We start from the raw sequence: 70,690 nt of genomic DNA, 5'->3' as shown, positions 1-70,690 counted from the left end.
GTATTGTCATTCAGTGTCCTATGAGCCTTGACTTCAGAGCCACTCAATTTATCAGCCACTGGACCTATTCACTGCTGCATCTAGTGCCTGCTCAGTGCCTGGTGACAGGCAATTTAGTATCTGCTGTGAAGCAGAACCGAAAAATGTTCTTGCTTATTCTACTCCTGTTGTCCACTGGGGCAGAAGGGAGAGAAACCCTCTTCCTCTCAGAGATTTCCATTGTCTCCCAAGCGTTTAGAAAATTGAGGTGCCTACCCAGGGGGCACCAGGGACACACATCTGTCAAGGATTTTCCCTGTTAATATCTCATGGTAAAAGTGGCAGTCAAACAATTTATCCTAAAGGCATCGGTCACTTGTTCTTGGTGTAGGAGATATGCTTCATCTCTTTTCCTTAAATAACTATCTTGCACTACTAAGATGTCTAGCTAAGCAATAGTTAATATTTGTAGGTGCTGGCAACCACTGTTACAGATTCTAGGTGTAAATTTATTGTAATCAGGATATAAGTAATATACAACTGAGTTACAAAGAATGCATTAAAGCAATGCTATGCAAGAATCATAAAACTAGTTTCCTCTTTTACTCTTTGATCAGCTATATAACGTAATTGTTTGGATTTCTTTTTTTCCTTTCTTTGAGAATGCTGGAAGTTAGATTTGTTCCAGAAATCCTGTTTACCCAGAAAGATCTAGCAGAGCGACACAGAATGCAAAAATAGAGATAAAATTAGGGATGAAAGTGTGTGAGAACAAAGAGGCTACAAGGAGCTGAAATTGCACAGTTACATACTGATCAACTGTGGGAACCTGCTTAGAAGGCAATTTGGGTGAGGTCGAAGTCATGCACGTCCTCTCTTGGACTGTTAGCATCTTAAATGTTTACATTTCAGTTGTAAAATTCCTAAATAAAAAAAAAATACAAACACCTAGATAGAGATGCCTCAGATCCAACAGGTATTCTATGCTTTGCATACCCCTGCCCAAATTCACAGCCATCTCCAGCATACGTATTCATAGCTTAATCTTCAGGCTGTTAAATGCAATGGATGTGTGACAATATCACCTTTAGTGTAACGTCGCAGAGCTCTCCAGCTTCAAAGAACTGAAGGAGAGAGCTGTGAAAATCCTTCCAAGCCTCATTTGCTTCAAATACAAAGATGTCATCTTCACCGTCACTGTTGGAAGACCTAGGCTGCTGCTGCTGCTGCTGTTGCTGCCGCTTTTTTCCCTTTATCAGATGTTGTTTTGCCTGCTCTGGAACCATGGATTCTGAAGCCATTGGCTGTTTCTTCTTGCACTGTGTCAATCTTCAAAAATTCATGCCAAGACAAAATCCAGCCCATCAGGAGTCAAATCCTAAAATGCAGTTAAATTCTGTTCATGTTCCTGTTCGGAAAAAAAAAAAACAAAACCCAACACAAAAAATGATGAGACATTAGGTACTGGTAGTACCTAACAATTTGATTACATGTTATAAATACTACCTATAACCTTACTTGGGGAAGGTGGGAGGAGAAAGCAGGGAAAAAAGACCCACAGTCAAGAATCCTACACAGGTACCTTTAGGAAAAGCCATTGTTTGTGAACTTGTTGCCCACGCTTCTTGAAAAAAAGACAAGAAAAAGAAAAGGCAAGGATGTATCCTCCAACATTCCTGATCTCACTGCAGTGGATGGCAGAGGAACAAAAGTGACACGGCCCACACACAACCGTGTTTCTTTGGTCCTTAAATAGCATCTCTCATCACTGCTGCCATAGACAAACTATTGATCTGACCCCGATGGGTATTTTGTACATACTTATTACTCAGCTTTCCTCGGTCTCTTAAAAAGCTAAAGCAATCCTTAAGCGTTTTATGCATTTATGCAAATGTAAGCAAAATATAAAAAGCTTCTACAGAATTAGAGAACAAGAATTTACACTTACAGAAAAATCTTGGAATTAAAATTATTTCCTTTTATCTAGCAACCTTATTAATCCAACAGATTGATAATTAAAGCATGACAATGAGGAGCAAGTTTGCTCCTGCTTGCTAGCTTTTATTTTATACTGTTTACCCAGCTTAGCTGAAGATATTTAAGGTGTCTAAGTTTTATACAGCTCGGACTAAAGGAATTGTAGCCATACTAACATCATAGCTTTCCCAGGGCTGAAAGACAAATCAGGGATACCACAGACAATGGGGAGAAGGTTTTTTCTGCTTCTGTCACTCGAGTATTTTACTCTTCCTGCTACTGTGAGCTTCAGTTAGGTTAAGATTTAAGTCCAGCTTTTTATTTGGAAAAAAAAAAAAAAAAGTTCAGCATTAGGGGAAGAGCAAATATTTTTCCAGTTCAGTAGCATATTTTAAGTTTCAGCTCTGTGTGCCTAGAACTCATGAAAGCCACCTCAGTGAGATTTAGGCCATGCATCCACACGTTTTGTGGAAGATTATGAAGTCCACAAGAAAAAATGAAATACTGTTTGAAAGCATGGAGTTACTGATATAGCTTACAAGCAGGAGTTCTGTTAGATTTTGGCAAGGAAAGCAAATGGATTTGTAAGGTTTTAAGACAAAGTCTCTGGAGACCGTATTTAGTAGCGTGTTCCTCTCTTACACTGGCTACGAAACTTTGGTTTTCATGTTTTCTGGTTAATTTATTATGCATTCATTCTTCGTTTTATGCTAAGAGTTGATGATTGCTGTAGTTCAGTGATTTCTGCTCATGGACTCTGGTGTTGGAGGAAGTGGACTGGCTGAAGTAACAAAAAAATTATTCTACAATAAAAAGGTAAGTCGCATGTCTAGGAGCAGACTTGACTTTCTTCTGGGATATTTGGAAAGCGTCCATGCTAAATTTAGAACTCCTCAGGCATCGGTACTGGAGAAAAAGCAGGAAGTCATACTCATTTCTGCTGTAGGTCACAGGGTTGTTGCCAGCTCCTCGTCCTGTGCAGTGACAAGGCTGTTGGCTGCACTGGGCCAGGCAGGTTAAAGTAATATCACACGTGCCTAGAATATTCACTGATGGTGCTGTAAGCAAGGTAAGTATTCTTCCTTTAAAAGATACCTAAGAGAAAGATCTTACTTATTCCAAAATCACAAACTAGTTCACAGATATTACAGATCACAGGATATTTACATAGTTTATAAGAAGGAATACCTTTTCCTGCTGAAAACTTAATTTCTACTATGCCAGATTTGACAAATTCCTATACTAAGATGTTTTTATAGTTAGCTAGGGGGAAAAATCTTGATATTTTGGTTCTCTTAACTTCAAATTAATCCTCAACTACTGGTATTCACCACCTTTGCTTTGTTTAACATTCCCTTTGAAGAAGTCACTATTATCATTGAGATATAAGCTTCCGAGACAACCTACTTAAGTTACAAAAGTGAACATAAAAAAGCAAGAGGAAAAATGAGAGAGGTTGAAATCCTGTACAAGGGTTTTGAAAAGCACCATGTATTATTCATTCAGAAGTCAGATATAGCATCTTTAGCCTACACTTCCAGGGAACTCTTGCTTATTTTGGTCCTTAACTGACAGTCTCACTTCACCGCTCCCTAGCTACTCACACTTAACAGTATTTTTACAGCCGAATAGAAATGCTGCTTACAGACAGAACTGCCACTGACTACTAAATGATAGTTTGCAGCTCCCAAGTCGTAAGGTTTTTCCACCTGGCATACATGCTACATTTATCCTTGTACTTTAAGTGCAACTGCACATACACTTTCCAAAACTATTCTGTGTCTCAACGTGAAAGAGGCTGATGGTGTATGTTTTACCTATTCTGGGTATGCCATTGTAAACACCAACACAAAACCCACACAATAAGTCTTAAGATAAATCAGTGCTGTTGGGGTGACTTTTTGTGTGTGTTTTAAATCAACTGAGCAATAACACAAAATAACCGATTTTAAGCAGTGCGTTTAATCTGTATCTGATGCTTATATCAAATGAAGCTCTTGGAGATGCTCTGAACTCTCACCTGTAAGAAAAAAAATTGTGCGCATATTTGGATTTATGCATTTAGTACATATCAAGTACACACTTGACATTGCAGGGGAAGAAACCAGAAATCACACCAGAAGAGACCAAGGCCATTATTCAGCCACACAGCCATAGATAGGAGAATCACATCTATTGGGGAGCTCCCGGTATGGCAATATCAAATAAGTGTATGGGAACATGAGAGCAAGGTATTTACTGCTCCTCAGGTAAAAAGAAGTTTCCGTGGCATGTTAAAAATTCATATGTTTAATGTAACCTTAAGGAAATAGTCAGATAGCAATAGTCTGACACACTTCAGTTTCATATTGATGAGACTTTGTGACAGATAATATCTTAGATAAAATTTTTATTCTTCCCTCAAGTCACCAATTCAGAAACATCTTGTTTCTGTGATACATCTCAATCATCCAAATCCATTTAGATATCTATCCACCAATCCTCCACTTGTCTTAATTACCGCATCTCACAGTTTGAGTCTTCAAACAAATCATCATCCACCAGCTGTAGCCATGAGACAGCTGTAAAGCTAACTTTGAAGGAGGGCCAGGTCACTGTATATATCCAGTTGGCTGTTAATTGTATCTGTCTTGAGAAATACCACTGTTATGAACTATATTGTCTATTTGAAAAATCAAAGGATTTTCACATTTGGAGGTTTAAGGTAAGTCAAGAGCCACTACCATACTTCTGTAAAGAGCCAGTGTTATCAACACGGTGCACTACTAGAGTTAAACACAAAGAGAAGTAATGTTACAGGTGTAAAACGCAATATTAAGATAATGTATTGAAGTGTGATACAATCTACCACGACCCAGACTGAAGGAGAGAAGAGATGTTTCCTCTGCAGAAAATACTGGTTTGGGCTGATCTGAATGCTTAGCTATAGGCCTTTAGTGTTCTTAGATTTTAAACAGAGACGAAATGAGTTTTAGTAGCGCTTGAATAAAGATACTAAGCTCTAGAAATCTGAAGGTAACACAGAAGTCATGAAGCTCAGTATATTTAAACTCCAAATCTACTCCTCCTTCCAGCTTGAAGTGTAATGGTAAATATATTTGTCATTGCACAGCCTTAAAGTGATAGCATATGAAAAGAACAAGAAGCTGAAATTGTATTTTCACATCTTTAATTACATAGAATTTCACTAGTTTAAGAACCACCAGCTAGGAGGCTCAATCAGCATTCAGGTCAGTGTGTATGATGCTCTATTAATTATGTACTAAGAATCCACAAACTGAGACAGAAGGGCCACTTACAGATTTGCTCCCCAAATCAACAGTAATGCAACAATAACATCCAACTACTTAAAGTTAATTTAGTACTGGATGAATGCTGCAGACTTACACACACACACACAGAGTCTTTCCTCTCTAGAACAAAACACCACCATAGCCATTCAAAACCTCAGTAACATGTGCTCCCTTTTCATCTCAGCAATTAAGTCTTCCAGCCTTGGTACGGTGTAGTATTTTGACTACACTAAAGACTGTAAGAGACATCACAGAAAGTGACTGACTCTAAGGAAACTAAAGGAAGTGCCTCATTCACAACATCATCTGTTATTCCTTGTAGACAGCTGCTTGACACTTTCCATGAAGGAGTAACTGTCTGAATGAAAAAAACAAACCACACATTGTTTATAGCTCACCATTGTTTGCTGAGAGCAGGTCAGCAATTTTCTTGTTCAAGTTAAATATTTAGATATTGATGGTGTCTACTGTTCCAGGCCCCAGAGTTGGTGTTCCGGTCCTCAATGCTGATCCTCAGGCAAGGGAACAAGGATCTCCTCCTAGCTATTCCTCACTTATTCAAACTAAGAAAAGCAAACAGGAATGGGAGGTCAGAGCACAACCATATTATATGTGCTGCAATTCAGATAACATTAACATCCTAAAGTGAAGCGATTTTGTTTCAGACCCTCTAGCTAAATCTGAAACTGAATTAAGTGTAAAATTCCTCAAGTCACATACAGTACTTATGCTCAGTAGAGGTAAAATACCTCAAATAATATTGAAGCAAAATGAAATAAAAGACATTAGACAGTGGCAGAACATGAATGAACATCGCTCTGTTTTCCGCTGTCAGGGAATTAAACCCCAGGAATCCTGGCCAACAAGCCAACCTAGATGGCCTCCTCCCCTTGTCAGATCCCTCAGAAGACAGTGCCCCAGAAAAAGGGGATCGTCCTAATTCCTCCACTGATAGAAGGGAGGAAGACATTTCAGTGATACAGAACAGAAACAAAATGAAGACTCCCACTATAACCACATCTAGGCAGTGTTCGGATGAGAAATCCAATGCTCTTTGTGAGTAGTGGTACTGAAGTTAGAAAAAAAGAAGGCAGAAGTCCAAGAGAAATCAAGACACGGGTGAAGTTTCACCAGCTATGCTGTATATAATTTTGGTTACCCACCCACAAGATGAACAAAAAAATCCCGTCATGATCTGTGCGGAGAAGGGCAGTTAGCCTCACTCAGAAAACAAAAGGGCCTTTTAATTGAAGGAGATAATAAATTTGCCTTCTGTAAATGCAAACTTTGTAGCCCTATGAGCAGGGAGGTTTTGGAAGTGACTCAAGTATGGACTGCATGTATATAAATATACAAGTTTGTACATGTGGCTGTGCAAAACTATCTTGTCTAATACAGAGCCTGATGAGTCTCTGCAGGTAATTATACGCTGGTATTGCTGACCACAAGATTAGATAAGCATATGCAGTGACAAGACCTTCTCCGGTTTAATCTAGCTAGCAGAACAAGTCTAGCTGTTGTCCTGTGTTGTACTAAGAAAACTTGGACATTTGAAAAGAGGGCAGCTGGCAGAGTTAAGGAAGAGACAGAGGGAGAGAAGTGGGAAGGGCAGGAGGCAGCTGCAGCACAAACTGCAACCAAGCAGCAGCTTTGGCAGGGACTGCACAAGCAGCTGTCCTCTGTTCAGTCTGGTTACAGCTGCATCACCAAGAAGGAACATCGGGGGGGAAAATGATAAACAAAATAGTGTAGAAAAACCTCAGTGCTCTCCCCTTCTCCATTCACCAATTCCATCAAAGGAGTTATGGAAACTTCATGCAAAACTGCTCAGATGCCCATGCTAATTAGGTCAAATCGGACAAGGTTGGAAAACATGGAAAAGTTCAATACACACTGTATTACAAGCCTAAACTTACTGTACTCTTCAGCAGAAAACTAATTTAACAGAAAAAAAAAAAATCAGAAACCACACATCTCACTGGTTTAGCTCTTTTAAAACCACCAGGCTTCGTTTCGTAGAAATTAATAAAAAAAATTCTTAGAGAATATTAATATAAAATTCCTAGATCCTTTCAGTATTTCAAAGGTTCTTTGTAGCAAAAACTGACATGTATTATTGTTTTGTGTTACTTGTCACACAGGTAGTTCAGAAAACACTGAAATGGGTACAGTTGGCACCATCTTTCATCTGCTTCTATAACCAAAACCCCAGCAGTGCTGTAGACACACAAATAGTGAATGAGGACTGCTCTTTCTTGGAAAAATGCAACAGAAAAAGGACAGCATGCAGAGCATGAAAAGCACAGTCAGATAAAATCTCATTTTGGAAATAATTCTGCCTAGCAATCCTTTAATCCTGTTTTGAGACAGCTTCTTCCCTGCTTCTTTTGATCCAACAAATGAGTATGTTCAACAAAGTTCTGCTGAGGTTTAATCCCAGTTTCCATTGAACACCAGAAAGGCCAGCTGTCTTATGGGGTTTATGGGACAACAGGTTAACAATTTTGTTAAATTTTGCATAACCAAACCAAAACAACCTAATTTGTCATGATTTATTTACGCTTGATTTACTTTTGCTTTAGAACAATCACCAAAACACATCAGAAGCCCCAGAGCAGCAAAAGAGGACTCTGCTTTGAAGATACAGGTGTACTTTAAAAGTGATTTATTTATGCAACATAACCTTGGGAATATCCAAAAACTAAACTACAAAAGAAAAAACACTGCACATCAGTGCAATTCTTGGGAGCACAGTGAAGCGTTTATAGATATGTAATAAAAATTTTAACTAGTACTTTACAGTCATAAGAAAACAGAACAGGCCCTTACCAACGGGAGGCACTATTCTCTTCTCTGATAGACCTGATTAAAAATAACAATAGCTTAATGGTCTCCACAGCAGTGTTTAGTCCAGACCTTTCTGGGAAGTGTTAATGGAGAGCAAAATACTTTCTAAGTCGTTTGCCAGCTGCCCTTTACCCTGGATGTGTAACTCAAGGCATGGTACCCATCAGAGCATCACAGAGCTGTAGCCAAATACTGTTTACCATACGCCCACCAGCCCCATCCTCTCAGGGCTCTCTGCCTTAGCTGCCAACCATCATCATATTCTCTCATCTAGAGTCGAGATTTACTGAGGCTGCAGCCTCACATTACATTCAGGAGTCAAACAGCTCAAACGACAAAGCAGTATCATCTTCCTTTTGTCCCAGAGCTGTAACGCTCCTTCAAAATCTGTTTGAAATCAGGAGGGGGGCAGACATAACACAAGATAAAAGGCTTCACAACCCAAGAAGCTACAACTATTGGTGCAAGAAATTATTATTGCAAAATCTGTTTGGTGAAGCCTGTTGAAGAAGAACTAAGACACTGGCTAACATTGTACTATGCTGCCATGCATCAAATTACTGGCAGTAATTATACAATGATTTCATCCTCTTGTGACCACACTGATTAAACTTGCTTTTACAAATAAATAGCCAACTAGAAAAATGCATACCAGGCTACTGACACCTCACTAACAATTTATGAAATAAATCAGGTCACGAGTACACTGCTAATCGCACGCTGCATGGAAACTACAGGTACAATCTTGGCATGTTACAAAGTGGACACACTTCTTACATAGCACAAGAATTCACACAGAGATTATAGAGGAATCAGCCCAAACTAACTCAAAAACCTCAGACCCAATTGCTTAAAAGTGGCTGACAAAAAGCGGCAAGAGGTGGCTGCAGGAGAAGGGCCTGGGAGTGGAGCACTGCCTTCCCACTGTGGAGGGAGCAGGGGGAGCCGCTGGCTGGGACAAGAGACCCAGCTCCCTCCTGCTTCCCACCCCATTCACCTGCTGTGAGCAGCTTAACCTCGATCACAAGCAATCAAAGCCGTATGTGCCACAACTGTTTCGGTTTTAGCTTAACATTTGATAGACTACTTTACCTGCTGTACTACTTTTCTATAATCACACGTGTGAATTTCTTGATTATACTTCAGAAGCCTCTGCAACAGGCACAGAAAGCCAGGTATCTCTGAATGTTATAACTTTTACTGCTGTAGAATACATAGGAACGATAAGGCAAAGATAGAAATGCACATCTATGAACTAAGAGGCCCTATTTGGTTTGTGAACTACCTCCACACCCCTTATAGGTAAGAGCTTGATTAACTGATAATTCCCAGCAGCCAGTAAGCAATCAGCTTGCGTGGAGATGTGAAGGTGGAACCTATCAAAGCAGGCAGGAAACCCACGCAGGCAATACAAAAAGCTGGTGGAGTTATAGCATCTGAAAGTCTCATTTATTTGAGAAGGCAGGGGAGGCTAGGAATTCACGGGGCTCTCTGCACTAGTAACAGGTAATTTCTTGCTGATTTTTAACACAAGAAATACTTGGTTTGGGGTAACTCAAGTGACTTAACTTCTTATCTGACACAAGATGCCAATAGTACGCCGACGAGGGCGCTAGCTTCTTGGGCTGTGTTCTCCGCAGTAGTGAATTACACGCAGCACCTCGAAAAGCGTGGGCTCCCAGCTCAGTTCACTTGCGTGGTTTTGTCTCTGCGCTCGAACCGTGTGGCACCCGAGGAAGAGCTCTGCGGAGCGCAGGGCTGCGCGGGTGCCTCCCGAAGCACCAGCCCCGTGATGCTGAGGAGAGGCCAGCCCGGGCAGCGCTCCTGCACGGGGCATAACCCAGCCCTGGGCGACCTGCACCAATTCGAGGTTAATTCAGAAGAAAACCACCCTCGGTTTGGGTCGCGGCAATAACCGTTCGCAATGAAAGGAAGCCGGGCCGGTTACCGTCCCCCCCCCCCCCCCCGCGGCTGAAGGAGCGCCTCACGGGGTGCGGGCCGTCCCACCCTCCGCCCGGCGGCGCGTTGTGCGGTGGCCACAGGGGTGAGAGTGGACGTGGGGGGCTACGAAGAGGAGGAGGAAAAAAACATCCCGCGGGGCCGCCGTCCGTTACACTTGCGGGGTATGGGGGGGGGGGGGGGGGGAGTTACATAAAGGCAGGGGCAGCCCACCATGGCGGCGGGCCCTGACCGAAGAGGAGCGAGGGGCGGCCGCGGGGGAAGGGCCCGGGAGTAGGGCGCTGCCTTCCCGCTGTGGAGGGAGGGAGGGAGGGAGGGAGGGAGAGAAGGAGGGAGGGGAGCCGCCGGCTGGGACGAGAGACCTGCTTCCCTCCCGCTTCCCGTCCCGCTCACCTGCGGTGCCGCCGCGGAGAGCCGGGGTCCGGCGGAGGGCCGGCCGGCGGGGAGCGAATGGGGGGGGGGGGGCGGTGCGCTGTGCCCGCGCGGGGGAGGGCGGCGGGCCGGGGCGCATGCGCCGGGCCGGGAGGGCGGTGCGTGGCGGGCGGGTGGCTCGCGCGGGGGGGCGGACGGTGAGGCGGCCTGCGGTACGCGGCCCGCGCCGGCAGGCCGGCAGGGTTCAGGCAGGTGGTGCTCCTTCCAGCCTGGGCTTGTGGCGCTACGCAAACCCAGTGCTTCTCTCCCCTCCCCCCCCCCCCCAAAAAAAAAAAAAAAAAAACAAACAACCAAAACCGTGAGGAGAAGGAAGGGTTTGGTCGGTGTCTGAGAGGATACTGCAGTTTTTACCGCTCTTGGCGTTTACCTGACGGGGTGGGGGGCCTCAAGCCTGCGGCAGCACCTGGGGTCCCAGGGCCGGCTTTTGTGAAAGGTGGGGGAAACGACCCGTGGAGGGGTGGCAGCTGCACCTGAGGGGTTCTGCTGCTGTGAAATGATGTGGTGGAAGAAAAGAGGGGGGGAAGGCAGGCTTCGCATTAAACACGAGCTCCGTTGCTGTTTAACAGTGGGCCAGCCATGGAGTTTATTTTAGCCCAGGCAGTTTACGGTGGCTGCACATGGCAGCTGCTGCGAGGGCAGGCTCTGCTGCAGCATTGCTGGTGTGAGTTGCTCTGGCCGTGCTTCGCTTCATCTTCTGGGACAGGGAACCTCAGAGGTCGGCAAGAGCTGATGGCTGTGCAGGGTGGCAGATTTTTCTGTCCCAGCTCCCCTCGTTTAGCAAGCAACATATGAGAATAGTTACTCTTCTTGCTATAGTTGATCTCGTACTTTGACTCTTTCCATTAGAGAGTGGTCTCTGTGAAAAATACATTTTCCAGGCCAAATTAAAAAAAAAAAAAAAAACCAAAAATACACAATGAAATTTGCATATGAGTAAAGGCACCCAAGTGCTGCGGGAGCGCATGTTAGACATCCATCCCAAGACAGTTTCACAGTGAAAATGAGTCTGTTGGCTTGCTATTTTCTCATAACCATGTTTCTCTTTTCTAGTTCAATGCCATGTACCAAAGCTTATCTTCTTTCCTCTTGGTACATAAAAAAGCTGCCCTTCAATGCGAAGCAGAACAGTTCCTGAGAAATAGCATCACCCTGTCCCTTCAAAACCTGAACTACTGCAATCTCTTATGTAATACAGATCAGAGTGATCCCGCTTCTGATTTTGGAGGAACTGGTCTCCATAAATTCAGAGAGAGAAGGATCTAGGAGGGAGCGGAAAAATCTGTACCAGCTCCTTCCTCCCCACCCGTATACCAGCTCTGGCCTGTACAGTATATATACATACATGTTTCACACAGTGCTGCCATAAACCCCCTTCAGTGCAGGAATACATTTCCCCATTACTCACTTCCCCCCAGGTTTGTTTCAGTCTCTCTGTAGTGCCTCTCTGCTTGTGGAGCAATAAGGGTAAGTTTTGGTCCCATTTTGCTTAAAGCTTGACTTGAGAACTTGAAAAGAGTTGGCTAGAAATGTTTTACAGGCTGTTAGAATCGAAGAAAGGTCTTATTAAAGAAATACATGCCGTAGGAAGTACGGAGTCTTCTTAACTGCCTTGCACAAAAGCAAGCACAACTCGCCAACTGAAAATGCCTTCTGCCTCCAGCCCCACAGCTAAATGGCTCAATAGTTTTTCCGCTTACATACTTCAGAGTTGAAAGCTGGACTCTCATGCTGCATGCCAAGTTCATCTCTACAGAAGTGCATAATAATTCTAGGATTTCCTTTTTTCCTGAATACAACACAATTCTGCTGAAAAGCAGGAAGGTGTTTTATAAATCCGTGTGTATCTGAGAATGGGTGGCTGGAGGTTTACAGTTCCACACAGAATACACATATACGATGTTTAGGAGGAGATGCACATTTTGGAGTTTTTAAAGGCAAAAATGTCCAACTAAATAACACTGCTATTTGAGCTGGCCTGTTTGAGAAAGAACCAGAACACTATCCATGGGAAAATGGGGATAATCATTGTTATCGAAAATATAACTATTTAATGTGTTTGGGTTGTTATTCCCCACCCCACTGTCAAGTAGTAGAGGTTAGAGGTGATGAAAATTCAATAGCAAACAGCTGAAATGATTACATGATGTGCCCAGAGTGCCCTAGTTTTGATCAACCCAAAACATTTTAGGTTTTGCATAAATACATCTCAGAAAATTCCAATTCAGCAATGCCTTACTGGCTTTTTTTCTGAATACAAAAAAACTCAATCGTCCCCAAATCCATCCATGTGTTTGAAAGGTACCAACCTGTAGGTACATGGCAGGGATGCTGCTGGCCACGAGCAGCTTTCAGAAGGCTGTGGTTGGACAAACTGACCCATACAGACAGACCTCTTGGTCAGAGAGTTAAAAAGGGGGCTTCCTAGCAGGCCTTGGAAACCACAGGCACACAGCTGATAGTCTGATGGGAACAAGTTTGTCAGAGCTTTCTGTTTTGCAGTTTTCTCCTTGCTTTCTATTGTAGTGCATGGTTTTATTCTTTATTGGCCTCATAGTTTCTACATTGCATGTCTATGATGTCCAGTCTGGCAGTTGCTTTACTTATCCAGACTGATCCTCTTCAAGATGAAAGCTTGACGCTTAAGAAGTTGCAGGAAATCTTACCTCCCAGCTTCCTGAGACGACTGCCTGGGATTGCAGCAAGCTCGTGCTCTGTTCTGTAAAAAGGTAGGAGGAATCAGTGGGCAGACTGCTATTCTAAATGAGAAACTAATGCCTTTATGCTCTTATTTTTGGTTTTGAGAGTTAGCGATACTGCTTGTAATGTAGTGTGGCTCTCATCCAATGCCCCTGGAAACCACCAAAAAGGCTCCCATTGACTTCAGTAATAGTTTGATCAGGCCTTCAACCCACAAAGATGCCATTGTTTAGTTTTGCTGCCATTGGGGGTTTTGGCACAGTGCTCCCCTCTTGCCCTCAGATACATATATCTACTAAGTCCTTGCAAGTAGTGATTTACATGTCTGATGTATAATCTCTGATGACAGAAAGAGGTTACGTTTTCCTGAACGTGGAGAGACTTTGAGGCTGGATACCTGGTGATCCATTGTGATGGTTCTGGTAAATGCTTTTCTTCTGTTCTGTTAGTAAATATGAAATAACTTATGTGATTGGGTTGTCTCAAGGACTTGCATTTAAAACTCTACTGGCTTGTTGGTTAGCAATTGTAGAATCAGGAAATGTCTTCTAGAAAACACGGTTAATCTTTATAAAATTGCACTGGTCAGGAATTACATTTTAGGAAATGGAAACCTGATTAGTCTCCTAATATATTTGATTAAGTTTATTCAGTTATCTCCTTAGCTCTGTAACAATAATTTAAGAGCACAAAAGACTAGCCTGTGTATGCTATGCTGTGCATATTAGTAGTGAAAGGGACCTCAGACTCCCAAGCTTTGGACTCGATCTGAAGTTAGACAATGCAGAGCCTGTGGAACTGGAAGTTTCATAGCAGGATTAGTGATCATTTAAAACAATCTACAACAAAAGAATAAAGCCTCAATGGTTGCTAAGCTACTTGCTTGGTTGGCTTTGAGGGATCTGTAAGACTTCGATGCTTTACCTCCTTGCTGTAAAGGCTCACTCATTAAACTGAGAAATGCACCAAATTAAAACATAGATTCTTAAAACTGGCCTTTATTGGCATGTGTCTTTCGACTGTTTATTTTTAATACATCTTGTATCCAGGATTAATGTTAAGAAACTAAGAAATAGTTTCCAACTGTGCCCAGTCAGGCAAAGGATAGAGACTTTTTATCAAGCAGGGTTGCTTTGAGAAGTGCCCTCTGAAAAACTAATTTAAAAATATTGCTATTCCCCGATAGTAACAATTAAAAAAAAAAAAAAAAGAGAGGGAGAGAGAAAAGCAGATACATGAATTAAGAGCCAACTGTGAAAGCTTAATAGCTGGGTTTTGGTTTTTTTTTCCCCAGTGTTACTCTTCAGGGGGGTAAATGAAGTTCACTTGGTCCAAAAGAGAAATCATGACCTGACAGCTCAGAGACAAGACATAAGCTTGGGTGAAAAGGTGAAAAGGATCTTTTGGTGTGGAGTGACTGTGGCTTTGTGTGCGAAGCTCAGCTAAATCAGTATATGTCAGATATGCCTACAGGGTGAGATCCTGCAGGAGCATAAACAGCTACCTTGAGGAGGCTTAGGATAGAGACTGATTGCCAAATAGTTGTATCTTGCCAAGAAGGTGTCATGCACTGAGTATAGGTTTGCACTGTGCCGCTTGGCATCAGCCAGAGATGCTTGAGTTAGCTGCTGAATGAAGAATAATCCCTTCCCAAACATTTTACTACAGAGCTGGACTAACACAGCTGTACCACTGCTAGGTTCCAAGATAGCAATAAGCGTGGGGCTATGTATGTATGCAAAACATCTCTTTCTCAGTGCCTTTGGGCTAGCACTGAGGTAGCTCAGCATTGCACAGCACAGACACTATCTAAAACTGCTTTTAGAGTTTTGAGGATTATGCCTTAGGATTTGCTTGTCTGTGACCCATATTATGCGTTTAAGAACTTGAAGAGTATATATGCTTAATGTAGCTATGTTTCATTACTTCTGAGGCTGCAGATATAAAGACAGTGTTGTGTGTGACAGGGCAAGATTGAAACAATCCATGGCTTGAAAAATAACTATCTGAAAATCTGTGCTGCTGCTTTCTTATATATAGTCCTGGGGTATACATGGACTTAGGTCATCCTGCTAAAGGAGAATACACCTCTGTTTGGCAGATGCTGCCACTCTCTCCTTTTTATCTGTTCCTTGCTCTTTAGGAGAGAGAGCATGAAGTGAACTACAACCTAATTGGTTACTGATTAACCATATGGATTAGGAACCAAATAATACTTGTAAGTCATGAATTCTTTATCTAGAAAATGAACATATAAACAATGAGTATAAACTACATTCATAAAATGTTGCATTTTTGAATGATTCTCAGCCACTCATTCTTGATGTTGTACCCGTTATGGTTAACAGATATAAAAGGAGTATCCTTTACAAAGTATCTCTGTAGTCCTGTGCAGAGATACTCACTTGAATCTCAGGAGCGACATAGCTGTGTTAGCTGTAACTGTGCCTCTGTTAGTAAGTGTGCTAATGTCAGATTGTTTTTTCTCTTATGTTCTTGTGAGCAATAAAGTTAAGCTTGTGCTCAGTAGAATGTTCTTATTGCACTTGTATTCTTTTAAACTTCCTAAAATGAGAAACGGTTATTAAATGTGTCATTTTAAACTGGCACAGTGGGATCCTGACGTGTCCTGTGGCCAATTTTAGCTGTGTGGCCCAAGCAGAGCTTACTTGGCCAACCAGAGATCTGTCATATAACAGCTAGTCTGTATGTATAAAATGAAGAGCCTTTGGAAAGCAGGACCTGCATTGTCTTATCCCAGAGTAAAGGTTTTTTCTATATCAGAGCCATGGAAATCTCATATTTTGTCTCGGTGACTTAAAAAAAGAGAAAAGTTTCCATTTGTTTTTCCCCTGTAAAATTAAACTTAGCTCAATGTATCTTCCTCAAAATATTTTACACTTTTTTTTTTTTTGGCTGAAAGTATTCATTAAATTCACAGGAACTGACATGTAGCCCTGAGTGACCTAAAAGGGTATTTCTAAGGAAATAAAGAATGAATCTAAAAAGCTTTATCTTTTTTTTTTTTTTTGTCTCATATTACTTTGCTTGTTGTACATCATAGTGTAGCCTCCTCCAAGACAAGCTCATTAAAGTCACCTTGGAATTGTGCTTGTGTTTAAAAGGGCTCTTGATACCATTTTACGTCAAAGAGAGAGAGGAGGATGGAAGTGGAAATGTGCCACATGAACAAAGTGTTCAGCTGGGAAGATAACACTGATGAGTAGGCTGTGCAGCCAGAACTGGTGTTAACTGCATGTGTATGCTTTGAGAACTGAGCTCCAGATAAATACTTTTTTTTTCCCCCTCATTGTTTTTCATACCAGAGAGACTTGAACCTTGTCTTTTTTCCAGTATAATTTCAGTGTAGCTACACAGAAATCATTAGATGAGAGTAAATGCAGACCAATGTCTCTGCATAATATTAAAAGCAGTTATTACATGCTCTTCAATTTTTCACTTCTCTTAGAGTGCAAGTGTCAGTGCTATAAGGCTCAAAGAACTTCTTATGTCCTATATTCCAGGTCAACTTTTCAAAAGAAAGCAGCAGCATTTTGTCATCAAGGCTGTGTGGTCATCAAAAGACTAGTGCAAGTTCCTGCTCAGTGTTTGGGGTTTTTTTCCCATTAGAGATTACCTTATGGTTAGCAAGCTGGTAGGTACTAGTGAAAATGAGTGTCTGGGATACCTTTATATAAAAATTCAGTCACTGTTGTCAACTGGATTATTTTTGAGCAATATCTTCCTGTTGTAGCATCTGTTTAACTAGAATGTTTCTTGAAAAACATTTTGATTGTGATGTTTTGGAAAATGATCAGCCACCAGATGTGAACATTAAAAGGCTGAGAACACCGGGGAAATACTTTGCATGTGAGCATGTTTACTCGTATTAACACCTGGCTTGTTGAATAAATGTAAGCTTATTCATACACCAGTAGAGCTTTTGCAGTAAAACTGTGATCCTCTTAGCAGTGAGCTCAAACTGTAGCACAAGTACAGAAAGCAAGAGACCTGCTTGGAAAAGAGAAAAATGCATGGCCAGATACTAGATGCAGAATGAAAGAATCTGAAAGGTTTAGGGTACCAAAAATCTGTTTCAGAATGGAATTTCGTAGTGTTTTGCAACACTGAACAGCCAGTGGTCTCAGATGCTTAATTTCAGTGGAGCAGCAGAAAAAACCAAACCAAAACAAAAATACTTTCACTGAATTTCTGGGTTCAGGAAGTTCTGTGGATTTAGAAATCCGTGTTCTGAAATGCTGCCTGAAATTGCATATTTTTTAATGCATACTTGCATTACCTGCAAGCATTAAAATACTATGAATATTGCCCCACTCAGGAGGTTGGTGCCTCAGTGCTAGCAGGCAGTGACAATAAGATGTATAGCCATTATTTTCACCTGTAAGTGGCCTAGGTTTGTGACAAGAAACACAATTTGGCATGATTCTCCTAACATTCTGAGTAGGATTCAAGGACATTGGAAAAATGCAGCAGATCTAGTCTCTGAAGAAGTACTCAGACTTTGCTAAAGTGACAGATCAGGCTGCACTGCTGTGGGGGGATTTTAATCCATGCTATTAGAAATTCGGTAGGACTTGATGTCACTGAGATGAGCTGAAGCCACTTAGAGACTCTTGAAAATGTTACCTATCATGATGAAGATAGTAATTATGAATGTTAAATATTGTTGTTAAATGTTCTTCCCTCTTGAGCCTCTCAAATTTCAGTCCAGTCAGGTCTGCATATATAGTGGACAAAGGGACACTATCACAGGTGCTCCTTTGTTTTATTCAGTGTTGATTTGGATGGTGTCCTCAGAAGGTTTGTGTGTCTGTAAACTTCCACTCCTCTCGCAAAGCAGGTGGTCTGTCCCACACTGCCTGCCCAGCAGCTCTCTACTCAGGGATGCACTGTCTCTACACTATGCCAGAGCATGTTCTGCCGGACACCGTTATGGGCCAAAACTATGCCAGGAAGCATGCTAACATTTTGACAGTATGGATGAATGCAAAACAGCACACGAGCATGGTGACAGGCTGTGCAGCTTATAAACACAGCTGTAGGGCTTGTGATACCAGTCGTTCTCCTTCATGCCTCCCACACTGGGGAGCAGAGCCTCTGTCAGCTAGCAGGGCAGTCAGAGCGGTGGCATCTGCATGCTGGGTGCATCAGCTCAGGGAATACATAGTGCACCTGGTACATAATCCCTGTGGAGTCCTCGCACTCCTGTGCTTTCTGAAAGCTGAACAGCTGCAAGAGCTGGGGAAGGAGTTCCACAAACCTCTAGCCAATGTCCCTGTGTTTAGCTGCACTGTTACTCATCTTGTCTGTGGGAGACTGGGTCAGCTCCAGCAGAGAGATTCAGAGCTTGGCACTTCCTACTTTCCTCTTGGAACTTCATTCTGCTCTTAATTAACACATTGGCTTTGGGGTCAGACCCTAATTGCACAGCTCAGTGGTGCTGTCATTTTCCTGGCACGGGGCTCCAGTTGGTGCTGTGGCTGAGACGGAGGAGGCAGGGAGAGCAGAGAAGCGCCGACTCCAAGAGACACCTCAGAGGGAGGCAGGGCATGAGGTCACAGTCACTAACCCAAGTCATAAGCTGGGATGTGAGATACTACTCCTCAAATCTGGGACTTAGCTGTAGGCGGCTATATGAAGCTTGCTCACATAGGCTCCTGCTAGGCACCCATAATGACCAGACTTTGGGATAAGGTTTAGTTGTTTGTTGTGGCCAGGAAGAGAACAGAGGAGCCCAGAAGGCTTGGTGGTTCAATTGTGTCACTAGTGTTCCAGGAGATGAAGGCTTAAATCCTTGCTTTTGTGTCTGTTTCTGTATGCCAAGCAGAAGACTTGAAGTCTCAGGAAACATGGAGAAGAGCAAGTGGCTCTTAATTGTGACAGGCCTGTCCTCGTAGCAAGAGCTGAATTTTCAGAGAAAACACAAGACATTAAATCACTGTTCTCAGATTTGGGGGATGCCTCTGAGGCAGGGAAATCAGACTTACAAAATAACTCGCTGAACATGCATGCAAATTAGCTTTCTTCATCCTTCAGGACTCAAAGAGTATGCGTCTCAAATATTTTGGAGTTTGGAGGGTCTTGGTTTTAAATACAACCCATGTGTAATACTCTTTAATTGACTTTTAGCATTTATGCTATTTTTAAATTTTGCAAACTCCCTTTTTCTTTTCCTTTCTTGGCTACAGGAATCCTGCATTTTAAAGATGTTCCCAAGCTGGGAACTTGTGCTTTCACACACCCTGAATGTACTGTTACATGAAAGTTACATGAGCAAAAAGGATACCATTTTTGTGTCATTTAGGTTGTCAGCAGCACAAACTTCTAGCTGTTGCCACCTAAGAGCAGGAGGAGCTGGATGACGAGGGCTCTCCCTTTTCTGAAGAACCTCATTTTACAGAACACCATTAAATGCTCAGGTGTGCGGGATGCTTTCTACTGGAAGCCACCAATTTCCAGCCACGCCGAAGGTGGCAGCGTGTTCAGGCCTCCCTCAGATGGCCACGAGCCAGCAAGTGTCCTGGCACAGTCAGGAGTTGCACAAGTAGGTGGAAAGATGATCTGTGCTCTGAAGAGTTCTTTGACCTGTATTTCATCAGGTGCTGTTCTTTGGTACCACAGGCCAAAGACCTTTGGGGATTTAAGCTCCTGGTCAAGGTGGTTCCTGTCAGAGCAGGCCGCTAGCTTGTCATGAGGATTGGTGAGAAGGCTCATCTGGAGCCTTCCCCTGTGCATGCTCTGCCCCTGGCCTGGCACCCGCATTTAAGCCCTGGCCTTGGCCCCAGCCATTGCATGGACTGTGCTGTTGCGTGCCATGCCTGCCCCTGTATTCTAATGTGGCTTCCCGGTGTGACCAGGGACCTGCCTTGTCCCTGCAGCCTGACCTAGTGGTTGGCAGACTCTGGCTGATCCTTTCACCATTGTGACACCTGCTCCACTGTTCTTATCCTTGCTTGGGAGAAGTGGAGCAGGGCCCTGTTGGTGCGATGTCTCACCCACCTGCCTCTGTGGCACCTCGTGTGCCTTCTGCCAAGAATCTCTGCTGCACTGCTCCCCTGACCTGGAAGGGGCAGAGCAGGGTTGGGAAGGTAAAGCCCAGAGATGTCATTGCTGCAGCATCTTCTCCTGCCAGCGAGGCAGCGAGGAGCGCAATACATAAGATCTTAGTCTGGTACATATGTGTTTGAAAAGAGGTTATGTGGAGGCACATGTGTTATCCAGTGTCTGTATGGGTGCAAATCTGTGCTGTGGTGAATGTATTAATTAGTCAAAATGAAGACATATTCAGGAGTTTACAGAGTTCAGGCCTTCGCTTGCATTGTACACAGGTGCAGAAGTCCTGTGGACTTCAACTTAAACTTGCCTGCTGCATGTGAACAAAGGCTTTCCTGGCTCAGCATAACCTTGCTCTTTTCTTTAATACACGAGTCTGCTTATGAATACTGCACAATTTTCATTAGGTTGGATTATTTGCCTTGTAATGTGAGGAGAAAAATAATCCAATTTGGTCCACACTCTCATGTAATAAATCACATGCTCGAGTATCAATGAAATGCAGGAGGGCACCCAGTAATTTTCAGGGAAATACTGCACTGTTTTCACAGGAAGGAGTCTTTCAATTGCAGATGAACAGTGTGAGAAATGATACAGGGAGAGGATGTATTACTTGATACCATGCCTTAAATGAACCTCTAGAACCTGGTTATGACTTTCACTGCTGAAAGACACCTTTGTGTTAGAGAACTGTATTTATTTCGAATAAGGCATAGTGATAATGCATAATTGGTAATTGATGTAATTAGGTATTACATTACAAACAAAGCTGTATTATTTCAGGTACTAAAAAGGCACATGAAAATGCGAGTGCTCATTACAGCACATTTTGGGTTTAAGATTTAAAAAGATAAATTGAGGTGAAACAGGCCACCCACCTGCTCTATAAATTGCTTCTTGCAAGATACCTTTGCTCAGGGATGAGTCCACATTAACATATCCTCAGGCAATCCCTTTACACTCAGGTAGGCAGCTGTGCTGTCCCAAAAACGGGCTTTGTGGGAATTCCTGTCTGCCTCAGCACTAGGAGACAGAGACGCTGCGACATACAGCCAAAGCAGTCCTTGAGACTTCTAGAGCTGCATCTCTGCTTTGTTAATACTCCATGTTATGCAGGCATGTCCTGCTGCAGGTGTGGGATAAACCCTGAGGTCTGCTTGGCAATGGTGGCCTGGAAGCATCTGTCTTAGTTCTGCTCTGAATCAAAGCAGCTGAACTATGCTCAGCCCATGTTCTGTTTGCACTTGTGCCACTGGGAAATGATAATCAATTTTTGATTTTCACTGGGTGCTTCTCTGCCCAATGACTGCATCAAACTTGACATCGGTCAGCTTTTTCAGAACATTCAGGGCGCGTTCTGGAAACAACCTGAAAGAGATAATAACATGAAATTAAATGCAGGCTAAAAGACTTAAATTATGGGAAAAAGTGGCACTGCAGGTGCAGGAAGGGCTGGTCTGCGAGCAGAATGTGTGCACACACACGGATTGAGACTAAGACTTAAACTGTGTGTTATTTCAAAGAATACATAGCTCTCATAAATATCTGAGTAGTTTTAACTCCAGTCCCACCCGTCTCCTTTTATGACAATTCCAGGACAGGTATTTACTGGGCAATATTTAGGTTGCAATATTGCTGCAGGATCCAGGAAGTTTTAGTATTAAACACAACGTGGGCATTTGCTTTCTCTTTCCTTTCAAAACTTTATCTGGTTTATCTGGGGAATTCTTGGATGGAGAAAAAACAAACCCCAAACCTCTTTACACCTCCTCAAAAAAAGAAATATGGGGTTATACCCCAAGTTTGCTGGCTTTCTCAAACAGGAAATTACCAAGTGTTTCAGGAAATACTGTACAAGTTAACTGAAAACTTAATTTAGTTTTCTAATGCTAATTCTAGGTTTGGAACCTGAGCTCCGATGAAAATGGCCCCTTAGCAGCTATAAGGGATATTAAAGGGATATAAGGGATATTAAAGACATGTGAGAGCACAAATCTTGCTTTACGTGGCAGAGCTAAGCAATACAGCTCTTTTGAAGCAATTTTCCCAGCCTCTGTGACCTCAGTCTTTGGTGTTGACATGAAGAAACAAACACTAATAAGCAACAGGTCCTCAGCTCTGTTCGAAACTTCTCTGAGGCTGCTGTTTCAGAGACAGTGTTGTTTGCAGGCAAAAGGGAATTAGTGAACTGTGAAGAAAAAGTGTTCTCTTGTAATCCCCCTCCCTCCCTATCAGTCAGTAGACTGGTCAAGTTCTCCACTGAGAACAGTTAGATGCAGCAAGTGGATCAAAAGGACCTATGAGAGTACTTAACAAAATCTTTCTGTAGATGATGTCTGCTTTTGTCATTAGAAAGAATCACTGCACTATTTTGTTACCTTGTAATGCGTTCTAAAATAAAAATTAATGTTTTCTAAAATAAAACTTAATCTTGAATCAGATGTTACAGGTTTGTAACTTGAGGCTTGTACACTCAGTTATATTTAATACATGTAGGGTTTTATTAATCCTTTTCTTTTTTCTACGTACCTTTCAAAAAGTAAAGCAACGCGTTGATTTGATGGAACAAAAATCATTTTCTGGTTGGTCAGTATTCCTTCCATCAGCGCCTCTACAACTTCTTCAATCTCCAAAATCTTTCCAAGCCTGCACAGGAAAGCATAAGTGGTAAAACAGGGGTGGTACTACCTGGTGTCTGACACTTCACATATCCACAAACTCAGGTAATCCAAATGCAACCATTATGTGCGTTAAAGGACACTGCAGATTTTCTTTAGCCAATGCTATGTACGGTTTTTATAGAGTCAGTTGGAATAAAGGGCCTAAAGCTTGGGCTAATACGTAGTGCCTTGATACAAAGAAGGAAGGACGGGAAAGCCGAGTTTTGATAGTTACCTTGTACTGGGGTTTTTGACAAATCCAGTGTTTATAAAAACCGGACAAAGACACGTAGTTTTTATTCCATCCTTTCCCAGGGTAGACAGCTCCTCTGTCAGAGCCTTATGAAATCCAACCGCAGCAAACTTGCTTGAACTGCAGGAGGGGAAAAGGCACAAACGAGAAGGCAGAAATACTATTTCTAGCTTTCTACACCTGGAAATGGCATAAAAGATCACATAGCACTGACTAAGAGGCAAAAAATGTCATCCATCTGAGAAGAAAGGGCAGGGAATAATTCTAACTTTCCCTGTGCTGGAGTGTAGCGCTGGATTAGATATTGCTGCTTGGGGGAGGAATGCAGAGAGGGTGTCTTTCAGAAAAAGTCGCCTTCGTTGCAAACAGACAGATGAATGTCAAGAATTCTTAGAAAACGATAACTAATGGGCATCAATTGATAGACTTCCTATTTTTCCCATCTGAGAAGATTCTTAGAAGGAACGCAGCTTCAGTCTGTAAAATTAAAAAGGATGCGCACGGTAGAAATGGAGAACAACCTTCTACTCTTCCTCATACCACACAGGAGTGTCTTGTGACACTTGCATGTGAGTTTTGAAATAGGGGAGCATTATGCATGCAAAAGTTGAGAAATATACTGCCACAGAAATGGAAGCAGGCCAGGAGAATAAATCAGCTCCAAAGAAAGTAGAAGCAGAGAACCAGTTTATTGACCGCTATTGACCTGGACAGTGTAATCCCAGTAAAATCCCTGGCTCGGGAGTTCTCACGTTGGCAACAATGAGTGACACTGTAAGAAGTAGTGTTCCCAGGGGAAGACTGCTCTACCCGGAGCTGCTATTATAGAGGGCTAGATCTGACGCAGAATGGCAATATGCAATCTAACAGTTATTCTGTTCACGCACAGAGATCCTCTAGATGTGTGTCAAGTAGAAAAGCAATTTTATCTCATGATGACAGCGGTATTTCTATACACTTGTCACTACCACAATGGTAGAGTGATCAAAAGCTACTCATTAGGGGTTTACTTGACAACACCACAGCAACTCACAGAAGCGCTACTTTCTAAGAAGGAGAAGGGAAGAGGGTACCTTTTTTGCTAAACAACAGTCTGGATCGGTGAGGGAGAGAAAAAAGGAGAAGCTTTCATTAGTTGACGTGTCACATGACTGTTTCTTCATACAAGCATTGCTCTTGATTCAGTCCGAGCTAATAAGCAAATTGGTGGGAACCTCCAGGCATCCTTAAGTGCTGGCTGTTGTGCTTTTTTCCACCTCGGTACGCTCCTTTGGACGTACCGTATTCAGTGGGACGATTATTTTGGTTACTCTGTGCTTGCAGATGGCGAAGACGCATTATTAAAAGCAATGAAGAGAGCTGATTTTAAAATCACTCACCAATAAGCCACCATGAAAGAAGTCACAAAATGACCTGCTGCCGAAGCCACCGTGACAATATGACCGTGGTTGTTGTTCATCATTGTTGGCAGAAAAGCTCTTGTGGTCTTGAAAGTCATTTAAACCAAGAGGCAAAAATGGGAGGGTAGGGAGAAGGGGGGAGATAAAAAAAACAATGTTTTCTTAGGCATATTCAACACTCATCCTGGCTGTTGTTAATTAAGTGACTAATGCTATCACTAATACTATGTGCTGCACAGCACCTTAGATTCTGAGAGCCACAGAGACACCTGTTCTCCGTTCAGCTGGTACCATTGGCAACCTATCTTCCAAATGAGAATGCTTCAGGAAGTCGGCTGTAAACAGGAGACGATTCTCTCATCTTTCCTGTGCTGCTTTTTAGGTTTCAGGTGTCAGTGGCAGCGCTGCCAGTGCCTCACCCCAGCATGTACATTAAAATGCTTGTCAGTCTGTGCAGGTCAGCCGATAAAAACTTTGCTTTGTATTTTTCAGCCGTGTATCTTCTACCTGCAGGGTTTCGGTGCTCAGCTGCGGGTGCCCAAACTACCTGATGCAATGAGGACCCCTAATACACCTACAACAGAGACCAACCCACGCTTGGATGAAAGAGCTGGGCCAGGCTCAGATCAGCAAGAGGTTAATCAAGTTTCCCAACAGCCAGTCCAGCTGGCTGCCCCTGTGCTAAACACATCCAAAAGACACTTTTGTCATTCACTGGCAGCTGAAAATAATTGTTAGTCTAAACATGCCACCTCAACAACGCTTCCCAAAAAAGGAAGATATGAAGACAGCAGTGGTCCTTACCCACATGTGCGCAAGAATGTTGACTTCAAACATTCTTTCAATCTGGTGGTCCTGAGTTGAGAGCAGGTCGGCAGCTGTAATCACACCAGCGTTATTCACCAGGATGGAGACATCCCCAATGTCCTTCTTCACCTTTCGGACAGAAACAAAACCAGAAAGCTGCGTGTCATTTGTTATGAAAAAAAAAAAAACAAATGCAAGGTTGTGGAAGATCAGCGACAATTAATTTAATTCTTAACGTTGTTGCTTTTAGGGAGAGGAAGATCACGCAACATTCCCAGATAAGATAGGAACTGTGCAGTAGTACCATGAAATCTGGTTCAGATCTGATGCTTTTCCCTTAATTCCTGCCAGTATTTATAGTCTTCCACACATTCCCCACAGACACAGTATGCTCTGCGTAGTTACACTTGGGACTGTGGACACGTTGGCTGCTTTGAGCCAGCTGGACCATATCCTTTACAAATAAATGGTTCAAATGTCCCCAGTGTTGTCTGCATGCTGTTCAGGAAACGAAAAGGCAGAAGTTCCTTCAGGGACCAGGAGTATAATGAGCAAACTTGGCAATGAGGCGTGATGCACCTGAGCCTCACAAACGAGGATGAGACTGGCTGCAATCTCGGAAGTGCTACTTCACTCTCCACAGAGGAAGCAGCAAGAAGTGTGGCAATGCCAAGGGCTTGCATGATTTGAGTACAATACCTCTTCTCTTGTTTTCCTGACTTTTCCAAAAATAGAGTACGTTTGGGTAAGCCTTTGGACAGGCCCTTGCTCCCTTACCTTCTCTGCCGCACTGTAGATTTCCTCCCTTTTGCTGCAGTCCACCACAAAGGCGTGAACAGTGGCTCCCAGCTTTTCGCATTCTGCTGCCGTGTCCTCAACACTGTGCTGTAAGAGGCAGAAAGACACGACATGTATGTGCAGCTGTACCCTGCCCAGGTGTTGCTGCTCGGGCAACACAGCATACCGGTTAGAGGCTGAAGATTTCTCTGATCGCATGAGCACTGCCAAGCCCCTGAACAGTTCACGGCTACCCAGGGAAAGAGCTGTAGCTGGCGTCCCTGGGAGGATGGGTGTTCTGACCTTAAATTTTGATCCTGCGTAGAGTGACTGCCAGAAGGGGGATGTGGCAACAAGAGTGAGCTTGCCTTGGTAAAGCACACGTAGCTAGGCTGCAGAAAGGGGGTACTCGGTGACAAGACAGCAGGCAGACACCGTGACTCTAACCAGGCCCAGCTGACAGCCCTGAGATATGGCCCTATACGTTCCTGTATTCGCAGACTGATGGGAGAAGAGAGGTGTGCTCCAAAGTGCACACCGTAGAGTGACATTTCTCATGAGAACAACATTTGACAGACACAGAACGGAAACGTCCCTAAGTCATTACACCAACCCACTGAGGGCAGAAATGACTTCGCTGTAGCCTTCTCCCCAGGTGCCAGAAAGCCATGCCACTGGGCACCTGTGTAGTGAAAAGCCTCAGTTCACAAATGGCCAGGGGCAGCTCAGCACTTGACAGAAGCTGTCCCTGGGGTGGGTGACTGGGCAGCTCCACTCAGCCCCAGCTGCTGCTTAAGGCTGATGGCCCCCAGGAGCAAGGCCTCTGTGCAGGCAGTTGGACTGGGGAAGCATACTCCTAAAATCTTTGGGATCCACCACCTTCTTTGGCATTGTATTTCAGTGCCTGCTTACACACACCCTTACAATGTATTTCCCAGTACCAAAGCTGCGTCTCTCTCATGACTACATTTGTTCCTTCTCCTGCCATTCCACTGAACATGGACAACACAACAGCAACTCTTTACACATCGAGAGACTGGTGCCATGCCACCTTCCACCCCTCCAGAGTCTAGCCTTAGCCGTAAGGGGTAGCATGGACACTGAAAATATTCAGCGATATCCTCCCGAATTATACGTCCCCTTACACTGGGCTTGTCTTGGGGTTGCTTGGTTTGTTTGTTTGTGGTGGGCTGGTTTGTTTTGCAGCTTAAGGATGACATGACAAACTCCTCTGCAGTTTCTGTTCCACTCACTCTGTCAGTAACCTTTCCCGTGCGCTGCTGCCCCAGCCACTCAGCCCCTCTCTACAGCCAGTTGCTCCCACGCACATCACCGCCTTGATCCCTACTGACTCATAGTCTGCGTGTTTACACCTGTCCCTCCTCCACTTGCCAAGGTCTGCATTCTAGTGAATTTGGCTGAAAGAAAGAGTTCAGGCTAGTGTAAACATGCAGCAAGGAGCCATCTACACGTGTAACTGCGCCAGAGGGCAGCAGGGCTCATACGCGCAGCTCAGCGCAGTGATGCCCATCAATATGAGCACAGTTACAAGTCTTCCAGCTACGTACACAAAATACCTGGGGTTGAGAGAGTGAGCAGAAGGTAAACATGCTCCTCTGCAGAAACAGGCTTCTGGCTGAGTGTGCCTTTTTCTGCCAGCCTCGGCAGTGGTTCCAACGGCAGCTTGCAGACCACTGTGTTCCCTCTTGGAGGTACTCCGTGCGTGCTGCCTCGCTGATTAGCACCGAGTAACTGTGGGACCCTGACACCTACCTCCCCCGGTGCAAGTGGGGCCAAACCCTCTCCTGGCACTCAGCGTCCCAGTCGGTGAGCTGACCGTGAGCAGATGGGAGCGGACGTGGAAGGAGATGCTGTGGATGCAGTTTGTATGCAGCCCTTCTTACACTCTGAAAAGCCCAGTGGTCTCAGAGATGAACAAGTCACAACATGAATTGCACCATTACCTTATTGATGTCCCACAGAACCAGTCTGCTTTGACGCTTGGCGAACTCGAAGGCAGTCGCTCTCCCTACGCCATGGCCAGCACCTGTGATGAGAACGAGCTCTCCACTGACAGACTTTCTCTTCACAGGCACGAAAAGCTTCACAAAAGCCTCTAAGTAGGAGTAGATGAGTGTAGCCAAAAACAGGAGAAGATCCAGAAACGGATTCATCGTTTTTCTCAGAGTCCTTCCACTGCAGAACTGAACTTTAGTCTCTTTTGACGAGGATGCGGGTTGTTGATTTACCACAGCCCGCGGCCCGCCGGAGCACTCACCGCTCGTCCTCTCAGTTACGGGCCTCTGCCCCGGCAGGACCCACCCCCTCCCCGCCTGGACCGGCCCTCCCCGCCCTGCCCCAGCCTCCCTTCGCCGCGGGGGGCGCCGTGAAACGCGGGGGCCGCGATCGAGGAGGGGCGCGAGGAGCGTCGGCAGCCAACGGACCGAGGGGCCGCGCGCCCGGCCACTCCTCTCAGGGGCGCAGCAACCAATCAGAGAGCGGCGCTTGGGGAGGGGGCTCCGCCCAATGCGAGGTGAGCTTGTGAAGGGCGGTTGGCGGCGCCGGGGGTGGCCGTTGTCGGGGGGGCCCGGGCGGGGCAGCGCTGCGTTCGGGGGGCCTCGACGGCTCCTGCCTGGGGAGGGGATGTACCTCGGCCCGGGCTGCCTCGCCTAGCCCTGCGCTGAACTCGCTGTCTGGTGGCCTTGTTCTGGTGCTGGGTGAGCGGTTCAGAGGTGAGGCAGAAGGCATCCGTATCCCCTTGCTGTGGAAAGACACAATGCAGCTGGACGTAGCTGTCAAAGGAGCTTCTGCTGTCAGCTTGGCTACTGAAGTGTGGCTCTTTGGTGGTTTCTGCCCTTCTGGCTGAGGAAGATGCAGTTGGTGGAGCTGTGCAGAAAACTCAGGGGTTTGCCCTTGGTTGCAGTCTTGCCAGACGGCATCTGTCAGTTGTCATGTGTCCATCCCCCCACCCCCCACCCCGACTGTTCTTCCTCTGCTTTATTTGCCCACACACAGGTGATAGTGTGGGTACCTTGCTGTTTCTCTCCCAGGCCCTAGTGTCAAGAAGCAGCAAATCATGTTCTTTGTTGTTTGCTGCGGGTGGAAGAGGGATGGAAGTGGCAGTAAAATTGCTCATCCAGTTACTGGCAAAAACATCTTGAGGGGCCCTTCAACTCTGTGTTGTAATTCTGTCTCAAATCCTGCTGTGAGACTGCCCAGTTGCTCAGTCTTACGAGGTTCTTGAGCAGTTTTCTTCATGGTGAGGGTAAGTCTGTCCATCCTTCCTTCCTTTGCATACCTGTGCGTTGTCAGCAGGCCTTGTCACCTACCTTCCTCTTCCAGGTCACTTAAGAAAAGATGAATGGCACAGGGCCTTTCAACTCGTGGGACTACACATGTGAGCTCTTGGCTGGCTGTTCCCTCTTGCTCTGTCTTTTAATTAGTTAGGTATCTATACCCAGACCTTCCATCTTATGCTATGGCTGCTTATTTTGCTCAAGTCCTTTGGAAAATGGTATTGACTGTGTGAATTGTGTCATCCATATCTGAGTCTAAATTGCACAACTCACACCTGGACTTGTTTGCATGTAATGAAGTATCCAGAACCTTAACCAGAACAGAAATGCTTATAGCAAATGTGAGAAAACTAGTTTTAGCTGGTCTGTCCAGCTCTAATAGTGTAACTGTATGGTCTTATCTGAAAAGGATTGCTGACCTTATTTCATTGCTTTTCAGTTAGAAAACTCAGTGTATCCAGGTCATGTTCATAATTTCACTTAAGTATATTTTTGAGCTGCTTTGGGAAGAGTGAAGGCTGCATGAACATCTGTCCTCTGACCGAAATCGGTCTCCAGTTAAGAGTAGAGGTTGAAAAGGACTTTTCTTTTGTTCTGGTGGTTTAGCTGCACTGTTACTCATCTTGTCTGCGGGAGACTGGGTCAGCTCCAGCAGAGAGATTCAGAGCTTGGCACTTCCTACTTTCCTCTTGGAACTTCATTCTGCTCTTAATTAACACATTGGCTTTGGGGTCAGACCCTAATTGCACAGCTCAGTGGTGCTGTCATTTTCCTGGCACGGGGCTCCAGTTGGTGCTGTGGCTGAGATGGAGGAGGCAGGGAGAGCAGAGAAGCGCCGACTCCAAGAGACACCTCAGAGGGAGACAGGGCACGAGGCCGCAGTCACTAACCCAACTCATAAGCTGGGATGTGAGATACTGCTCCTCAAATCTGGGACTTAGCTGTAGGCGGCTATATGAAGCTTGCTCACATAGGCTCCTGCTAGGCACCCATAATGACCAGACTTTGGGATAAGGTTTAGTTGTTTGTTGTGGCCAGGAAGAGAACAGAGGAGCCCAGAAGGCTTGGTGGTTCAATTGTGTCACTAGTGTTCCAGGAGATGAAGGCTTAAATCCTTGCTTTTGTGTCTGTTTCTGTATGCCAAGCAGAAGACCTGCAGCCATAGGAGACAGAGAGGAACCACAGCCACATATGGAGTAGCGTACAAGTTGTGTTGTCTGGTAATTGTCTGGGCTCTGAGAGACTGGACTAGATCTGGCAAAGCAGGAGTGAACATGGTCTCCCTTTCCTCAGGTGTAAGTGTGCTAAGAAACAGACTGTGTAGGAGAGTGCTGTCTGTCATTCCCTAGATGGATTTTGTCTTCCAATTTAATGCTGCCATTAGAATTTGAATGATGCTCGGGGCTAGTGGGAACAGCAGGCAAGGAAAAGCCAAATGTCTTGTCTGATGTGTCCTACTGGAGCCAGTCCTTCCCCTGTCTGAGAAGAGGGCCTACTCATGAGGATGTTGTCTCTGGCATCTTTTTGAGCTTTTTCTTTGAAGTCATTGGACCATACTGTACCCTTGCTTTGAGCAAGGATTCAAGCCATGAAATATCAGAAATGTGAAAGGTGTGTACCAGAAGAGGTTAAGCTGGGTGGAAAGTTAAGAATGTTTGCCAGTAATGCAACAGACAACTGTCAAATTATTTACAAATAAGTAAGGTTATTGATTTAGCCTTTAGGCTCCACTGTTAAGGACAAACATTTTGGACAGTATGCTTCTCCCTCTGCAGGGCATTTGAAGCATCTGTATTTCTGACTCTTTGACTTCTCACTAGGTAAGAATAGGTGGAAATGAACATAATGAAAAAGCCAAACAGATGTGCTCTGACTTCAAGTGTCTCACATATTTGACAAGACTGTCATCTTAGCAAGAGGGCAATATGCAGCTCAATAAAAAAGCAGGGCCAGCACAAAACATGCAATTAGGCTTTGGTTTTAAATGGAAACCATGCCTAAGTATCCTTTAATTGGCTTTTAACTATTTTTGATACCTTGAATTTTGCAAACCCCTTCTTTCTTTTCCTTTCTTGGCTACAGGAATCCTGCATTTTAAAGATGTTCCCAAGCTGGGAACTTGTGCTTTCACACACCCTGAATGTACTGTTACATGAAAGTTACATGAGCAAAAAGGATACCATTTTTGTGTCATTTAGGTTGTCAGCAGCACAAACTTCTAGCTGTTGCCACCTAAGAGCAGGAGGAGCTGGATGACGAGGGCTCTCCCTTTTCTGAAGAACCTCATTTTACAGAACACCATTAAATGCTCAGGTGTGCGGGATGCTTTCTACTGGAAGCCACCAATTTCCAGCCACGCCGAAGGTGGCAGCGTGTTCAGGCCTCCCTCAGATGGCCACGAGCCAGCAAGTGTCCTGGCACAGTCAGGAGTTGCACAAGTAGGTGGAAAGATGATCTGTGCTCTGAAGAGTTCTTTGACCTGTATTTCATCAGGTGCTGTTCTTTGGTACCACAGGCCAAAGACCTTTGGGGGTTTATGCTCCTGGTCAAGGTGGTTCCTGTCAGAGCAGGCCGCTAGCTTGTCATGAGGATTGGTGAGAAGGCTCATCTGGAGCCTTCCCCTGTGCACGCTCTGCCCCTGGCCTGGCACCCGCATTTAAGCCCTGGCCTTGGCCCCAGCCATTGCATGGACTATGCTGTTGGCATGCTATGCCTGGCCCTGTACCTTGCTGATCCTGATGTGGCTTCCCAGTGTGACCAGGGACCTGCCTCACCCCTGCAGCCTGGCCTAGTGGTTGGCAGACTCTGACTGATCCTTTCACCATTGTGGCATCTGCTCTGCCATTCTTGCTTGGACCTGGTTACCACTTGCATTGCTGAGAGACACCTTTGGGTTAGAGAACTGTATTTATTTCGAATAAGGAGTGTTGATGGTGGTAATGCATAATTGATAATGTAATTATGTATTACATTAGAAACAAAGCTGTATTATCACAGGTACTCACTACAAAAGCACATGAAAATGCGAGTGCTCATTACAGCACTTTTTTTTTTTTTTTTAGATTTAAAAAGATAAATTGAGGTGAAACAGGCCACCCACCTGCTCTATAAATTGCTTCTTGCAAGATACCTTTGCTCAGGGATGAGTCCACATTAACATATCCTCAGGCAATCCCTTTACACTCAGGTAGGCAGCTGTGCTGTCCCAAAAACGGGCTTTGTGGGAATTCCTGTCTGCCTCAGCACTACGAGACAGAGACGCTGCGACATACAGCCAAAGCAGTCCTTGAGACTTCTAGAGCTGCATCTCTGCTTTGTTAATACTCCATGTTATGCAGGCATGTCCTGCTGCAGGTGTGGGATAAACCCTGAGGTCTGCTTGGCAATGGTGGCCTGGAAGCATCTGTCTTAGTTCTGCTCTGAATCAAAGCAGCTGAACTATGCTCAGCCCATGTTCTGTTTGCACTTGTGCCACTGGGAAATGATAATCAATTTTTGATTTTCACTGGGTGCTTCTCTGCCCAATGACTGCATCAAACTTGGCATTGGTCAGCTTTTTCAGAACATTCAGGGCGCGTTCTGGAAACAACCTGAAAGAGATAACATAAGCTTTTTCCCATTGTCTGGTCAGGTTTTGCAAACAAGACGTTACCAAGAGTCATGAAATACTGTAGAAGTTAACTTAGTTGTTCCAATATGAATGAATTCCAGATTTTGAACCTGAGGTCTGGTAGAAACGCCCCCTCAGCAGTGCAGCTACACTAGATATTAAAGACGTGTGGGGTACAAATCTCACTTTACATGGCAGAGAGAAGCAGCAGAGCCTTTTTGATGTAATTTTCCCAGCCTCTGTGACCTCAGTCTTTGGTGTTGACATGAAGAAACAAACACTAATAAGCATTAGCTCCTCAGCTCTGTCCAAAACTTCTCTGAGGCTGCTGTTTCAGAGAAAGTGTTGTTCACAATTCCAAGGGAAATGGCAACCTGTGAAGAAAAACTGTTCTCTTGTTCTCCCTCTCCTTCCCTATCAGCCTGCAGAGCAGTCTGCACTGAGAACAGTTAGCTGCAGCAAGTGGATCAAAAGGACCTATGAGGGACTCAGAAAAATCTTTGTGGATATAATGTCTGCTATTGTCGTTAGAAAGACATGTCATGCTATTTCATTACCTTGTTATGTGTTCTTCTCATACTAAAATATTTCAGGTTGGTGGTTGTTTAAAAAGCAATACTCTCTCCTGCAGACAGTTATACATTATCTAGGTACAATAAGCATATTGATCTCAAATCTGGACTGATAAATAACTGAGTACAGTGATGTCAAACACTGAAGGTAACACAAAATAATGAAACTGGGTTGAATATCAATTGCTGCTGTCCAGCTGTCATTCCAGGGTTTCTGTATGCTGCCAAACCATACCTTTTACTACCATGAGTGCAAAATGCAGTTCCTCATAAAATAAAACTTAATCTCGAATCAGATGATACAAGTTTAAGGGTTGTATACTCAGGTAGTTAGCAATGATATGTTTTTCCCTCCCCCCTGCTTTTTTTTTTTTTTCCTTTGCTACTTACATTTCAGAAAGTAAAGCAATGGTTAGATGTGATGGAACAAAAATCATTTTCTGGTTGGTCAGTATTCCTTCCATCAGCGCCTCTACAACTTCTTCAATCTCCAAAATCTTTCCAAGCCTGCACAGGAAAGCATAAGTGGTAAAACAGGGGTGGTACTACCTGGTGTCTGACACTTCACATATCCACAAACTCAGGTAATCCAAATGCAACCATTGTGTGCGTTAAAGGACACTGCAGATTTTCTTTAGCCAATGCTATGTACGGTTTTTATAGAGTCAGTTGGAATAAAGGGCCTAAAGCTGGGGCTAATACGTAGTGCCTTGATACAAAGAAGGAAGGACGGGAAAGCCGAGTTTTGATAGTTACCTTGTACTGGGGTTTTTGACAAATCCAGTGTTTATAAAAACCGGACAAAGACACGTAGTTTTTATTCCATCCTTTCCCAGGGTAGACAGCTCCTCTGTCAGAGCCTTATGAAATCCAACCGCAGCAAACTTGCTTGAACTGCAGGAGGGGAAAAAGCACAAATGAGAAGGCAGAAATACTATTTCTAGCTTTCTACACCTGGAAATGGCATAAAAGATCACATAGCACTGACTAAGAGGCAAAAAATGTCATCCATCTGAGAAGAAAGGGCAGGGAATAATTCTAACTTTCCCTGTGCTGGAGTGTAGCGCTGGATTAGATATTGCTGCTTGGGGGAGGAATGCAGAGAGGGTGTCTTTCAGAAAAAGTCGCCTTCGTTGCAAACAGACAGATGAATGTCAAGAATTCTTAGAAAACGATAACTAATGGGCATCAATTGATAGACTTCCTATTTTTCCCATCTGAGAAGATTCTTAGAAGGAACGCAGCTTCAGTCTGTAAAATTAAAAAGGATGCGCAGGGTAGAAATGGAGAACAACCTTCTACTCTTCCTCATACCACACAGGAGTGTCTTGTGACACTTGCATGTGAGTTTTGAAATAGGGGAGCATTATGCATGCAAAAGTTGAGAAACATACTGCCACAGAAATGGGAGCAGGCCAGGAGAATAAATCAGCTCCAAAGAAAGTAGAAGCAGAGAACCAGTTTATTGACCGCTATTGACCTGGACAGTGTAATCCCAGTAAAATCCCTGGCTCGGGAGTTCTCACGTTGGCAACAATGAGTGACACTGTAAGAAGTAGTGTTCCCAGGGGAAGACTGCTCTACCCGGAGCTGCTATTATAGAGGGCTAGATCTGACGCAGAATGGCAATATGCAATCTAACAGTTATTCTGTTCACGCACAGAGATCCTCTAGATGTGTGTCAAGTAGAAAAGCAATTTTATCTCATGATGACAGCGGTATTTCTATACACTTGTCACTACCACAATGGTAGAGTGATCAAAAGCTACTCATTAGGGGTTTACTTGACAACACCACAGCAACTCACAGAAGCGCTACTTTCTAAGAAGGAGAAGGGAAGAGGGTACCTTTTTTGCTAAACAACAGTCTGGATCGGTGAGGGAGAGAAAAAAGGAGAAGCTTTCATTAGTTGACGTGTCACATGACTGTTTCTTCATACAAGCATTGCTCTTGATTCAGTCCGAGCTAATAAGCAAATTGGTGGGAACCTCCAGGCATCCTTAAGTGCTGGCTGTTGTGCTTTTTTCCACCTCGGTACGCTCCTTTGGACGTACCGTATTCAGTGGGACGATTATTTTGGTTACTCTGTGCTTGCAGATGGCGAAGACGCATTATTAAAAGCAATGAAGAGAGCTGATTTTAAAATCACTTACCAATAAGCCACCATGAAAGAAGTCACAAAATGACCTGCTGCCGAAGCCACCGTGACAATATGACCGTGGTTGTTGTTCATCATTGTTGGCAGAAAAGCTCTTGTGGTCTTGAAAGTCATTTAAACCAAGAGGCAAAAATGGGAGGGTAGGGAGAAGGGGGGAGATAAAAAAAACAATGTTTTCTTAGGCATATTCAACACTCATCCTGGCTGTTGTTAATTAAGTGACTAATGCTATCACTAATACTATGTGCTGCACAGCACCTTAGATTCTGAGAGCCACAGAGACACCTGTTCTCCGTTCAGCTGGTACCATTGGCAACCTATCTTCCAAATGAGAATGCTTCAGGAAGTCGGCTGTAAACAGGAGTCGATTCTCTCATCTTTCCTGTGCTGCTTTTTAGGTTTCAGGTGTCAGTGGCAGCGCTGCCAGTGCCTCACCCCAGCATGTACAATAAAATGCTTGTCAGTCTGTGCGGGTCAGCCGATAAAAACTTTGCTTTGTATTTTTCAGCCGTGTATCTTCTACCTGCAGTTTTCGGTGCTCAGCTGCGGGTGCCCAAACTACCTGATGCAATGAGGACCCCTAATACACCTACAACAGAGACCAACCCACGCTTGGATGAAAGAGCTGGGCCAGGCTCAGATCAGCAAGAGGTTAATCAAGTTTCCCAACAGCCAGTCCAGCTGGCTGCCCCTGTGCTAAACACATCCAAAAGACGCTTTTGTCATTCACTGGCAGCTGAAAATAATTGTTAGTCTAAACATGCCACCTCAACAACGCTTCCCAAAAAAGGAAGATATGAAGACAGCAGTGGTCCTTACCCACATGTGCGCAAGAATGTTGACTTCAAACATTCTTTCAATCTGGTGGTCCTGAGTTGAGAGCAGGTCGGCAGCTGTAATCACACCAGCGTTATTCACCAGGATGGAGACATCCCCAATGTCCTTCTTCACCTTTCGGACAGAAACAAAACCAGAAAGCTGCGTGTCATTTGTTATGAAAAAAAAAAAACAAATGCAAGGTTGTGGAAGATCAGCAACAATTAATTTAATTCTTAACGTTGTTGCTTTTAGGGAGAGGAAGATCACGCAACATTCCCAGATAAGATAGGAACTGTGCAGTAGTACCATGAAATCTGGTTCAGATCTGATGCTTTTCCCTTAATTCCTGCCAGTATTTATAGTCTTCCACACATTCCCCACAGACACAGTATGCTCTGCGTAGTTACACTTGGGACTGTGGACACGTTGGCTGCTTTGAGCCAGCTGGACCATATCCTTTACAAATAAATGGTTCAAATGTCCCCAGTGTTGTCTGCATGCTGTTCAGGAAACGAAAAGGCAGAAGTTCCTTCAGGGACCAGGAGTATAATGAGCAAACTTGGCAATGAGGCGTGATGCACCTGAGCCTCACAAACGAGGATGAGACTGGCTGCAATCTCGGAAGTGCTACTTCACTCTCCACAGAGGAAGCAGCAAGAAGTGTGGCAATGCCAAGGGCTTGCATGATTTGAGTACAATACCTCTTCTCTTGTTTTCCTGACTTTTCCAAAAATAGAGTACGTTTGGGTAAGCCTTTGGACAGGCCCTTGCTCCCTTACCTTCTCTGCCGCACTGTAGATTTCCTCCCTTTTGCTGCAGTCCACCACAAAGGCATGAACAGTGGCTCCCAGCTTTTCGCATTCTGCTGCCGTGTCCTCAACACTGTGCTGTAAGAGGCAGAAAGACACGACATGTATGTGCAACTGTACCCTGCCCAGGTGTTGCTGCTCGGGCAACACAGCATACCGGTTAGAGGCTGAAGATTTCTCTGATCGCATGAGCACTGCCAAGCCCCTGAACAGTTCACAGCTACCCAGGGAAAGAGCTGTAGCTGGCATCCCTGGGAGGATGGGTGTTCTGACCTTAAATTTTGATCCTGCGTAGAGTGACTGCCAGAAGGAGGATGTGGCAACAAGAGTGAGCTTGCCTTGGTAAAGCACACGTAGCTAGGCTGCAGAAAGGGGGTACTCGGTGACAAGACAGCAGGCAGACACCGTGACTCTAACCAGGCCCAGCTGACAGCCCTGAGATATGGCCCTATACGTTCCTGTATTCGCAGACTGATGGGAGAAGAGAGGTGTGCTCCAAAGTGCACACCGTAGAGTGACATTTCTCATGAGAACAACATTTGACAGACACAGAACAGAAACGTCCCTAAGTCATTACACCAACCCACTGAGGGCAGAAATGACTTCGCTGTAGCCTTCTCCCCAGGTGCCAGAAAGCCATGCCACTGGGCACCTGTGTAGTGAAAAGCCTCAGTTCACAAATGGCCAGGGGCAGCTCAGCACTTGACAGAAGCTGTCCCTGGGGTGGGTGACTGGGCAGCTCCACTCAGCCCCAGCTGCTGCTTAAGGCTGATGGCCCCCAGGAGCAAGGCCTCTGTGCAGGCAGTTGGACTGGGGAAGCATACTCCTAAAATCTTTGGGATCCACCACCTTCTTTGGCATTGTATTTCAGTGCCTGCTTACACCCACCCTTACAATGTATTTCCCAGTACCAAAGCTGCATCTCTCTCATGACTACATTTATTCCTTCTCCTGCCATTCCACTGAACGTGGACAACACAACAGCAACTCTTTACACATCGAGAGACTGGTGCCATGCCACCTTCCACCCCTCCAGAGTCTAGCCTTAGCCGTAAGGGGTAGCATGGACACTGAAAATATTCAGCGATATCCTCCCGAATTATACGTCCCCTTACACTGGGCTTGTCTTGGGGTTGCTTGGTTTGTTTGTTTGTGGTGGGCTGGTTTGTTTTGCAGCTTAAGGATGACATGACAAACTCCTCTGCAGTTTCTGTTCCACTCACTCTGTCAGTAACCTTTCCCGTGCGCTGCTGCCCCAGCCACTCAGCCCCTCTCTACAGCCAGTTGCTCCCACGCACATCACCGCCTTGATCCCTACTGACTCATAGTCTGCGTGTTTACACCTGTCCCTCCTCCACTTGCCAAGGTCTGCATTCTAGTGAATTTGGCTGAAAGAAAGAGTTCAGGCTAGTGTAAACATGCAGCAAGGAGCCATCTACACGTGTAACTGCGCCAGAGGGCAGCAGGGCTCATACGCGCAGCTCAGCGCAGTGATGCCCATCAATATGAGCACAGTTACAAGTCTTCCAGCTACGTACACAAAATACCTGGGGTTGAGAGAGTGAGCAGAAGGTAAACATGCTCCTCTGCAGAAACAGGCTTCTGGCTGAGTGTGCCTTTTTCTGCCAGCCTCGGCAGTGGTTCCAACGGCAGCTTGCAGACCACTGTGTTCCCTCTTGGAGGTACTCTGTGCGTGCTGCCTCGCTGATTAGCACCGAGTAACTGTGGGACCCTGACACCTACCTCCCCCGGTGCAAGTGGGGCCAAACCCTCTCCTGGCACTCAGCGTCCCAGTCGGTGAGCTGACCGTGAGCAGATGGGAGCGGACGTGGAAGGAGATGCTGTGGATGCAGTTTGTATGCAGCCCTTCTTACACTCTGAAAAGCCCAGTGGTCTCAGAGATGAACAAGTCACAACATGAATTGCACCATTACCTTATTGATGTCCCACAGAACCAGTCTGCTTTGACGCTTGGCGAACTCGAAGGCAGTCGCTCTCCCTACGCCATGGCCAGCACCTGTGATGAGAACGAGCTCTCCACTGACAGACTTTCTCTTCACAGGCACGAAAAGCTTCACAAAAGCCTCTAAGTAGGAGTAGATGAGTGTAGCCAAAAACAGGAGAAGATCCAGAAACGGATTCATCGTTTTTCTCAGAGTCCTTCGACTGGACAACTGAGGTGGGCCTTCCAACGCCTGACAGCAGCGCGGCGGGCCCGGGACGGCGCGGGGTGGGCCCCCGTGTGTGGCGATTCACGGCTCAGCGCCGCTCCCGCAGGGGCCCCACCGGGCGTAGGGGTGTCTGCGCGCTGGCGCTCCCCTCCGCCTCCTCCAGGGGGCGGTCGCGGCCCGCCGGAGCACTCACCGCTCGTCCTCTCAGTCACGAGCCACTGCCCCTTCAGGACCCACCCCCTCCCCGCCTGGACCGGCCCTCCCCGCCCTGCCCCAGCCTGCCCTGGCCGCGCGGGGGCCCTTGAAACGCGGGGGCCACGATCGCCGAGGCCGGACCGCAGTCGGGGGGTGAGAAGCGGTAGCAGCCAAAGGTCCGAGGTGCCGCGCTCTCGGCCACACCTCTCAGGGGCGCAGCAACCAATCAGCGAGCGGCGTTTGGAGAGGGGGCGAGTCTATGGGAGGGGAAAAGCCAGTGGGCTGTAGGCACTTGCGATTGGTGTCGCTCTGCCCAATGAGAGACGAGATTGTACAGAGGGCCGCTGGCGGCAGCGGCGGCGGCAGTTGGGCGGGAGGGGCGGCCCGACCCGGCAGGTAGTGGGCGGAGCTCGGTGGGGGGCTTCGGCGGCTCCTGGCCGGGGCTCCGGTGAAGGCGCGATAGCTCTTACGGGCTTCCTCGCCCAGCAGGACCAGCGCCCACTTCTCAGGCCTGGGTTCGGGCCCAGCCCAGTGGAATTGAAGCGGGGTCGCTTCTGCTGAGGTGGGGTCGGTGGCGGCGTCGATGCTACGCCTCACCGGCGCCCTGCGTGCGGCGGCTGTGCCCGGTCTCGCCCAAGCAGTCGCCGTGTTTTCTTTCACTGTTGCGCTGTCCAGCCAGCCTGCCCGGTGTGTTCTCCAGCGCCACCCGTCCCTCAGGTACCGTGGCCTGTTGATGGTGAAGCTCGGTGGTGCCCAGGCCGGGCTGGGGCTCGTGCTCCTGAGTCTCGGAGCCTGACTGAGTCGGTGGCTCTGCTGGCGTTTTGACTCCGTTAGGTGGTGCCCGGTTCTCGAGGGAGCAGCCACCTCATCGCCGGGCCAAGACCTCCGGGACTACCTTGCCACCACCCTCCCCAGCTGAGGGGGAGCTTGGCATGGGATGTGCTGTGCAACTGAGGGTATCTGGTTGGGACATGGTAGAAACAAAAATCAGTCTGTCCTTTAAAACTAAACTGATGCAGTTATTGAAAAATACAAGCCTGGTGTGACATTGAGCTGCATGTGTAGGTTGGCACCCTGTGAAGTATGCCCTTTTCCCCATCTCTGTTAAAGATTTTATGAGCCTCAAGTGGTTTGTGAGTTGAATTGTGCTCTTGAGAACATCACCTTAAGATGTGGTAGCATATGCATGCTGTAACTTTGACCAGTGAATTCAGCATGAAGCAGAACCTACTCTCCTAGATGTACTTGAAGATTTCATAGTGTGAGTGAGGAGCATAGAAATGGAACCGCTGTTTTTGAAAAAGCCTGGACTATTCTGCCAGTTATGATCTAATATTCATCTCTTGGTTCAAATAGCAGGGTTAATACTTAGTTATGAATTGCTTTTTTCTTTTTTTATCTGAGTTGTTAAAACCTGGATGCTTTTTTGCACAGGAGATATTTTTCCTTATATGCTGGAAGTGATTCTTTATTGATTTAAAAAAAAAAAAAAAGCTTTTCACTAAGAACTTAAAAATATCTTGGTTTTAGAGTACTCTTGTAGGTTATAGCCCTTTGCTGAGCTTTGTGTCTCTTATCTACAGTAATCCTCTTTATTTTATTAATAGTTAAAAGAAAACTGAGTACGGGAAGGCCCCTTTGTGTGTTGAAGGAGATCTGTGTAGAGTTTTTAAGAGCTGGTGATCAGGCACTGTAACCTAATCTGCTGTTAAGTATTTTATTGTTGACTGGTCTTTGAGCTCAGGAAAACCCATGGCAAAATAAAATCACTAGAGGTCTCAAGTATTTTTTTTTTTTTTAACTTGTTTGACAGTTCTAGCCTTTTATGAAATTGAAAAACAAGGTATGTGTTATCCTACTTGATATTGCACAAAATGTTATTTTGATGGTCACAGCAACTTGTAGAGCTGTATTGCTCAGGCTTTTGGATATTTCATTCTTGCTCTTACGTTGTCTACCACTGGATGTAAGAGCTGGACTCTTCTAAGTCTGGGTTGTTTTCTTGATGAAATGCCCACATGGAGATTTAATGCTCTAGCAGGCCTTCCTGCTGCATTTATGGTAAATATCTTTGAGGTGTGCTTTGTATATGATTAATAACTGCTCAGCGTTCCACACAGTCTGGAGTGGCATTTCTAGTTCTCAGCTTCTCACTCGTGCTACAAAATCTTCATGTATCTAGCAGAGTACTCTTCTGCTTCAAGAAGCTGAAGGTAAAATTCTGAATTTATGAATTTGTTGGTCCAGGCATACATTTGCATGATATCTCAAAGAAGCAATAATATATCAGAGAGCTGTTTTGTGAAAAAAGCCTAGTCTGTTCCACTTGCTCTAGTGTACTATGGAGAACTGGGATTAAATAACAGGGTGAAAGCCTAACAAATGAGATGCTTTTTTCTTTTTCTATTTCTTTCAGTAACTCATCCGGAAACTGTTGGTCCCGTCTTCATCTTGTTAACATGTTCAACAATTATAATGTCAAGTTCTCCCACAGCAAAGCTCTCACCTCCCCGTATCCAGGATCACATGTTGAACGTAGCCAAGTTCCTGAAGATAAAGTGGGCTGGCTGATGGAGTGGAAAGATTATAATCCTGTGGAGTACACTGCAATGTCTGTTTTGGCTGGACCCAATTGGGCAGATCCCCAAATCAAGTGCGTGGAAATTGTGGCTCTTTTCTCCTTTGAACATGGAATCAGGAAGTAGTGACAGCTGAGTTAATAAGATCATCAGCTTAAGTGACGTGCAATTCTACAGTGATGTGTGAAAGTCAAGACCTAGAAAAATGGTGGTTCGAGAACTGAATGGTTTGGGTTAGCTGTGAAGATCTTTGACACATGATTTTACTGAGCTGGTGATTGAGATAAGAGTACTGTTAATTGGAATAATGGACAGCTGTTGATGCTGTGTAGTGCTGCTTCTCTGTGTTGCGAGCTAAGTAAAATATTACTAATTCTCCATAAGAATTTGGGAGAACATTTTCATAATATTCTTTTTTTGTTCAGTAGAATTGTAGTTCTTGAGTTCAGTGCTCTGACTCAGGATATGTGACAGCTTGAATGCATGACTAATTCTATTTTTTGTGAATGTCTGTATTGATTTTTATTGATTCTATGAATATATTCTCCTCTTGAGGAATGCTGCATGCTTCTTGGCTAGAAAGGTGGATGCATGCATCTAGTGTAACTTGTGATAATGTGAAATGGTGACTCCTGTGTATGCACATCTGTGTAGTGAGATCAGAAGATAGTGGCACTTGAGGTTTCAGCCTTACCTTCCTTGTTTCTAATTGGTGTGTGAACATGTGCTACTATTTGCTTTTAATTTGGTTTAGTATTCTGCTGATTGCAAGGCACACTATTCCTCAGACCCCACAGGGCTGCTGATGTTCTGTCAAGGCATAGTTGGGAAAGTGTTAAGTAATCTTGTAGTAGGTGTTGGTAGTACTTGAAAATGTAGAGCCATTTTTTAAGTATTACTGTAACTTCTCAAATGAACTATGTGTGGAAGAAGCTAGTTGGTAGTTTGAAACCTGTGATTGTTTGAGAGGAATTGTTTTTGGGAAAGGCAATACGCTTCTGTAGACAGCTGCTTCTCTGCCAGTTTTCAGAGGTCCACACAGGAGATTTGCATTAAGCTGACTTTGAAAATCAGTGATTATTAGCTTGTAGCTCTGATAATTTATATCTAATTAAAAAAAATAGCAGAATTTTTTATTAGCAGAATCTTTTTTAGTTTTATCAATGAATAACATCCTATGTTCTCTAACCTTAACAAGGACACATTTGGAACACTTTGGCTAAATGAAAATCTAGAGAGATGCAATATTAAATACTTTAGAGGGGTGCACCTATGTCTGCAGAACTAAATACAGTGAGACTGTCATCAGTAAAGGTTGAGACTTTATAGCCTCCTATAGAAAAAGGAGGACCTGCAACTTAGCTTGTGGTAAAAACTCCTCACTGGTAAAATGGTTGTGGCCAGTCTGGTGGTTAGCCTTCAAGCTTTTGTGGGGCAGAAGGGGGGGGTTATAATTTACTGCTATTAATTTATTCTTTTTCACACAGTGATAAAGGTTTTTCTCCCAAATTCAATGAGAGAGATGGAGAAGTGGAGAGGAAGAGTCTGAATGGTGTGTATGTGGTTGAAAACGGGAGGCCCCGGTGAGTGGTTTTTTTTGTTTGCATATTCATTTCAGTGATGTAGTTTCAGAGCTCTTGCAGGTCTATCAGTTTTGATATGTGGTGCCTGCTAGACCAAAATCAAGATATGTGTCCCCTAGATACAGGAAAAATGATACCTCAGGGCCAGAGAGTTCTTTCTGGAAGACGGTTGTGGCAGAGAGGCACTAAAAGCTTAGCCAGTTTACCACAACAGAGGGCTGTGATGACACTGGAGCTGGAGGAAGTCTAACACTTAGTGGTAGAGTCTGTTGAATTAATTATTTCCACAGTTTGACCAGGTGTTGGGCTCTGAAGCTTTTGTACCACTTGTGTGCTGTGGCAGAACAGAAGAGTATTTCCTTCCACTGACAAATCCTGGCGTAGCACAGATGGGTAATCTCGCCTAAAAATAATTTTTCTTTCTGCCATTTGTACATAATTGAATGCTCTGTGCATCTGTAGTCTTGAAAACTAGATTCCATTTTCAGACAAGGTTGTGTGCACAACGAGAGTAATGCTTGATCAGGAGTACCTCAGATTACAGGATCTGGGAAATTACAAAGTCATTTTGTATATTTCCTTTCCCTGTACTATCAAACACAGAAAGGTTGATGAAGAGACAAAACCATGCTTTGAAGAAAGAAAGCTATGCTTTGTCTGTCTTGCTCTTTAAAACATATGGTGGCACCGAATGTATGTTGCTATCCTTTCCTTTATTGTTATTTAAGCTTCTTTAAAGCTGTGTTTTTTAGAATACTTCTGAAAGTGGGAACTAAGTATGTTTAATGTTCTGTGTCACTTATTTCAGAAATCCAGTGGGAAGGACTGGCCTCATAGGCAGAGGATTGTTAGGGCGCTGGGGGCCAAACCATGCTGCTGATCCTGTTGTAACTAGGTAAGGGACAGGTAACTGAAAGGTGCCCTGCAAAAAAAACATATGCATTTTGCTTTTTCTGTGCATCTCTGGGCGGGCTATTACTTTTCATGGGCCTTTTGTATGTATTCCTCTATGTGTAAGCCCATTCAGATATGGGTATCTGAATGGAGAAATATATAGACATGTGGAACACAAATTTCGTAATTTTTTAGTCTTTGTCTCTGCAAAAGGGTCACTGCTAATGACAAGCAATCACTTTGGAAATGCTGAGGAAGGAGATTTTAAAAAATAACAATACAGGAAAGGTAATTAAATAGAAATACATTATAAAAACAATCTTCAGTAACAAATGTAAAAACTGAAAGGATTACATGATACTGGATACATAATATGCCAAAAGACCTTAGATGAGACCTGTTAAATTGCAGGAATAGGATTTTCTGTCATAATGACTCAACTAAAAAAAAAAAAAAGGCAGTGTGCCTGCTTTTGCTCTGTAAGAAATACTAACTTGGCCTAGTATATTATAGGAGGAGGTGGAGTTAGGCTTCTTTTTTTTTTTTTTTTTTGTCAGTTTATGCTCTGTTTTAATAATGCTTTTGCCAGCATGGTCTGTGTGTACATGCTAACTACTTACAAAGAAAGCATTCAAAAAAGATTGTGTAATTAACAAAGGTGCAAGCTAGGAAGTGCCATGCTGAAGATAGGACCATTGTGAAAATCATCCTAATGCATTTTACTACTTCCCCTTTTCAGAAGGCTGCCAAAGCTACTGAGTTGTTCTCCGAAAGTACAAGAAATGCTGTTTTTATTTTGTATTTATTTAGATAGTTTTTTGCTTTAACTATTAGTAGTTCTTAATTCTTTACTGAAGGCAATGGTGCGCGTTTGTGGCTTCATGCTGGTGCTGGGTGAGTGGTTCAGAGGTGTTGCAGCCTGCATGTATGTTCTGTTCTAGCAGAAGGCATCCTTATCTTCTCATTAAGGCACAAGTGCAGCTCAGTGAGTGTTACAGCTGATAGGATGTGCTGGATGTAGCTCTCAAAGAAGCTTCTGCTATCAGTGGTTTCTGCCTTGGCTGAGGAAAGTGCAGTTGGTAGAGGTGTGCAAAAAACTCAATGTTTTGCCCTTGATTGCTGTCTTGCCAGATGGCATCCATCGGTACCCCCCCCCTCCCCTGACTGTTCTTTCTCTGCTTTATTTCCCCCTGCACAGGTGATAGTGTGGGTACCTTGCTGTTTCTCTCCCAGGCCCTAGTGTCAAGAAGCAGCAAATCACGCTCTTGTTTGTTGTTTGCTGCAGGTGGAAGAGGGATGGAAGTAGCAATAAAATTGCTCATCCAGTTACTGGCAAAAACATCTTACAGTTTGTAGCTATCAAGAGAAGAGACTGTGGGGAGTGGGCCATTCCAGGGGTAAGAGCAAAGCTCTGGAGACAATAGACATTTTTCTGCTGGTAAGGCCACAAGGCAATAACTGGCATGCGTGTGATAAAAGCGTGTTTTTTGATGAACGACCTCATGTTGCAGAGTTGAGGAGAAATGCTCCTTAAACTATCTTTGCCCAAGCATCAGCTGGTATGCCTTCTGCTGTTTTTGCATTGCAAGGTGGTATTCTTATTTAATTCTGACCATGTCTTTTGCTTAATGCAAGCACAATTTAATCCATTGCAGATCTTGAAGGATGTGCATGCTCACTCTTTACAACTAAGTGTGAAGTTCCTCCCATGTCTGGAGTATGTTGCAGATGGATGTAAGTCAAAGGGGGCTAAAAATAAGTGGAATCTGAGGGATAGTAACTTTTTTTCTTTCCCCCCTTCTAAGGGGATGGTGGACCCAGGGGAGAAGATTAGCGCTACCCTGAAGCGAGAATTTGGGGAGGAGGCCTTGAACTCCTTGCAGAAGTCGCCTGAGGAGAAAGCAGAATTGGAGAAGCAACTCAACAAACTGTTCAGCCAGGAACACTTTGTGGTGAGCTCTGTCTCTTGTGATAGCCTCTTGAGCTATGCATGCAACTCACAGTTACATGGAACTTGAAAAGGTGTAGCTAAAATGAAAAGAAGCTGTGTTGTTTGGGTTGTCACAGTGTAGGAAATAGAAGGGACTATTGAAAACTCTGTAAGGGCAAATGTGTTGGAGGTAATGAAAATACCTTCTTATTGACTCCACCTTGTTTGTTGTGACACCGACCTTGTTTCTGTTTTGTTTTGGGCCTTAGGTCTACAGAGGATATGTGGATGACCCTCGTAACACTGATAATGCTTGGATGGAGACAGAGGCGGTAAACTATCATGATGAAACCGGTAGGTATCTCCATGTGTGCTCTTAGTTGCCTTTCACTGTATATGTTGGTTCGAAATTGGGATGTATGTTGGATTGAGATTGGCAATGAAATTGGGGGAGCATGCAAGTCAGGTGTAAAAATATTAGACTAAAACCAATGGGCGTGAGGGTCTGTTGTCCCCTAAGATGTTCAGCCATGACAGGTAGTTGTTGTTCCCCTTTGGTTTCTGTCAGTCTTGAAATAAGGAACATCCAGACTTTGCCTGAAAATTATTTATTCGTTTGTTAGCTAGTTCTAAGCTATGGGCCATATGCCTTAATATGGAGATTAAACATTGGACAAGGGTTCCTTCTTGTCACTGTATTTATCTTGAGTTGGTTTAATTTCTCTTTTTAATGAGTCTGGGGTGGAAGGACAGCCTGTTTCTTTTGTTATTTTTCCTTCAGGAGCATTGTCTCTGTCCGCTGGCAGATTTTCACTGCATTTATTGCTTCGCTGTTGTAATTGCTCCAAGACCTTTTATCTTGGTTACTCTGCCAGAGTAATTGTTGGACCTTATTTTACTTGTGTAAATCAGTAGGAATGGGCATACATTGCTAGTTCTTTGATTTATCTTAAAAGGTGAGAGATGGGACTCCAAGATAACAGATCAATGCATTCACATAGTGATGTTTCCACTGTGTTTTGGGTAGTAGATACCAGAGGTGAAGTGTCACACGTCCTTGATTTATCAGCCCGCAGAAACAGTGAAGATACTGTTCCTTTGCTCTTTGTTTCTAATACATGTTTTGTAATACTTTTGAAAGCATTTCTTTGGTTGTTGTCTGTGAAGTCCTGGGACTCTTTTTGGAAACAGAGTAAGAAACTTCTGAGAGCAGTTCAGAAGCCTTTCTGCATCCCTCCTTAAGTACTATTTTTGATTTGGGGGCCTTTAGTAAAATTTTAATTTTTCTAGTTTTCCATAAGCATATATAAATTTCAGAATTCAGTTTGACCTGTAGAATAGTATCTGAGAAAGGAAGCGATCAAATGTTAACCAAACAAAAATCAAGGCAGAGGGATTGGCTAAACTTGTGGTAGTGAGTACATGTTGTCATAATGATTTCTAGTAACTTGCCATGCTGCTGATGGTACCTTAGGAGTGGTGACAAGGAGTTAACACCATCACTGCCACTCAGATTTGCCTTAAAATAGTGCAAGTATGAAAAAGGTTTCTGGCACAGAATCAGTGAGCAGTTTAATTGGTTTCTCTCTGAGAAGCAGTTGAAGGTTGCTGCCTGTGAAGGAGCCACACGGAAAGGCAGAACTGATGAGACGTGAGGGGAAAAAAAAAAAGCAGGAAAGAAGATGCAATAGCGTATCCTAACTCTTGTTTTGTGGACAGGTGAGACAATGGATAATTTGCCTCTGGAAGCAGGTGATGATGCTGGAGTAGTGAAGTGGATTGACATCAGTGAGAAGCTCAAGCTGTATGCAAGTCATAGCTACTTCATTAAGCTTGTGACGGAGAAACGGGGAGCCCACTGGAGTGAGGATCCTGGTCCTGAGTGCCATGAGTGATGTAAATGAGGAACCTATGGATACCAAGGGGAGAATAAGTTTTCCAGCTTTGAAACAGATTACACTGTCCTTTTCAGTGGAAATTCACTGAAAATTCTGTGAAATTCAGCTGGCAACAGCACTTGGCAGTAATAGAGGCTTTTTCAGAGACTTCAGATTGCTTCTTTTGATTTCTCAGCTAGTGTGAAATGAGATGAATGTGGAGCTGTTACCTTGCTTTGCTTTCTTGACTTCATTATTTGCAGCCGTTTCATAAGATCTGCAGATTTGCATGACAACACTGGAATTCCGACTGGTTGTAGTTCAGAGGCTGTTTGCTTTAGCTCTCTTTTTGCACTGATTTCTTGTCAGGATTATGAATTCTTAAGGGATGTGAGATTTGTAAGATGATAACCTGAATAATGACTTAAATTAAGTGCTACATAATAAAGTGAAGTTTCTTTTCTGAGTCCTTTCACCTAACACGAGTTTTCGGTGATTTTCTAGTTTGAGAGATTAGTTTTCACATTTAATTGCTTTCTAGTTTACAGTAAGGATGGTGTTCACTTCTGAATGTCTGACAGTGCCCCTATCTAAAGAGATAACTGTTGGAGGATGTAACTTCAAAACGGATTTAAGCTGGATTTCAAGGTTCCTCTCTTTCTACTGCTTATAGCAGTACAGCTGTTGGGGTGACTGTGCCATAAACAGGGTCATTGGGAAGAGCAGCCTTAAAGTATAATCTTGTGAACTGTGGTGTGTGTGTTGTGTGGTTTTTGTGGGTTGGGTTTTTTTTTTTTTTTTTACAGTTTAGGTGATGTGAGTAACTTGCAGTCAGGAGGCTGATGTGGGACTTCTGTGACATTTATGCTGATAACAAGAGCTGCACAACAGTTGCTGACATGTCTCCCTGCTTTTATTAATCAAGGGGTAATTGCTGTTAATTGTGTAATAATGTCAAGAACTGGTGACAGTAACAGCTAAAAGTTGTGGTTGAGACCTGGGGAGGGGATGTTAATGAATTTTGAGACATGTGTTGAACTAGGGTGGTGATAAATGTCCTGGTCTGGTATTGCCTTGTGTAACAGTACTGTGACATGCTCATGTGTTGCTGAGGCTGTTGGCGACATCCTGCTTAACTAGTGAATGATTTTAAGGCTTGCTTCTTTTCAACACCACCCCTTCCTCCCAATTAACTAATGAAATCTGGAGGAGTCATGTCCATTTATATGGGGAACCCTGGGAATCTTGTAGAGTTATGAGTATGTTCCTTTCAAAGGAAAAAGTAATGCTAAGAGTTATTAATTTTTCTTGTAATCCTTGCTCATCCCTTCCTGCACATTTGATTTCTTCTGTGATTTTACTAAAACAGCATAAATGCTTTCTGTTGCAGCAGAAGCTTCCATAGACTTGGTTTGTGCAAAAATCTTTCTTCAAATCGTAGGTAAGATCTAGTGGTTGCTTAGGCAGAAATAATTTTGATTAATCTGACCTCAGCGTACATAGTATGGAGACTGGGTAGTATCTGGTAGGGCCATATCAAGACCTGAGATAACCTGTGACACTCAGAATGGACAAAAGGCATAGCCAGCTTCAGGAGTTCCTTTCCCTTTCTACTCCTGATCTTTGGAAACAGGATCACTGAAATGACTTGGGTATTTTATTTCTTAAGAAAAGATGAAGACAACTAAGAAATTTGATGCTCGGCATTTATTCAAGCTTAACAGATAATCAGACAAGGTTTGAGAGAGCTGTGCACTATAACCCACACCGGCTTCAGAGGTGGGCATGTGAAACAGGATGTGGTTGTTACTTATCCACAGTTTCCAGTGCACTGGTGAGACAAAAGTTGGGAAGGAGCTTTAGGAAGTTGAAGATTATCTAGAAGCAACAGCGTTATGTAGGAGACATCCATAGTTTTCCAGGTGTCTGCAGAGTAAGAAGAGAATGGCAGGCTAGAATTAGTAGCAGTTAATTACTTTAATGTACAATTAATACATTATGCAGAGCAGGCCTCTAGCAGTGTAGTTGGGTTTTGAAAGCATGACCACAAGAGCAGACACTTCTTAAGTTCATGGGAGGTGAATGTGCAGCTCATCATGACTGAGCACAAGGGTGACTATACCATGGTATGTCAAAATAGCATGATTTTTTTCTTGAGTGTTACTGTTTACATATGAAGCACTTAATATACAGTACTAAAGGTGAAAGCAGACTAAAATAATTTCAATTCTGAAAATACCATACTCGGTGAGACAGAAAAACTGCACTGTTTCCATAGCCAGTGTGCTATTCCTGCAGAGCTGGCTAGATAATTTTCAGTTGGAGTGTGTGATCTTAGTATGCTGTACAGAATGCAATTACTTTATGCATATCCCAGTACCTTACTAATCAGATCTTGATGCTTACTCGCATCCTGAAATTTACTGCATAATTACAATATTGAAAGTAAGTAAATGTAGGGGTGGTACTTTTTGTTTGGCAAATCTTCTGGAAAGTCATCAACTTCTCTGTATGGGTGATGTTAGCTTGTATATTAATGCAAATTAGATGTGTTGGAAAGTGTTAATTTTCAGCCCTACATGTTGTCTCTCACTTCTCTCAGATATTTTTAAAAAGTAGTTAAAGATATCATCTATACCTGAAGACTGGAATACGCAGACAAATACTCAAAGAATATCTCAGGAACAGCAGCAGAATTTTGAGAAAGTTCATAACCTCTTTTCAAGATGAAGAAATAAAGGTTGTTTTGTATTAAAAAAATAACCAGTTTCCCCATATAATGCTTCTCTTCTAATTAGAAAGCAAAGTGGATTACTCAAAGATAAATTGCAGTCCCTGCCCAGCTCCTTTCTATGGTAGTTTGTCATTCAGAAGCTGCTCTCTCAGTATCCCTGATGGAGTGCTCCCTGGCCAGCTAGAACTTCCTGCAGTGTTATGTCCCATTGTACTACCAGTCAGTTCAGTTACCTCAGACTCGAGCTCGGTAAGCCTGCAAAGCAGCCCTGTAGCCTGGGCGTCTAAAGGGGTGAGCAATAGCTTTCAGGATCTTATGTTGTTCCTGTGAAAAGAAAGTCGTCTTGTGTCAGTATTTTTCTGTTCAGTACCAAAATCTCCAGTTAAATACAAATGTTAGGACTAGTGAGGTTCTGTTAATTTAAAAAGGAAAAAAACTTGCATTCTCCATGCTCTCCGAGCTTGATGAACTGTCCTCCATACTGTCCGAACCAGAGCTTTCACTGCTGCTGTCCTGTAGAAAAAGAATGCATTTTCTTTTAGCGTAAGGCATAATTCCTCCTGCTTGTATTTCTTTCTAAAAAAATAAAAATTATCAAGTACATCATTTTGGTTCTTATTTTTTCTTTTGCTGTTAGAAAGCAAAGATAGTTCTGGAAAGGGAACTCAATCTTCAATACCTGTAATACCATTAGCTGAAGTAGCTAATGGAGAAAACACAGGCCTTGTTGTTGGGCTTGGTATGAGCTTGTTACTGGTGCTTACAATTTCTTTTTTTCTTTAAAGCTTAAGGAGGGCTTAAGTTGAGAATTTAGAATCGTATTAACATACATAAGTTTAGACCTTTACTAAACCTGAGCTTAATAAGTTGAGAATTTAGAATCGTATTAACATACATAAGTTTAGACCTTTACTAAACCTGAGCTTAATAAGTTGAGAATTTAGAATCGTATTAACATACATAAGTTTAGACCTTTACTAAACCTGAGCTTAATAAGTTGAGAATTTAGAATCGTATTAACATACATAAGTTTAGACCTTTACTAAACCTGAGCTTAATAAGTTGAGAATTTAGAATCGTATTAACATACATAAGTTTAGACCTTTACTAAACCTGAGCTTAATAAGTTGAGAATTTAGAATCGTATTAACATACATAAGTTTAGACCTTTACTAAACCTGAGCTTAATAAGTTGAGAATTTAGAATCGTATTAACATACATAAGTTTAGACCTTTACTAAACCTGAGCTTAATAAGTTGAGAATTTAGAATCATAGAATGGTTTAGGTTGGAAAGGACCTTGAAGGTCATCAAGTTCCAACCACCCTGCCATAGACAGGGACACCTCCCACTAGACCAGGTTGCCCAAGACCACGTTCAGCCTGGCCTTGAACACCTCCAAGAGTCTTCTCTTCTTCTCTTAGTTTAAAGGCATGTGATTTCCAGTTTACAGTGTTAACATTTCCCACATTGGGTGCCTGTTTAGTTTCTTCTTCAGTACTTACCGCATTTGCAACAGCAAGAACTATGCTCAGAACACAAGAAAGCAACAGGAATTGCATTTTGAGAGAGAGTCCTGTGAAGCAGATTAAAAACAAAGAGTTAGTGTCCTGATTTTGGCAAAAAGAAAGACCTGGTGGGAGTATGTCTCTCCTCTGTGAAGAGAAGGAAAAATCAGACAGCAGGAGCTGTTCCTAGTTGAGCATGGCTTGTGGTGTGATCTTAACAGTCATCTCTGTATCTTAGTTGTTCACATACATGGTCAGGAATGGAATAAATAAATGAAAGAAAAAGTCATTACAGAATAAAGCTTGTTATGCTTCTGCTTCCTGCTACTTTGTCTTTGCTTTAAAGTCTTGTCATCATTTTGCTTCTTACTATTTTTGTCTTTGATTTTTACCTCTTCCTAATTTTACTCTTTCCTAACAATTCTTATAGAAGCCTTTTGCAAATTTTTTTTGTTTGTTTTAAGCAACAAGCATAACAGCAGAGCATTGGTATTTCTCTGAGTAGTTCTTGTCACATGCTCTTTTTTTCAGACTCATAGAATGGTTGAGGTTGGCAGGGACCTCTGGTGATTGTTTAGTCCATTCCCCAGGCATACTCAAACATCGTCAGCTAGAGCAAGTTGTCCAGGACTGTCCAGCCGGGTTTTGAGCATCTCCCAGGATGGAGAATCCACAACCTCTCTGAGCAACCTATGCCAGTACGTGACTATTCTCACCATGGGAAAAAGTTTTTCCTTCTCATTCACAGTCGTGCAGTCTACAGCCATACCCCAAATGATTTTTGTTATGAAATTTAGTCCGGGTAATGTTAAAGCATCTGTATTACCTTTGGAATGCATGTTGAGCAGCTTGTCAGTGGATCAGATGTAGTCAGCTGGCTCCAGTGACAGTGTTGTGTGGATGGCTGCTGTCTATATATACAGTTTTGCGTACTATGGCGCTGTGAGCTGGCACAGGCAGGATGCAGGAAAACCGCAAAATGTCATGAACCATACCTTCTTAAGACCTTTTGGATATTTAGTTTACTTCTCAGCTGATAAAGAAGCCAGGTTGTTTTGTTTTGTTTTTTTTTTCTGACCCCTCTAATCCTTGGAGGATTGACGGATTTGGCAATGGAAGTGTGTGTGTGTTATAAAAGGAACATTTGTTGTGTATTTTTTTTAAAATATAGATATTCTGATTGTAGGCTTCTGCACTTTATTGATGCTAGAGGAATACCTGGGTGATAATGCCTATAGTACTGAAGCTGCTAACTGAGAGGGAGTGTTACAAATTAAAAAATTACCTCCTAACTTGTGAACTAAAGTCACTGCTACCTTTTGAGGCCACCTGTGCACCAGCCACGTACTTGCAGTTTGAGAGCTGTGTTTTCTGACATCTGACTATATGCAGGTTAAGCAAAAAGCTATTGAAAGACAAATCTCTAAATAAGTTTTCAATCACAGAGTTTGCTTGGTCCTTCTGTTTGGTGATGATTTTAGTAGAAAAGTCTGAACTGATAAATAAGTTTAAATTAATACATGTATCTGGAGAGAATCTCATAGGATGCAATTCAGAAGTTGGCATTATGTTGGATCTGTTTGAGACCACTGACATCAACAGCTCATCTCTGTGCCCTTTTCTGGGTACATATCTGAGGGCATAAAGCATAATACATACTTGTTGGATCATATGTGCACTTGCAGCTTAATAAAGATGCAAGGTGAACTGTAAATTTGTTACAAAGCATCCTATTTGCCTGTTGTGGAGGCAATAGAATAGATATTGGTCATAAAGCACAGGGATGAAAGAGCAGAAAAAAGAGAACATGCTGTTTATAGGATTTTCTACATTGGCATGTTTGTGTTTGCGCAGTTATTTGTTATTTGGTTAGAAAGACTATCCTCACCCTCAATGAAAGTAACTATTAATAGTGATTAAAAAAAAAAATCACGCAAAACCCCAATCCCCGCCCCCTTCCCTCCCCCCCCCAAAAAAAAAAAAAAAAAAAAAAAAAAAAAAACAAAACAAAACAAAAAAAAAAACAAAAAAACCCAAAACAAACAAAAAAAACAAACAAAACACAAAACAACCAACGCCACAACCCAAAACCAGATAGAAATGGAAATATCCTTCAGATATATTTGGGAAATGTGCTGAAATGCTGATTGGTTCTTTTCCTGTAAAGTACATGCAAGGCCGTCAAGAGGAAGAACGTGTTCTCCAGAGTTCATAGTGTAAGGATGTTTTTTGGGGGAAGCATTCATGCAAAGCTGATAAGTGTTCTGCCACAACGTGTAAAATTGTGACCCCACGCCTGTTGGCATGGACTGCAAGGTGGTGGTCACCTCTATTTCCTTCTTTTTGGAGTATTCCATGCAGGTCGACTGAAAATTAAACTTAATGCAAACACATCTGATATCAATATAGCACTGGTAAGGAGTTTGATCACCTTTGAAAGGGAGATTCAGATGGCCAAGTCAGTGAAAAGAGGTAAGATGTTTAATTTAGATTCATTAAAACTAAATAGAAACGATCAAGTCTACAGGAGGCCATTAAAATTATTACTAACTTTATCTTTTCTACTTCACAAAATGAAGAAATAATAAAGATTAAAATATAAGTTAAGCTACAATAGTAACAATATAGTTACAGTACCGATGGGGAAGCTAGCTTTCATTTATTCTTACTCTTTATGTTCTTATTTGTAAGTTAAATATTGGTGGTGCTTGCCCCCTCACGGACTACAAGAGCTCAGGTGAAAATTTTTCTTGCACTGTGATTGTAGCATCTATCTATGCATACATTAGCAAATGCTCCTTTTCTATGTCTTGCAGTGGAAAAGTGGAAGTGGCAGCATCACTGAGGATTTCAAAACAGGTGGGATGCTGCTCTGCTCCTTAATACATTAGGTGCTTCATATATCCACGGCTGTAATCATCTTGGTGATGATCCTTGTTTGGTTTGCCCTGATAAATTAGATTTTGTCGTATCTTTTTCTGGTACTGGGTTTGAGTGGAGCGATGGTGAGTATTAGCCTCCGTGGAGAATATGTCAATCCCTTGGGAGTTTTCCTTGTGTGAACTATATTTGATTGTTTTAAGGTGGCTGACTCTTGGCTGTAGAAAGAGCAAATAAACAATAGGCTACAGTCAGGCAGAAAAAATGCTGTCAAAATTACTTATTCCCTGAGACATTTGAAGTCCCAGAGAAAGGATCTTTTTCAAATGGAATAGCACAGAGAATATGCTTTTGTACATGCAGTCCAGGTTAATTTATATACACTGCTGTGTGATGTTACAGAATATGAAGTGGGCGACAAGTCAGGCTTATGGGAGAAGCTGTCAGTGAAACTGGTTTTGGTGGGAAATAATCTTTTGTTTGTGTAAGAAGTGCCAATGTTGAAAATAATCTTATCTTGATTCATTGCTCCTGGGGAATGAGGCTGGAGTTGGACTAGGATGAGCAGCCTTTGCTCGTTCAGGAGAAAATTAGTGAGGGGCAAGTGGATGTCCACTATTTGGGCTACCAAACCAGCACTTCTGAATCCCTTTTTCTTTTCATTGGAAGGGTGACATGGTTCAGGTGAAATGTGTCTTCTGATCTTCCTTTGTAGGAATAGCATTTGGGGTTTCTTACTTACAGCAGAGCATACCTAGAGTGTTTTCGGTGAAGTGCTTGGCTTAAAATCACAAAGTTAATGGGATTTGGGAGTAATCTCATCTGTCCTGTTTTTTATGCCTAAATTGTGCCTGTCTTTAGGCAAGCAAAAGTTGGGAGACGATGAAAGAAATAGTTAGCATTTCTTTCTCAGGAAAAATGGTAGTAGTAGTCGGTGCTTCTGTGGGATGAAGGAAAAATGGGCCTGCTAAGGAGAATAAGGAGGTGTTGGAGCTGTTCTGTCCTGTGCCCCTTGTGATGGTGGGCCTGTTGCTAATCAGTCTTTTGACATGCATCCACACTCAGTGTGCTCATACAATTAGCTTATTACGCAGTTTGTCAGCAAGAATTCTGCAGTGTGGCATTGGTACTATTACTGTTGTGTTTCAAGAGGTGAAGGAAGAAGTATCAGAAAAGAGCTAATTTTTTCATGTATTATGAATTATGGTTAAGGACTGCTGTATATGATCTACACTCTAGTTTCTTCTCCTCCCTTAAATCTGAAATGAAATTTTCATTGAACCGTTGCCTTGATACCTTTTCTTTGACAAAGTTCTCACAAAACCCATATATCTAGGTAGACTTTTATTTTATTTGAGGCTTCTATGCAGAATGTTAAACTGACAGTACAGTAAATAAAGGAAACAAGTCCTATTTCAAGGTAATTTTCTTCAGTGTATGGTAAAATCCACATCCTATAATTCTACCAAAGTGTTTTGTGAACAGCTCAGTCATCAGGTTAGTACTATTTATTGGTTCAGAGAGATCGTGGATACATATGGGAGAAAACACTGGTTATTTAGCTCTGAACCACTTAAAGTAGTTAAATTTTTCTGCTGTTAATAAATGTAGAACTTTTCTGCACTTGTATTATTTGATAAGAATGCAGTGAACCTTATGCCACCTTTGTCTTGAAAACTATGAAGCTGTTAATTACAGAAATAAACAGGATTCACATATATCACCAGTTTTAGTGCAGCACTGGGACTCTGTTCAGCCAGGCTCAGAACAGGAGATTTTCATTTATGTCTTCTGCAACAAAGAAGAGAATTTTATTAACATTTGACGCCAAAGAGACATTTTTATGCTGTATCACCATCAAGAAAGTGATACACTAAATTTTCAGAGGGCTCATGTATCTGTACAAAAAACCAAGTATGGTTGATGCTATCATATTCAGGAGCCATTCATTTAGACCCTTCTTGATATAGGTGCTTTCTTGTTTCTAGTGTTAGGTCATCTTGATCTATTTGTGAGCCAAGAATCCCTTCCAGCCCCCTCTTCACAAATGACTGACCCCTAAGCCCCTCTTTGGATGAACAATCATTGGCAGCAGTACAACTTCTCCCAGCTTACTTCCATGTGTGGTTTGTGACTGGTAAATTGTCATCAGAACAGCTGGAAAAATTCTGGGAAGAGTAAAGGCTCTGCATGTCTGACCAGAATCAGCACCCACCTAAAATTAGGGAGTTGCTAGTAGGATTTTGAACACACTTCTTCAGGCTGTGTGTTTAGCCAAATGGCTCCTGCCACTTAACTGTTCTAGGATTTATCTGTGCGACTGCTACTGTTGCTTAATGACTGGCAGTATTGTTCAGCTGTCACTCGGGGCTAGATCAGAAGAAGTTAGATTGCAAAAGAATGCCTTAGGTTGAATACAGTCATGTGAATCTCAAATTGCTATCATGACAGCTTCTTTTCAGCAGCTGCCTGATTCTAGAGACATCACCAGCACAGTAGTACCTAGCTTTTCACTGTCCTAGAGAAGTCTCGATGTGGATTGAGCTGACCCAAACATATACCTAGCCCATTTAGGAGTCAGAAACTGTCTCCGCCTCTGCCCAAGCTTCCTGACGCATGCAGTCTGGTGGGCATTATCTGAGCATGTGTTGCATCTGACAGATTAGGTAAAATAGACTGTTTGGCCTACAGCTACAGCATGATTACAGCATGTATGTAGTAACCTAGAGGTGAGCATAGTTACTTGATCAGTGAGAGATCTCGGTTGTTTTTCCTACTTGAGATCTTTAAATGTATTTTCAATCAATATGCTTTGACCACTAATTTAGAAGTACAAGCTCTCTTTGCCTTTCCTTTGGCACAGAATAACAGAGTGTTCCTTGAGAGACAGAGGTTCAGAACATATAGGCTCAGACACCACATAGGAATGATTAGATATTTAGTACAAACTACCTCCTGATTTTTTCCTCATAGAAAAGATTACTTTTTCCTGTCTTTATAAAACAATTCCGAACCTTGCATCTTTTGTGGTCTTGTCATTACTGTTCCATTTGCCTCCATGCACAGTAGCCATGAGCTTTTGGCTACAATTTTTCACGTACGTTGTGGTCTGAGAATGTGCCTAGTCTTGATAGGAATATTTTGTCCTGTTCTTTTATGTTTACCTTCCTTAATCCCAAAACAGTGGCACCATTCCTTCAAAGCAATGAGTTTATCTTGGTCTCCATCACACTCTTGGAAGAAACGGGTTATGCAGTGTTCCATGGGAACAAGGGAGGCTCTCAAAGGCGCTAGCTCTGAGTGTGTTAATAACCTGAAAGAAAGAGCAGGTATGTAGAGCTGTATTTCATTAATAAATCATGAGGATCATCAAAGATGACAACAGTGGCTTTGACGGAGGTGCCCTAGTGGATTCTGTTGTGGTGCTTCTGTAGTGAATCTGTCCCAGGTCATTATGATGATGTGTAATACCTGATAAACTAAAATGTTTTTACTGCTATTTGTTTGCTAACATTATTTTTTTTCTAGAACAAGTATTACTGTGACTTGTTCACAGCTCATCAGTTGTGGAGTTTTACCACTGATGTTCAGGAGATCAAGCTTACAAAGGTGATTGGCTATGTTCTAAGTAGGCGTGATCAGCATGAGGTATTGAGGGCCTGCAGCCTTGAAACATGGATCCCACCACCCCGTGTCATGACCAAAAGCCTGAACTGTTAGTCATGTTCTCAGATGTGGGGGGCTTCCTCTGTGACACGGGTGCTGTCTTACTATATCTGGTCCTTAAACTGAGAGAATTCCATAGTATTAATTGAAAACTATGGGTATCTCGCTAGCGAATTATTGCTTACAGGCCTCTGCCCTTTGTATTTTGCCTGTTGCTCTTAGCTTCAGTAATAACAGGTTCTCATGAGCCTTTTTTTCTTCCAGGATCAGGGCATTAGTAGCTATTAAGACACTGTAGAGCCTAATGTGTAATACATGATGATTATCTAAGGCAAGAGGTTAGCAAGTTCTGACCTAAGACATGGCTCCAGCAAAACAATGACAGAAGTTCTGTGTTAGAGATTAATGCTTTCTTAGAAAGAGGAGGATACTGCCTTCTGTCAGCTGAGGGACTGGTCCTGTAAGCAGAGAATCCTTTGACTGGTTTAGAAAAGTAAAACAACCTGAGCTTAAACAGCAAATTGGAATTGAACCCACAAATGTGTGTTGTTTTGGTTTGATTTTTTTTACCTGTCAACCGGGTGCTGATCAAGCTGATGAAACTGCCAGTGCACGGGGTACACATACATGTGATAATTTTTCTCAAAGTCATGCAGGAGCAGCTCAACTGCATGGTCACCAGCCAAGAGGCGCTTGTCATTCTGGTAGATTTTCTTGACCTGAACACAACAGAGAAATTGTTATTTTTTCTTTGTTTAGGGATGAAGATCTGTCCAGAAGAGAACTATCCAGCAAGGAGGTGGTTTTGAGAAATGAAACTTGATAAAATACCACTGGGGAAATGCGGTTTAGTGTTTGTGACCATACACGGCGTGAAAAGCTTGCCTCAAGTAGTCCAGATGATTTTTGTTGCTGTTTATGTCACCTTTGGTAGTAATTAGAAAGGAAGTGAAATTCCTGTGGCCTAATCGCCAGACTCAGCTAAGCAGGCAGTAGCCTCAGGTTGGTAGGAGATGAAACCAATTTTATCACGTTTGTTGATCTTTTGTCCCGAGGCAAGCAGCTCAGCTTTTAGTGTGAAATAATCCATCTCAGAAATCATCTAATTCATACCATTTAGTTTGAGATGTTCTGGGTAGGTCAATGTCCCCCTTGGTAACTGTCTGAGTAGTCTTTGGTGTTGCTCAAGCATATTTTGTATAAACCTGCTGTGACCTCTACTGCATGCAACTCCTACTCCAGAGTTAGAGCAGCCCAGGGCTTGGTTTAACTTTAATTATTTTCTTACAGTTATGGCTTTTTTAGAGCGGGGGATGGGGGAGGTCAGCTGACCCAAACTAGCCAAATGGGTATTCCATACCATGTGAGCCATGCCCAATATAGTCGGGGGAGCTGGCTGGGGCGGGGGTGGGGGGCAGGAATCACTGCTTGGGAGCGGGCTGGGGGCTTCCTGGGTTCAGTAGGTGTGAGGTGGTACATTAATTGTTTTGTGCATTCCTCTAACACTGTTACTGTTGTTGTTTTCCTCTTTTCTTGGCTGTTCTATTAAACTGCCTTTATCTGAACCCACGAGTTTTGCCTTTTTCTTCCAATTCTCTTCTCATTACAGCTGGGGGTGTAGGGGAGTGGGTGAAAAGACCGTGTAGTTTTTTGTTGCTAGCTGGAGCTAAAGCATGACAGGCAGTTACAGCATCTATATCTTCAAAACCAAACTACCGTCACCAATTCATTTGGCATAAATCCTTCTCAAAAAAAAAAAAAAAAAAAAGCCCAATGGTAATAGATGCTTACTCCATTTTAAGCCAACATAGTGTGATGCTGCAAATCTACTGGATGGTAGAAAGCAGATCTTGTCTACTAAAACTGAGCGTCAGACTTGTGTAATTTTATAGCTTTCGAATATCACAGTGTAGATGGACAGTGCATGGGGCTGGATTAAAAAGTGCAAACAGTACCTATTACTTTTGAGTCCATTTTCAGGTACTCTTGTATTGATGGTCAAGTACAAAGTGTGTCTCAAGAACAGAAGAGGAGCTAATTTTGGTTGGTCCAAGGCAGTCATCTCCTGCCCCATGAGGGTCCCCTAAACTCTACATTGTAATTCTGTCTTGAATCCTGCTGTGTGACTGCCCAGTCTCTCAGTCTCGTGAGATCATGAGCAGTTTTCTTCATGGTGACTCCTTCCTTGACTGACTGAGTCCATCATTCCTTCCTTTGCATACCTGTGTGTTATCAGCAGACTTTGTCACCTACTTTCCTCTTCCAGGTCACTTAACAAAAGCTGAATGGCACAGGGCCTTTCAACTCATAGGACTCCACAGGTGAGCTCTTGGCTGGCTCTTCCCTCTTATTCTGTCTTTTAACTAGTTGTCCATACCTAGACCTTCCATGTTATGGCTGCTTAGTTTCCTCAAGTCCTTTGGAAAATGGCATTGACTGCATGAATTTGGGTCATCCGTATCTATGTATTAGTTGATCTTTCCAAGAGGTTTTTCACAAAGCACAGAAGCTGTTTCACGTCTTCTCAAGTGAACAATGTTTATCTAGGTGTGCACTAATTCTGACTTTTCTGTAGACAGACTTAAAAGTAATACCCTTGGCTTGCATTTGCTTGGACAGCAGCAACATTCATAGTAGAAATGTGTCTCAGCTTAAATGAGTGCGAGGGGACAGGTAAGTGTATTTTGCAACTTGTGAATCTAGTTGAGTCTAAATTGCCTTAACCAGAAAGGGAATACTCATAGGAAATGGGAGAACTCATAAGATGCGAATCACTTTTTTTCACATGGCTCGTCCGGCTCTAACAATGTAACTGCATGGTCTTATTTGAAAAGGATTGCTGACCTTACTCCTTTGCTTTTCAGTTAGAAATCCAGAAGTATCCAGATCACGTTCATAATATTGCATAAGGATATTTTTGAGCCAGTCTCGCATCCGGAGGGGGAACTGATCCACTTCATAATCAGTACAGTGGGGGATGTCTGTGCCAAACAGGAAAGCTTTTGTTAACAAGTGATCTGTTAAGTCCCCATTTTAGCATTTCTGAGCCAACTTAGATTTGATTCTCACTAACAAACTTCCAATTAATATTAAAATTGTTGGAGCTGTTAACACCTAAAATTGGGAATGCGACTAATGGGTTCAATTATAAATCTACAATTCTTTGGTGCACTTGCTTAAACAGTTGTACAAGCCACAACCTTTATATATCTGGGCAGCTTCTGAGCAGAGTTGTACGGTGAAACTGTTATCAGTCAGTTGCATGAAAGCAGAGTTCTCAACAGCAAAGGCACGTTCTGGCTGAGTGTGCGCTTTCCTGTTGGGGTATGCAGCAATTGGAGACCTTGGAAATCAGTTCTGGGTTTTAGATCCTGACTTCTGCATTTGGCATCTTAGTTGGGGGGGGGAGGGGGATTTTAACATTTTCACTTATTAACTGGCTATAAATACTGATTTTCTGGTCAAGGTATTGAAAAAACATCTGCAGATGCTATAGCAATGGGAGCATGTAAGACAGTGCAGGGGGAAGACAGGGTTGACAACAAATTGGTGTAAGCACAGGAGGGATGTCTTTAGGATTCAGATGCTTAATACACTTAATTGTCTAAAAAGTCACTTTTTCTATATGTTTAGGGTTTGAAGGCCTTAATTAGCGGCAAACTGATGCAGAAGGGGGAGAGCACAGGAAGAAAGTAGGTAGATAACTTAGGGCTAGCTGGTAGTTAAGGGTAGTGGGTCTTTCTACCTAGGCAAATTCTTCATAGAAAAACCTTACATTTGCAGGGGCCCATATAGTCCAGGTGCAGCTGGCGTCCCATTTTTGTCCCTTCAAGTTGACATTTGGTGCCAAAGAGTTGACATGTGCCATCATAAGTCTTATTATCTGTACCACAAACCTAGAGGAGCGAAAAACAAACCCACCCCCACCACTGTGGTGAGAAAAATTCCGGTCACTCATATAGGCATTACAATAATAAAGTATCGTTAACATATGGTGTAGCAGTTGTGAATACCCATAAGGGAATACATGTAATCAGAAGTATTGAAAATTGTAGTTGTATGCCTACATAAGGATTAGCTGTCTGTACTTAACACACCCAGTTTTGAGTCCCTTGAATTTATTTTTGTGTGGTAGTAATATAGTTTATGAGAAGGTACAGGATTGTTATGCTAGACATGTACTCGTATTCGGTATGTACTCTAAAACATCCAATGGATAAATAGAACTTTTAGTGACAGGAAAAGCTATGATCCCTGAGAGACTAAGTGATGCGAATCACAGTAGGTAATGCATAGCTATATGTGTTCATACTATTCTCAAGCTATAGTCAGTGAGTTTGGGTACTTTATACTTACTGTTAAAATTACTGGAATCGCCCAAACCCACTTGCATGCTTTTTAGGGTAGAATTATTCTAAATAATAGCAGGGGAATGTGTTATCTTGTAAACATTTCAGTTGGCTTTCCCCAATGCCGTGCACTGAATGAAATACTTACATGCTCATAGTCTTTGGTGGAAGGGCAAGCAGCAGGATCTTGGCAAATACATCTGGGTTTCCCTTGTTTGTCCGTGTGACAGACTTTACCTCTTTTGCAGTGGAAGTTCCTACATGGGTCTAGCGGTCATAGCAAGAAGGAGGGAATGTTAGAGGGGATGGGACAAAGCCAAGCATTTGTCAGGTACTACTGACAGTCAAAGCAAAATACGGCCCAATATTCACCTAGAACTCAAGTGCTTTTTGTAAATTTGTTAAAATGCAGCTGGATCTTGTGTTGAATAAAGCAAGCCAAACTTTAAATGAGGATTTGTGTGAGAATTCTAGCAGTCCCGGGTTTGAATTGGATGAGGAAGTAAATTTCTTGGAAAAAGCTACTTCTGTAAGGACTGACATTTACTTCCAGCTTCCTTTGGTGAAACATATTCCATCTGTCTTTTCCGAGCCCAGCACTGGCACTTGTCCCATTCCTAGTTGAATTCAAGCTACTGTTCTGAAACTGAATGGTTTCAATGAAAGGTAATTCCATTCCTGTATAACTGACACAAAAACTTGTGCACTCTCTACAAATGTTTTTCACAAACAACTGAGTGAGAAAGGGTGTATGGAAGGGATTCTCTGGGACCACAACTGTGATGCAGGATTATGTGCAAGCGCAGTTCAGTCATGTGAAATTGTGTGTTGCCAAAGGCAGGAAAGAAATGCAGACCAGCAGATTCCCTAGCGGCAGACAGTTAGCAGTTACACAATGGCTTTGCTTGTGGCTTACCCAGGAGAGCCTTCTCACTCCTGTTGCTTGCGTTTTCCATCTCAACGTAGGCACTGCCTGTAGTCTTAACCTGCAGTCACAGAGACATAAGCAGCAGTTGTGGTAAATTCTGGGAAGAAAAAAATACTTGCACAAAATTTTTTTCAGGTACAAATACAGAGCTGACTGAGGCACAGTTAGTTTGCTGTGCTTGCAGCAGAAAAGACGTTGCTATGCAAAATGCGTGAGAAGTGCATAAAGCCTCTGGTAGTATTAAAGCGTTCCGTTATTTGGGGGAAAAAAAACTAGGAGGTGGAGATGGAGAAACAGGAGCTTAGTAAGGCCTAAGCACCTAGTATTCCAACTTTAAATTAAAGACAATTTACCTTATCTTCACTTCCCATTGAATTCATGCTCTGAACAGAGCTACTTGTTTCCACTTGTTGCTCGCCATCAAAATTAGGTGGCTGACGATTGTAATCATCTTGTTCGGAGTGAATAAGGTCTTTCATCTTGACATCTTGGTAATCCTCAGTCTCTCTACGAACTGCAGTGTCATCTCCGGTGGTACCTTCCCCTTTGTGCTCAGTACTGGTCCTCTCCTGGTCATTACTCTGGATTCTCTCCTCTTCCTCATAGGCTGCTTCTTTCCAGGTATTGCTGAGATCTTCCTCACCATCATCACCACTGTCGTGACCATCATCATCAACATTACTGTCCTCTGTACCTTGTGTTTTCACCACTGCGTCATGATCACTCTGATAGTTTACTTGAATATTGTCTTTCCTCTCTTGGCTTTGCCGCTTGTCATCCTGATCTTCACTATGTTTTTTTTGAGAAAGGAGGATTTCTTCTTTATATGGCTGCTTCTCGCTCTTCTCCCTCTCTTCTACGTCAAATTTCTCACCATATCTCTTGGCTATCTGGATTGGTTGACTGGAATCTCTCAAGATTTCATCAGATTGCATTCTGTTTTCCTTTTGCTGCCTTCTGTATTGGTTACCTTGATTTGTCTGGTGGCCTTTGGGCTTCATATCTCTGTAATCAGTTTCTTCACCCCATTCCTCATCCTCCTCTTCCACGCCACCTTCTTCCTCACTTTCACTGTTTTTTTCAGATAGGCCAACTGTATTATTATTATATTTCCATGGGTTATGCTCATGATAAAGACTGAGTGCATCTGTTGGATTTTCTGCGCTGCCCAGAACATGACGATTGGCTGTATTGCTGTGTTTCTCATGCCTCCTGAACTGGTAATGCTCAGAGCTGGACTGTTCTCTGCTGCTGCTTCCAGAGTCACCGTCATGGTTATCAGAAGCCAAACCTGGTTTATTGTGCAGCGCAAGGAAATTGATGCTTTTTAGGCTGTTTTTCACTTGGTGCTCGCTACCAGTTCTTCCTTGTTTTCTAGTGGTCTGGGGCTCATCCCTGTGCTCAGCACCTGGTACTGATACCTCTGGTTTTAGGTTTTTGTGACTGGGCAGCAAATCACCCTTGTCTACATACCCTGCGTTCTCTTCCTTTGGGGCTTCAGGATGGATATCTTCCGTCTTAAAAACCAACAACAATAAAAAAGTTAAAAATTAACAAGTAGATTACTAAATCTTAGAATTTATTTGAAGTCAATGCAATGTTATTTTTGCTTTGTATTGCAAGGCGTGACACTGACTTTATTTCTTTTCCTTGTAAATGCTCCTCTTAAGCTAACCCAGAGCGTGAAATTCACACCTGATGTCATCTCCATTTCTCAGCAAATTTGTTGATCTCTCCCTTCTTTTATTGCTGGAATTTCTGAAGAAGTCTATGCGACTCTGTTTAAGACCTCATAGGAGATAGATGCACATGGGTGTCTTGTGAAATCTTAAATGCTTAATTAGTAATTTAGTGTCATAACTTCAGGCACTTGTAGGCTGCAGTAATTATCACTTACCTCAGAGAAGGGGGATGTGATACTCATCTTCCTACAAAAATAAATGGAGGGCCTGGGAAAAGAGGGGCAGGGGGAGAGAGAGCACCTTTCACACGGTGTCGTGGTAGTTATTCCTGAGGAGCGCACTGCATCTGAACTATTTCATAATCAACATATTCATCTACTTTAAGTCTGATACATTATGGTTTCCTAACTGAGTTCATCAGGAACTATTGCATTTGGTGGAAACTACTGTATCATAAGCTCATTAGTAGGAATCATAGGCGTTTGAGTGGCATTTTTTTTTTTTTTTGCATGCTGTCAAGCCAGTAGCAAAACTTCAGTGGAAAAGGTTCAAATGCTCAAGGCAAAAGCAGATACTAAAATGACTGTTAGCTCTTGCTGCAGCAATTGCCTTTTTGCTGCTGTTAGCATCACAGCAGCTGCTGGCTGAGTACAGACACTTCCAATAGCAGCAATGTCTGATGTATTTTTGAACAACACCTATGGATGTTCAGTGTTGCTAACTACTTACTACAACATAGCACCTGATGCTGTTTTTTCTTAAAGCTTTTGGGGGGATTATTTATGAAAATAAGACCTTTCAAGTGCCCAAGTTGCTGGAATAGCATTTTCTTTAGTGTGGGCAGAGTCATGACTGCTTGGAAACAAACGTGCCACTAACCAAATATTATACAAATTAAAAAAAAAAAATGTTAGGATTAGAAATATTAATTTGGTTCTTGGCAGATCAGCTATATTATATTTGCTAATGTCAAGGCGGTATCTGAATGTTTTACAAGTTTGTCTTTTGTCTAGTGTACTTGCTGATGCAGGAAGAGTACTAGGCAATATATTCACTATGTCATTTCCAACTCTAACTTTTTCAGGGAAAGATTGTGTATTTGCTCAAATCTAACAGAAGTTCAGTGAAAAGTTTTTCCAGATTAAATGCGCGTTTTTTTAAGACCTTAAAAAGTGATCTAGACGTTAATAAGCATCTTAAGCTGATATTCAAACATTTGAAAATTAAGTTTCAGGAACAGGGTTTTTTCACACGTGTTTTTGTGCACTGCTGTCTGCAACATATAATATGGCTTCGGGTTTAAGCAAAAAGCAGTCTTCTGTGAAGGGTTTCCAGTTCTACAGAGTTAGAAAATATCAGTCATTAGGATTGTTGATTATGGGTGCCTGTATTTGAAGCAGTAGTTTGAGAAAGTTGAGGCTTGTGTCGTGACATGTAGCCTCATTATGTTCCACAACCTCAATGCAGAGATGTGCCTGAATGTGGCTTTTAGCAGCTGCTTTTTGTTATACCTTTGTTGCCAGGATAAAATAAACTTTTAGAACTTGGTTGCTTGTCAAGATACTTGGGTCTCTTAATATGGTGGCAAATTTCAGTCAATGTAGCTGTAATTAGCTACTGTTAGGTGACAACTGGCCTTTGGTAGATGTTGCATATTCACTTGGAACTGGTGATTCGTCGGGTATTGCAATGTTTTGTTTTGATGCAAGTGTCTTCTATGAGTTGTCTCTGGGGCTGTAGGCTGCAAGTTAGTGTTTATACCATAATTTGTTCTGCTAGCTATTTCATTAGGAAAAGGTTGGGTTTTTTACTTTTCATAATGCAGATCACCATCCAGGTTGACATGAAATGCATCTGGAAAGCTGCACAGAGTGTGATATAATTCATAATTAAAAAAAAAAAAAGGTTAGTGTAAGAGTAGGGATTTTGCATTTCTTACTACAGAATATGCTCTGAATTTAGTTGTTCTGAAACATTCATTGGTTTGGAGCCAAGGTCTGTTGTGTCTGAACCACAAATGCTCACCAGAATGGTACAATCAAAAGGAATTTTAATGTGGGTCAACCATGAATGCAAAATTGTGAGCTCTGTCATTAGCATGCATATATGGCATAGGGCTGCTGAAGTCATCTGTCTCATTACCATCAGGGCTGTGTATCTGGCTTGTCAGCCACAGTGTACTTTTCCAAGATGAGTTGTAGCTAATGCTCTGTATAGTGAATAATAATACCTATGCTGGATAAAATTCTTACATATTTGAAACTGCATATGATCACCCGGTGTGATAAATTGAGGATTGCATCCTCCTTGTTTACTGGAGCAGCAATAACCACAAGTTCAACTGTCAGTGGAGCTTATTGTCTGTAAGAATATGGGTGTAATGATCATACGTGGGGATTCATTTAAGGTAATTTTTTCAAATAAGTGAAACTTCAGTTGTGAGCTTTAGATTTTTGTCCTGTTCTATTTCCAGCTAAGTAATATGCGAGGCATGAGATGCTTAGTACTAATTCTTGGTGTGAGGGGGCCTACCTTTTTTTAACCTAAATCAATTTGCCAATCACCAGATATGTGCTTATGTGTTTTATATATTTGAGATGAACAATGTAGGTTGCCTCTTAATGTTTAAAGAACAAGAAGAGTACCTTTTCTGGAGTTTTCTGTCCGTGGGTTCCGAGTTTGTAGTTTAAGGGATGGGTCTAGAATAGACAAATATATTCAATATCTGCATGTAAATAAAAATCTTGTAAATCTTGTATAGGTCAATGGGATAACATAGAGTATTCACAGAATGGGAAATTAAGTGCCCATTAATAATAACGTGATGAGGACTTACTGGAATAGCAACAGCTGATCCTAGAAGACAAATGAAGAGAGCTACAGCCTTCATGCTTTTCAGATCCCGTAGAGGACAACAGTTAACGGTACACTGGTTAATGGTTTAGAGGTTTCCTTTCTGCAAGCAACATGAAAATAAATAAAGTTGGGATTTTGGTAGGATGGTCTAGAAATGACTGATGGAAGCAATGTAGTGGCTGCTACAACAGGTCTGAAGACCCACAAAATTTCTGTGCAGTGTCCAGTTGTATTTAAACTCAGATGTTAGACCATCTCATCTAGAGGACAATTTAGTCTTAATTCTTTTACAGGATACACACCTGTATGCTGTGTTCATCAACTCTAGTGGTGTTACTGAAAGGCAGAGTTATGAATATACATAGGTTCAGCCCTGTAAGTATTCATCCACTTTTCTGAGATACTACGTTGTGAAAAATGTCCCTTTTTATTTAGTTCTGAGACAATGCCTGTTTGTGGCATCTCTACAGCCAAGGTGTCTCCTGGCTGCTCTCCTTTGTGGCTGTAGTAGGAGAAATTAAGTGGTGAAGTTCTGCTCAGTAGGTCTCAAAGCCCAGAAATGCTGTCCAGGCTGCTTGATGGACAGGTGCAGTCCTGCTTTGGAAGCAACAAACCCAACTCTGCTGTGCAGTAGCATGCGAGATGGATGGCTGGAAGAACGTGCTATGCATTAGGAATTTCTTCAGTCTATGCTAATATCCTCATGTGAATGAAAGACAGGCAACTCATTTTTACCTCGGATGTCACCAGCAATTTTTTTCACTTTTGCAGTGCACATGAACTGGATGTTTCTATGGGTGTAGCTGTATCACTGGGAAAAGCAAAAATAAACTAGTCCTATTGTTTCTGTTTCCCCTTCTTTTTGTATTGTATTGCTTTCTTATGCTTTTTAATTTCTTCCTGTTATTTTTTTTGTATTCATACAGAATCAGTAAGATCTTCACTCTGCTTCTATTTCTGTTCTCATTCTACTGGCTGTTCTTCCTTGGAAACTGTCTTCTCAGTCTTCACGCCCACCTTGCCCTTTAAAATGTTTTCACTTTCCACCTAACACATGTCCTTTTTCATTGCTTCCCCCTTTCCAAATGAAACACGTATGACTGTGTCCTTAATTGAAGAACACTGTGTCTTTTGCTGGTTGAACTCCCTGGCATTACGAAAAAACTGGCAGTGGTTTCAGCCAGTTAAGTAAACTGTATTCGATCATGTGAGGCTCAATGTATGGTTTTAAAACGTCGTTTACCCAGATGTTTTTTCTTGGGAAGGAACCCAAAACGCCAAAAGGAGAATTCCAGGGGAGCTTGTGTTTATGGGAGCCAGAATGGTGAAGCACCAAGCAAGGACTTGGAGCACTACATTGCTTTTTGGTGTAGAAGCTTGCAAAAGCATCCTGGCTACTCCTGTCCTTAGATCTAACGTGTACACTTTGGAAGATCCCT

General features: G+C 43.0%; 5 protein-coding genes and 1 long non-coding RNA gene across 6 annotated transcripts in view; 2 read left to right on the top strand and 4 right to left on the bottom strand.

The window, feature by feature from the left end:
* LOC309671694 (kelch-like protein 8) overlaps positions 1-1,280 on the bottom strand; it is a gene marked incomplete at its 5' end in the record, with an annotated part of 15,232 nt that extends 13,952 nt beyond the window's left edge. The window contains 1 exon segment of the mRNA XM_082482982.1: positions 1,065-1,280. Within this exon segment, the coding sequence (XP_082339108.1) occupies positions 1,065-1,280 (216 nt within the window).
* Positions 1,281-21,124: 19,844 nt separating this feature from the next.
* Positions 21,125-28,329, bottom strand: LOC309671015 (estradiol 17-beta-dehydrogenase 11-like; the record flags this gene model as incomplete). Its single annotated transcript, XM_082482178.1, has 7 exons — positions 21,125-21,626; positions 22,788-22,904; positions 23,154-23,291; positions 24,551-24,657; positions 25,376-25,507; positions 26,156-26,263; positions 28,120-28,329. The coding sequence occupies 7 exons, from the start codon at positions 28,327-28,329 to the stop codon at positions 21,539-21,541; spliced, it is 900 nt and encodes a 299-aa protein (XP_082338304.1). The 3' UTR covers positions 21,125-21,538.
* A 4,378-nt stretch (positions 28,330-32,707) lies between these two features.
* LOC309671367 (estradiol 17-beta-dehydrogenase 11-like) lies at positions 32,708-39,563 on the bottom strand (the record flags this gene model as incomplete). Its single annotated transcript, XM_082482589.1, has 7 exons — positions 32,708-33,041; positions 34,024-34,140; positions 34,390-34,527; positions 35,787-35,893; positions 36,611-36,742; positions 37,390-37,497; positions 39,354-39,563. The coding sequence occupies 7 exons, from the start codon at positions 39,561-39,563 to the stop codon at positions 32,954-32,956; spliced, it is 900 nt and encodes a 299-aa protein (XP_082338715.1). The 3' UTR covers positions 32,708-32,953.
* A 706-nt stretch (positions 39,564-40,269) lies between these two features.
* NUDT9 (nudix hydrolase 9) lies at positions 40,270-49,123 on the top strand. Its single transcript, XM_082482186.1, has 8 exons — positions 40,270-40,502; positions 42,202-42,438; positions 43,852-43,947; positions 44,756-44,842; positions 46,127-46,238; positions 46,647-46,793; positions 47,041-47,125; positions 48,491-49,123. The coding sequence occupies exons 1-8, from the start codon at positions 40,369-40,371 to the stop codon at positions 48,664-48,666; spliced, it is 1,074 nt and encodes a 357-aa protein (XP_082338312.1). The 5' UTR covers positions 40,270-40,368; the 3' UTR covers positions 48,667-49,123.
* A 372-nt stretch (positions 49,124-49,495) lies between these two features.
* On the top strand, positions 49,496-55,257 carry LOC309671040. The gene is made up of 3 exons (XR_014269097.1): positions 49,496-49,575; positions 53,422-53,588; positions 55,240-55,257. It is a non-coding gene; the product is annotated as an uncharacterized lncRNA (long non-coding RNA).
* Positions 55,258-57,532: 2,275 nt separating this feature from the next.
* SPARCL1 (SPARC like 1) lies at positions 57,533-69,285 on the bottom strand (the record flags this gene model as incomplete). The annotated part of the gene is made up of 10 exons (XM_082482025.1): positions 57,533-57,561; positions 58,935-59,083; positions 60,007-60,155; positions 62,281-62,417; positions 63,212-63,332; positions 63,934-64,052; positions 64,678-64,771; positions 65,067-66,230; positions 69,041-69,094; positions 69,232-69,285. 10 exons carry the CDS (start codon positions 69,283-69,285, stop codon positions 57,533-57,535), a joined length of 2,070 nt encoding a protein of 689 aa, XP_082338151.1.
* Positions 69,286-70,690: the final 1,405 nt, after the last annotated feature.

This window comes from Vanellus vanellus (assembly GCF_965231255.1).
Source record: "Vanellus vanellus genome assembly, chromosome: 4".
Taxonomy (NCBI): domain Eukaryota; kingdom Metazoa; phylum Chordata; class Aves; order Charadriiformes; family Charadriidae; genus Vanellus; species Vanellus vanellus.
The sequence above is the reverse complement of the archived record's forward strand: the minus strand, read 5'-3'. Positions and strand labels throughout refer to the sequence as shown.

Excerpts from the sequence above, each read along its gene's own strand:
- NUDT9 (XM_082482186.1), top strand. The coding sequence starts at position 40,369 with ATGCTACGCCTCACCGGCGCCCTGCGTGCGGCGGCTGTGCCCGGTCTC. Across the intron at positions 43,948-44,755 it reads GTTGAAAACGGGAGGCCCCG|AAATCCAGTGGGAAGGACTG; the intron begins GTGAGTGGTTTT and ends CACTTATTTCAG. Across the intron at positions 46,794-47,040 it reads TCAGCCAGGAACACTTTGTG|GTCTACAGAGGATATGTGGA; the intron begins GTGAGCTCTGTC and ends TTTGGGCCTTAG.